This window comes from Oncorhynchus gorbuscha, linkage group LG16, assembly GCF_021184085.1.
Source record: "Oncorhynchus gorbuscha isolate QuinsamMale2020 ecotype Even-year linkage group LG16, OgorEven_v1.0, whole genome shotgun sequence".
NCBI classification, from domain to species: Eukaryota; Metazoa; Chordata; class Actinopteri; order Salmoniformes; family Salmonidae; genus Oncorhynchus; species Oncorhynchus gorbuscha.
This window is the reverse complement of record NC_060188.1, coordinates 73,212,206-73,284,294: the sequence shown is the minus strand read 5'-3', so window position 1 is coordinate 73,284,294 and position 72,089 is coordinate 73,212,206.

The following is a 72,089-nucleotide window of genomic DNA, read 5'->3' as shown; positions in this document are numbered from 1 at the left end:
GTACGATTCAGGTGCTCATTTTAATATTATTTTTGTGCTTTCTGCTCCCCTACATACACACTGATACTGCCTGCTATGAAAGCCACCATTCTTTGTGTGGCGACTGGGATGGGTCTGAGGGTCTTGACGGCGGTGCACAGCGCTAGCTGGCTTTTCTATCTCCTGTGGACCATCTCCCGGGTCCGCTGCCTTTAGATGACCATCAATGGGTTCAGCACGTTTTGGCATCTGCCTAGATGTATTGTTTCTCTCTGGTCTTTATGTTTTCACAGCGCCTCTGGGAGGAAGACATTAAATCGCTTTAACACATGTAATGATTCATAGAGACCATGGCACGCATGAAATCGGTCCAAATGATTGCAGATGATCAGACAGGATGTACAGGGATTTTTTACTGCCCAACCACATTGCTTAATGTCATTACTTGATGTCATGTTTCTCTCATACACAGAAACATTATTTGATAGTGTAATTTCAGAATATCTTCGTTTCTGTTCCTCATCAGGCTGCACAAAGCTTTATCTGCACATCAATGTATGTGCTCCACAATAATTTACGCAGCCATTTTAGCTCAGCCCACAGATACCATGGGGATCTGGTAATTAATGATCAGGACAGAAGATATATTTTGAGTGAGAAGGGGAGATGAACCTTGTTCGGCATTCAGCATGAAGTATCTCAGTATATACATTTTAGTCAGCATGAAATCGCTATATTTCAGCATAGCTCTACCTCCACTGATGTTACTGTGGCGAGTTGTCAGTGTCACCCCTCTATCCGTGATTCTCCATGATGTGAAAGAGACAGTGCAGATATTCTGGACCCCCACCCCTGGCCTATCACACAGCAGGTTGAGAGGCCTGGCAAGTCATTTCCTGTGTGCGTTTATTTTTGCAGATGGGTTTCGGGTTGGGAAGACGATATCAGCTCACCTGGCTGTGAGAGGGACAGAGCATCTCTTTGTTTATTCATTCAACAGGCAGATTGACCTGGACCAATGGGCCCCAGCAGCACCCGGCAGGCATCCACCCGGCCAGGATGACAATGGGGAGGTGAGGAGAGGGGACCCTCTGGGCTGGGGAGCCCCCCTGCTCTTTCCTCTCACTCGGAGATGTCTGTCTGCACTGAAACTGGGAATCCTTCCAGGAACGTGGAATAACAAGTATACGATTCCAATCGTATTTCCCTCCTTGGTGGGTCTGGCTAGATCCCCTTTGTGTTCATGTATAGCTACAAAAAAACAACATCTTTACAGAGTTTATAATGTGACAAAACGTTGGGATACGTTACATCAATGAAATAAAGCACTAATGTAGTGCATGTATCAAGGCAGCAATATGCTGAGTCTGTCCGTACTAGAGGGGAAAGCCAAATAAATGCCCTCATTATCTCACTAATAAATATTGATTAGTGATTAGATTGTTATCATCAGTATTAAATAGAGCACCACATCTACAGCAATATGGTACAGTAAGGTATGTTCACGAGACAATATACAGTTTTTATGACTCAATATGTGAAATGTTTTCCTGTTGCTGTTTGGTTGTCCCCCTCCCCCTCCTCTTCTGCTCCAGCTCTCCTGTAAACTGATGCAGACGCTGAATTTCTCCCCAGGCATAGGGGCTGACAGCCAATTGCAACAGAGCTCTCAAATCGCTGTATATAACCCGAAATAAGCAAGGCAGAGAAATGTGTTTATAATAAACTAACAGGATGCACACATGTAGGAATGCTGAAAGACTAATGGTTTGTTGATGGAAGCTCAGATCCTAACACATTTTCATGTTTGTAGTTCTTAAAAAATGCCTCTTTCAGTGTGTGCTTTGACTAGGCTGCCAGTGAGCTCTCTGTTACTCTTTCAGTGTGTGCTTTGACTAGGCTGCCAGTGAGCTCTCTGTTACTCTTTCAGTGTGTGCATGGACTAGGCTGCCAGTGAGCTCTCTGTTACTCTTTCAGTGTGTGCTTTGACTAGGCTGCCAGTGAGCTCTCTGTTACTCTTTCAGTGTGTGCTTTGACTAGGCTGCCAGTGAGCTCTCTGTTACTCTTTCACTGCTGTTTACAAAGGGAAGTGGCACTTGGAGTGAGTTGCCTTCATGTAGAGGCTGGGGGGAAAATCCCTGAGAGAACATATGTTTTTGATAAAGCACGTACAGTATATGTCAGGACAGCAGCCCATATTACAGCTAATTCATTCAGCTGAACATGTATTGATGTTATTGTATATACATGTACTGTTAGTAAGGGAATGGGAGCAGGGGGAAGGATGTGGGAGGGGGTACTGTAGCAGGGAGGGTTGAACTGAGCCGGTTATATATTTTGACATTTCTAAAGGAAAACGGTGGTTAACATCATTCAACAGGGGACCATTCCAAGTGAGGTAACACCTGATCTGGTCTGAGGGGAGGGTCATTAGAAAAAGACTCTGAGACATACAGGGCCGATGGGAGCTCCTAAACTGAATAACAGCCCTGGATTAAATCACCATCTTCAGCAACAAGCACGTAACAAGTGACTCTAGCACAGTTCTGCAAATAGGGTGAACAAACAATGGAGTTAAACTGCAGCAGTACTAACAAACATTTGAGGAAAATAGCTGATGATAGTGTCATTAATGATCAGTGGTGCTTGATGCTGAGGGCTTGGCATTTACAGTACATGACATTTGTACAGTACAGTATGCGTCTTCCCTCCCGTGCCTTACAGCACTGTAGAGTCTACCCCCTAATTGGTTACCCTGTAATTAAGATATAAGTCTGAGTGTAGGGATACGGGGGGGGGGGGGAGGATGACAAGCATTGATATAACAAGCAACGGCCACCCTAAGGAGCCCCTGGGGATCTCCCATGAACCCCTGCCTCCGTCGCCCCAAACCAGGCCAGATGCCCTGTCAGTCACACTGGTCAGCAGGACATAATCTACTAAATTAGTGACAAACACAATCAAGGGCTAAAACACAAACAACCATGTGCCTCCAACTCGCTCCACACACCCCTGACAGAAGTCTTAAATATATTTTTGATAGTTTCCATTTGTGCTCAGCCTCTGGTTGCAATGGCCAGTTTTAGTGGTAGTAGTAGTCAAAATCAGATTTGTCCATTTCATTGATGATTATTACCACATTTTCAATTAAAACCATGTATCATTGTTGCCCTTGTAGTATTAATTGATATTAGTCAAATGTTATCAAATGTTCATATAAATTAAGCAAAGCGTATTTGCACAGTATTTTAAGAGACAGAGTTTCATTCATGTGAAATCTAATAAATATAGAGTAAATATCCTGGAGACTGAAAGGCCATGTAGTATCATTGTGATAGATCAGAAACACATGCTTCTCCCTAGCTTTATGTCTGCAGGAGCATTATGAATAACACAGATTCATTTTAATATATGTGACACTAGCCGCTCAGTCGCTCCTCCTCCTGTTTTCTCTCCGTCTCTCTTTAATGCTTCTCTCTTCCACTGTTCTATGTGCTAAAACATTGTTCATAAACCTGAGTGAGTGAGACCACACAGGGATTAAGTCTCCCCTCATGATGTTTACATAGTCATTGGGTGAAAGAATGCAGAGTCCTTACCACCAGTTTTGAAAATGAAGCCAGGCCAGGAAAATCAGGATACAATTTGGCACTTACGGAGGCTAAATTATTTCCTCCTAGTTGCTGATTTCTACTGAGAAATCTACCCTTAGACTGAAAATCACATCCGGGAAATGATTCAAGTACCTCTTGAATTAATGATTATTCTCTCGACCTTTTAACACACAGAGAACACAATGTACAGTACCAGTCCAAAGTTTGAACACACACAAACTACGTTGTTGGTTAAGTGCCTGTAAGTAAGCATTTCACTGTTAGGTTGTATTCGGCGCACCTGTTGTATTCGACGCATGTGACAATTTTTTTAAATTAATAGTGAAGACATCAAAACGATGAAATAACACATATGGAATCATATAGTAACCACAAAAGTGTTAAAGAAATCAAAATATATTTTATAATTGAGATTTTTCAAAGTATCCACCGATTGCCTTGATGACAGCTTTGCATTCTCTCAACCAGCTTAATGAGGTAGTCACCTGGAATGCACTTCAATTAACAGGTGTGCCTTGTTAAAAGTACATTTGTGGAATTTCTTTCCTTCTCAATGCATTTGTGCCAATCAGAAGATAGCCATACATGGTAAAATACGAAGCCCTTATTATGGCAAGAACAGCTCAAATAAGCAAAGAGAAACGACAGTCCATCATTACTTTAAGACATGAAGGTCAGTCAATCTGGAAAACCATCAAGCTCAATGATGAAACTGGCTCTCAGGAAAGGAAGACCAAGAGTTACCTCTGCTGCAGAGGATCATTTCATTAGAGTGAACTGCACCTCAGATTGCAGCCCAAATAAATGCTTCACAGAGTTCAAGTATCAGACACATCTCAACATGAACCGTTCAGAGGAGACTGCGTGAATCAGGACTTCATGTTCGAATTGCTGCAAAGAAACCACTACTAAAGGACACCAATAATAAGAAGAGACTTGTTTTGGCCAAGAAACACAAACAATGGACAATAGACTGGTGGAAATCTGTCCTTTGGTCTGATGAGTCCAAATATGAGATTTTTGGTTCCAACCGCCATGTTTTTGTGAGACACAGAGTAGGTGAATGGATGATCTCAGCATGTGTGGTTCCCACCGTGAAGCATGGAGGTGTGATTGTGTGGGGGTGCTTTGCTGGTGACGCTGTCTGTGATTTATTTCAAATTCAAGGTGCACTTCACCAGCATGGCTACCACAGCATTCTGCAGTGATATGCAATCCCGTCTAGTTTTCTCTTAGTGTGACTATCATTTATTTTTCAGAACAATTTGACCAAGGAGAGTGATGGAGTGCTGCCTCAGATGACCTGACCTCAACCCAATTGAGATGGCTTGGGATGAGTTGGACTGCATGGTGAGCTGGATGAGAAAATGCCAAGCGTGTGCAAAGCTGTCATCAAGACAAAGGGTGGCTACTTTGAGGAATCTAAAATCTATTTGGATTTGTTTAACATTTTTTTGGTTACTACAGTACATGAATCCATATGTGTTATTTTATAGTTTTGATGTCTTCACTATTATTCTACATTGTAGAAAATAATAAAATAAAGTAAAACCCTGGAATGAGTAGGTGTGTCCAAACTTTTCACTGGTGCTGTAGTTGTATTTTTTATTGCTCGTTTTACGCCTCCAGTTACTCTGGTGGATGTTACTGTACTGTGTGGTGTTTTAAGGTTGTGGATTACATTTTAAAGGAGGCTTTTTTTGTCGCAAAAGCCTTGAGTAATTATTAGTGTGTGATTAAAAATAACATTATCTTACAATGACACAGTTGTAATTTTTTTGACATAATGAGAATGTAATTTAAATATTAAATAGATCAAATTTGATTACAATAATAAACAATCATTTTTTTTCAGGTCTTGTATTTTTATACAGTATTAATTGTACATGATTTGAGTAGATGAACAACACATCAATTGTGTCATATTATTTACACATGCATTTCATAGCAACAGTATATCAATAAAAAAAGCATCCTTTTTATGGTTTAAAATGTTCACATCTATTCAACAAATTTGTGTGCCTGAGAACAAGTTGTCTGTGTTTGAGGGTGGACAAAAGCGAGCGTGAAAGACAGTACCTTGGTATGAGAGGGGGAGAGCTTCACAGCTGTAGGTGAGTAATAGCGCTAAATGAGTACCTTCCAATGATTACACTTTATCCAGACAGGATGAAGTCATCACTGTTTTTCCTTGTTTTCCCTCTTTTGTCCCGTTTTCAGCACTCATCATTTTATAAGTCCGTGCTTTGGGCTTGATCCATTTTACCACGGTTCTCACTAGAGCAAGATGAATGGTCTCTGGATTGATGAGATACACAGTTCCATTCCACTGTGGTTTAGGAGGGGTGGTTTTCTCAGACTTGTGATTTCTCACACTTGTGATTCACTGGTTCTAAATAATAATTTCAAGAGACACTCAGGCATGGGGTCAGTAAAAGGGATGACAAAGACACCATCGGAGGGAAAAGCCAGGAGTTTAAGTCTTACTTCACTATGTTTTTCTTAAACATCTTATTCACACATTGAAGCTTGAGTCAGAGACATAAGCAATTTGTTATTTCCTTTTTTCCACTTTCTCGTCCTTTTTGGGTAGGTCAACATCTGTGTGTGTGTATATGCATATATGAATGACTCAGCATACTAGATAAATGTGTTTGAAGACATTTGGCTGTGTTTGTGAGTTTACATCTTCTTTTCATATGAACCTTGAGAAATCCTTGGTAGAATCTATTGAAGGCTGAATTTCTGTGTTGTCTCGTCAGACATCTGGAAATGGGAATGTTTGCTGTTCCTCCTCAGCCGCCTTATGCTTTCACTTGATTTTATTATCTGGTTAAAGTTTTCTTTCTCCTGCGAGGATGAAGAAAACAGAAGTATGAGACCCAGGGTCTGTCAAGGGGTCAAGTGGTGATTGCTGATGTTGTCTCCTCTAAACACATGTATAGTCCCATAAAGCACAAGCTGTTCCCAAAAGTTTGGTAACCATTAAGGGACTTCCTAAGTCAGTTCCGGAGTCAGGTCTCTGTGGACGGGTTTGAGGGGGGGCAAGTATGGGGTTTGGCCAGGGAGGTATGGGGTGGTTGGCATTTGGAGGGATGGCGGCAGGGCCATAACTACAAATGAGGACACAAGTGGTCTGGACTGATGTAATACAAATAAAAAATTAAATATACACTACCGTTCAAAGGTTTGGGGTCACTTAGAAATGTCCTTGCTTTAGGAAGAAAAGCGTCATTTCTTGTCCGTTAAAATAAATTGATCAGAAATACAGTGTAGAAATGGTTAATGTTGTAAATGACTATGGTGGCTGGTAACGGCTGACATGTTATGGAATGTCTACATAGGCGTAGAGGCTCATTATCAGCAACCATCAATCCTGTGTTCCAATCCTGTGTTAGCTAATCCAAGTTTATAATTTTAAAAGGCTAATTGATCATTAGAAAACACATTTGTAATGATGTTAGCTAAAAACTGTTGTTCTGATTAAAGAGAAAATATAACTGTCCTTCTTTAGACTAGTTGAGTATCTGGAGCATCGGCATTTGTGGGTTCGATTACAGGCTCAAAATGGCCAGAAACAAATGACTTTCTTCTGAAACTTGTTAGTCTATTCTTGTTCTGAGAAATGAAGGCTATTCCATGTGAGAAATTGCCAAGAAACTGAAGATCTCGTACAACGCTGTGTACTACTCCCTTTACAGAACAGCACATACTGGCTCTAACCAGAATAGAAAGAGGAGTGGGAGGCCCTGGTGCACAACTGAGCAAGAAAACCTGTTTTTGCAAACGAGTGGAATCATGAACAGTGGTTTGTTCGTTGTGTTCGCCAACATCCCCCGGATTTGCCTTTTTAGTAGCACATTCACCACTCTCAAACATCCAACAGCCCTCTCTTGGCACAGTCCGAGGGCCTAAGATGTGAAATGAACTACCGCAGCTCGGAGTCAGCTCAAGCAGGCAACGAGAGATGCTGCTGACAGTGTGTTTGGGATATGCCAGACAAAAGGCCGTTTTAAAACACCCTGCAACTCGGAGAATGAGTGCACAGCTGGTAAATAGTCAATTTTAGATACGTCAGTCAGTCGGTGGCTAGCTGCCGGCGAAGACTTCTATTGCAGTAATGTTGAAGGGCTCTGGCAAGTATTACTTAGCCAGCTAGAAGGATGAAGTAAGAAGCTAACGTTAAACGGAGCCTACCACAGCAGGAGCAAAAAATAGGCTACTATTTACTAGGCTAATAAGACAGAGTGGTGTGGCGCTCAGTGGTGAGCCTGAGGCAGGCTGCAATGCTTTTAAGAGGAAGCAGAGGAGACCGAGAGAGGAAGAAAGCAGAGAGAAAGGTTAGTACAGCAGTTCCCAAACTTGGGGTCGGGGCCCCATAGGGGGGGTCCCCTGATTAAAATCTATGTTAATCTTATCAAACAAGTTAGTAACTTTAACAAAAAAGTGATGTTTTCAATATGGTCTATCTTCCCTATAGGCCACATTAAAACGCAATCAAAAAGCAAACAATAAAGTTATAAATACGTTTTATATTATATTGGTGGTTTTTCGTCTTATTTCGATCGCCCACTTCAGTTTATAGTTTACCCGTTACCCCCTTTTTTTACCACTACATCACTGATATTAATACAGATTAATACGATAATCTGTGTGCTCCATTGATGTCTGTTTGTGCGGAGCTTGATTAGTAATGCTAACGAACACAAATGTGAACACTGTAATTTGAGAAAGAGATATCTATGTAAAAGGTTTCCTATTTTATGCAATTCATCATTCTAACTGACTGAACAGTTGTTGATGCCTTGTGTCAGTGTGAATCATTTCTCATAATTCCTTCCTTTCAGGGGTATAACATTACAAATACAGTTCCTGGTTTGTCCCGGGAACGTTTTTAGGACGTTCTTGGGGCGTTGTGTCATGGTCCCCTGAAGGTGCCCTGAATATTCTTCAAATCAAATGTTATTTGTCACATGCGCCGAATACAACACCTTACAGTGAAATGCTTACTTACAAGCCCTAAACCAACAATTCAGTTTTATGAACAATACGCGTTAAGTATGAAATGATAAGTAAAAAATAATAAATAAAAGTAGCAAATAATTAAAGAGCAGCAGTAAAATAAGAATAGCAAGGCTATTTACAGGTGGTACTGGTTAGTCGAGGTAATTGAGGTAATATGTACATGTAGGTAGAGTTAAAGTGACAATGCATAGATAATAACCAGAGAATTACAGCAGAGTAAAAGGGGGGGCAATGCAAATAGTCTGGGTAGCCATTTGATTAACTGTTCAGGAGTCTTATGGCTTGGGGGTAGAAGCTGTTGAGAAGCTTTTTGGATCTAGACTTGGCACTCTGGTACCTCTTGCCGTACGTACAGTGACAGAGAGGACAGTCTATGACTGGGGTGGCTGGAGTCTTTGACAATTTTTAAGACCTTCCTCTGACATCGCCTGGTATGGATGTACTGGGCCGCACGCACTACACACTGTAGTGCCTTGCGGTCGGAGGCAGAGCAGTTGCCATAACAGGCAGTGATGCAAACCAGTCAGGATGCTCTCGATGGTGCAGCTCTAGAACATTTTGAGGATCTGAGGACCCATGCGAAATCTTTACAGGCTCCTGAGGGGGAATAGGTTTTGTCGTGCCCTCTTCATGACTGTCTTGGTGTGTTTGGACCATGATAGTTTGTTGGTGATGTGGACACCAAGGAACTTGAAGCTCTCAACCTGCTCCACTACAGCCCCGTCGATGAGAATGGGGGCGTCTCATCGTTGTCGGTGATCAGGCCTACCACTGTTGTGTCATCAGCAAGTTGTGCATGGCCATGCAGTCATGAGTGAAGAGGGAGTACAGGAGGGGACTGAGTACGCACACCTGAGGGGTCCCCATGTTGAGGATCAGCGTGGCAGATGTGTTGTTACCTACCCTTACCACCTGGGGGTGACCCGTCACTATGGTGTTGAACGTCAATGAATAGCATTCTCACATGGGGGTTCCTTTTGTCCAGGTGTGAAAGGGAAATGTGGAGTGCAATAGAGATTGCATCATCTGTGGATCTGTTAGGGCGGTATGCAAATTGGAGTGGGTCTAGCTGGTGATGTGGGCCATTGCCAGCTTTTTCAAAGCACTTCATGGCTATAGACGTGAGTGCTACGGGTTGGTTGTCATTACGGCAGGTTACCTTAGTGTTCTTGGGCACAGAGACTATGGTGGTCTGCTTGAAACATGTTGTTATTACAGAGTCAGACAGGGCGAGGTAGAAAATGTCAGTGAAGACTCTTGTCAGTTGGTCAGCGCATGCTCGGAGTACACATCCTGGTAATCCCTCTGGCTCTGCGGCCTTGTGAATGTTGACCTGTTTAAAGGTCTTACTCAGAGAGTGTGATCACACAGTCATCCGGAACAGCTGATGCTCTCATGCATGTTTCAGTGTTACTTGCCTCGAAGTGAGCATAGAAGTAATTTAGCTTGTCTGGTTGGCTCATGTCACTGGGCAGCTCGCGGCTTTGCTTCCCTTTGTAGTCTGTAATATTTTGCAAGCCCTGCCACATCCGATGCCGGTGTAGTACAGTTCAGTCTTAGTCCTGTATTGATGCTTTGCCTGTTTGATGGTTTGTCGGAGGGCATAGCCAGATTTCTTATAAGCTTCCAGGTTACAATCCCACTCAAATCAAATCAAATGTATTTATATAGCCCTTCTTACCGTAACTTCTCCGCTGTGCAATCTGGTTTCCGAGCCGGTCACGGATGCACCTCAGCCACGCTCAAGGTACTAAACGATATCATAACCGCCATCGATAAAAGACAGTACTGTGCAGCCGTCTTCATCGACCTGGCCAAGGCTTTTGACTCTGTCAATCACCATATTCTTATCAGCAGACTCAGTACCCTCAGTTTTTCTAATGCCTGCCTTGCCTGGTTCACCAACTACTTTGCAGACAGAGTTCAGTGTGTCAAATTGGAGGACATGTTGTCCGGTCCTCTGGCAGTCTCTATGGGGGTGCCACAGGGTTCAATTCTCGGGCCGACTCTTTTCTCTGTATATATCAATGATGTTGCTCTTGCTGCGGGCGATTCCCTGATCCACCTCTACGCAGATGACACCATTCTGTATACTTCTGGCCCTTCCTTGGACACTGTGCTACGCTGCCGGGGCGGCTAGTAACCGGAAGGTTGCAAGTTCAAACCCCCGAGCTGACAAGGTACAAATCTGTCGTTCTGCCCCTGAACAGGCAGTTAACCCACTGTTCCTAGGCCGTCATTGAAAATAATAATTTGTTCTTAACTGACTTGCCTAGTTAAATAAAGGTACAAATAAAAATCAAATCTAACCTCCAAACGAACTTCAATGCCGTACAACACTCCTTCCGTGGCCTCCAACTGCTCTTAAACGCTAGTATAACCAAATGCATGCTTTTCAACCATTCGCTGACTGCACCCGCATGCCCGACTAGCATCACCACCCTGGATGGTTCCGACCTAGAATATGTGGACATCTATAAGTACCTAGGTGTCTGGCTAGACTGTAAACTCTCCTTCCAGACTCATATCAAACATCTCCAATCTAAAATCAAATCTAGAGTCGGCTTTCTATTTCGCAATGAAGCCTCCTTCACTCACACCGCCAAACTTAACCTAGTAAAACTGACTATCCTACCGATCCTAAATTTCGGCGATGTCATCTACAAAATAGCTTCCAATACTCTACTCAGCAAACTGGATGCAGTTTATCACAGTGCCATCCGTTTTGTTACTAAAGCACCTTATACCACCCACCACTGCGACCTGTATGCTCTAGTCGGCTGGCCCTCGCTACATATTCGTCGCCAGACCCACTGGCTCCAAGTCATCTACAAATCCATGTTAGGTAAATCTCCGTCTTATCTCAGTTCACTGGTCACGATGGCAACACCCACCTGTAGCACGCGCTCCAGCAGGTGTATCTCACTGATCATCCCTAAAGCCAACACCTCTTTTGGCCGCCTTTCGTTCCAGTTCTCTGCTGCCTGTGACTGGAACGAATTGCAAAAATCGCTGAAGGTGGAGACTTTTATCTCCCTCACCAACTTCAAACATCTGCTATCTGAGCAGCTAACCGATCGCTGCAGCTGTACATAGTCCATCGGTAAATAGCCCACCCAATTTACCTACCTCATCCCCATACTGTTTTTATTTATTTACTTTTCTGCTCTTTTGCACACCAGTATCTCTACCTATACATGACTATCTGATCATTTATCACTCCAGTGTTCATCCGCAAAATTGTAATTATTCACCTACCTCCTCATGCCTTTTGCACACGATCTATATAGACTCTTTTTTCTACTGTGTTATTGACTTGTTTATTGTTTACTCCATGTGTAACTCTGTGTTGTTGTCTGTTCACACTCATATGCTTTATCCTGGCTAGGTTGCAGTTGTAAATGAGAACTTGTTCTCAACTAGCCTACCTGGTTAAATAAAGGTGAAATAAAAAAAATAAAAAAACAGCTGATATCTCAAAGTGCTGTACAGAAACCCAGCCTAAAACCCCAAACAGCAAGCAATGCAGGTGTAGCGATGCACTCCTTAAAAGCGGCAGCTCAACCCTTTAGCTTAGCTCAGTGGAGATGTTGTATGTAATCCATGGCTTCTGGTTGGGGTATGTACAAACAGCCACTGTGGGGACGACTTCATTGATGCACTTATTGATGCAAACTGTGACTGATGTGGTGTACTCCTCAATGCCATCGGAAGAATCCGGGAACATATTCCAGTCTGTGCTAGCAAAACAGTCCTGTAGCTTAGCATCTGCTTCATTTTACCACAATTTTTGACCGAGTCACTGGTGCTTCCTGCTTTAGTTTTTGCTTGTAAGCAGGAATCAGGAGGATAGAATTATGGTCAGATTTGCCAAATGGAGGGAGAGGGAGAGCTTTGTATCCGTCTCTGTGTGTGGAGTAAAAGTGGTCTTTAGTTTTGTCCCTCTGTTTGCACATTTAACATGCTGGTAGAAATGAGTTACAACAGATTGAAGGTTCCGTGCATTAAAGTCCACGGCCACTAGGAGCGCCGCCTCTTGGGATGTTGTTTAATGGCCCTCCGGAAGTTTTGTCCAGTCCCCCCCACATTCAGTCCCCCCAATCACTAAAACTCAAACCCTGGTTATGGCCCTGGATGTCAGGGGTGCGTGACTTTCATTTTTACATTTTGTAAAAAAAAATGTGACTTACTGTTAGTGCATTCATCTTACGATAGCTATGTGAGACAACCACATATCACAGTCATAGTAAGTGAATTGTTCTTCAATACAGCAGCTATCAGCAAAGTCAGACCTAATAAGGGGGGGGGGGGGTGAAGTGCGAGTGTTAGTTCACAAAATACTTTATTATATATTTTTTGGTGGATTTGTATGGATTGCATCAAGTTGCTTGTTGCTTCTTTTTACAAAGGGGAAGTGAGTCTGGAGACAGACCCAGCCAAGGGCATCTCACGCAAGGCTGTCCCAGACAGGAAGTGCCTGGCCTGGCCAAGCTGTGTTATGATAGAGGATCTGCAGATTGGAGGACGAGCTGTGAACTTCACATGCTGCAGGCCAGAGGAGTCTTGGAGGAAATGAAAGGATCATTTAGTTTGGGGAAGACGGGGCCTGAGGAGAGTGGAGGATGGGGGCAAGCCAGAGACATCTATCCCAGCCATGCACTAAGAGAAACAAACAGCAGTAAAAAGAGCAGGGAAAAAAATGCATATCAACGCCTCAGGCAGCCACAAGCTTACTTTCAGACAGCTTTCAAAAGTCTGGTCTATTTAAAAGTATTCTCTCTGGGTTGGTCAAGAAGTGAGAGCAGAGTGCCAGTCCCATTATCTCTTCTCCTGTCCCTCAGGCTGGGCTGGGCTTTGATTCCCCTCTGCTTGGCCTGGGTCTGTTGTCTGGGCCGAGGCTGTGAAATAGATTTGTGAGAGGGCGAGTGGTTTCAACCGCCAGGGTAGAAATGGGATAGGTGTCTGAATGTTACGCTCTGATCAGTCTGCTGAGAAGGTGGCTGAACCTTGTCGCCACATCAATTAATAATTTCCGCTGTAATTCACCAACACTCCCCCAGTGATGATCCTTCTCAGTCCGCCTGCTCCTTCATTAACCCTCCAACATCCTCCATTTTCCAACAACTCCCAACATCTCCCGGCAAAACACAGCCATCCTTCCTGAATGAAACTAGGTCCCCTGTGAGTGCAGCAGGAGCAGAAAGGTGCGAGCGATGAGGGCCAGGGTGGCCAGTGTGTGTCTAGAGATCCACTGAGGTGCTGCTGGCACAGGGGTTGGTTCTTTCAGGTCTGGGGTGGTTGAACACTGGTACTGTTCTGTTGGTCTCCTTGGTGCGAGCTGGATGGTCTGGATGCTTTCCCCTCTCCCCCCGCTGTAATGCTTGGCTGACCCCAATTAGAGACGCTCTGTCTCTGATTAGAGAGTGCTGGGAGCGACCCATGCAGAGGACGGGTGAGGGGTGGGGGATGAATGCTGTGATTGTGCAGCGAGGTCTGCAGGTTTTGCCGTGAAGACTTCCACACAGACACCACTCTGTAGACACAGATGCCTCCTGTCCCCCCAGGACAGAACGTATGGCGCTGACAGTGCCTCTGCCGACCGTGAGGAGGCTGTGGAGGCCTATCCTCTACCTCCCCATACCCTTAACTCTCCGGGCAAGTACAGGCAGGACTGTCCTATGCTTATCAAAGCCACATGTACCTCGCTGGCAGCTGTGAAGGCTGCTGGGTTGGCCTGTCCCTGCCCCATCCATCTGGGTTCGGATGGGCTCCAGTACATCCATGTCAGTTCCACAAACAGACAGAGACACAGGGCACATCCCTCACTGCATGCTGCCACTCATTTACTCAAATACACAACTCAATATGTTCCACCCTTTCCCTCATTTAACCTAGTAATTTATTATTGTTTTCCTCCAGGATAGGATAAGTGATAGCTAAATCTGCCTGGCAGGAGTCTGTCTGAAACAGGGCCATATTAATGCCTGCTGCTCAGCCCAGAATCAGTGACCTCTGGAGATGCAGTAGCAAAGGCTCCCGTGTGGCGCAGTGGTCTAGGGCACTGCATCTTAGTGCTAGAGCTGTCCCTACAGACCCTGCTTCAATCCCGGGTTGTATCACATCGGGAGTCCCATAGGGCAGCGCACAATTGGCCCAGCATCGTCAAGGTTAGGGGAGGGTTTTGCTGGTGTATGCCATCATTGTAAAATAAGAATTTGTTATTTACTCACTTGCCCAGTTATATTTAAAAATATATATATAAACAGTACCAGCCGAAAGTTTGGACACCTTCTCATTCCAATATATTTTTTTAGTTTCACTATTTTCTACATCGTAGAATAATAGTGAAGACATCAAAACTATGAAATAACATATATGGAATCATGTATTAACAAAAAGTGTTAAACAAATCAAAATACATTTTATTCTACAACGAAATAAAAATAAAGAAAAACCCTATATATGGAATCATGTACTTAAAAAAAGGTGTTGGTATCCAAAAAGTGTTAAACAAATGTGCCATGGTGTAGTATGACAGTGAAAGAGTGCAGGTTTTATTGTGGAACTAGCCTCAACGGACCCTTTTTTCAGAAATGAACAGCCTGGAGCTTAGGACCTGAAGCAAGGATATGCATATTCATTATACCATTTTAAAGGAAACACTTTGAAGTTTGTGGAAATGTGAAATTAATGTAGGAGAATGTAAAACATGAGATCTGGTAAAAGATAACATTTTTTTTTTTTGGTCACAATGTCTTATTCCGGTTTAGGCACAATTTATACAGAGTATGTATGAGGTTTTAGGCTGATCCAAAGAACCATTGCATTTCTGTTCTAAATATTGTATCACGTCTGCCCAAATGTGCCCAATTGGTTTATTAATACATTTTCAAGTTCACTGTGCAGTCTCCTCAAACAATGGCGTGGTATTATTTCACTGTAATAGCTACTGTAAATTGGACAGTGTAGTTAGACTAACAATAATTTAAGCGTTCTGCCCTTATCAGATATGTCTATGTCCTGGGAAACACCGATCATGTAGAGCAGTGGTTCCCAAACTTCTTATAGTCCCATTCCCCTTCAAACATTCAACCCCCAGCTGCACCTGGGTCAGTGCACTCTCAAATGTTGTTTTTTTTGCCATCATTGTAAGCCTGCCACTCACACACTATACAATACATTTATTAAACATAAGAATTAGTGTGAATTTCTATCACAACCCGGCTCGTGGGAAATGACAAAGAGCTGTTATAGGACCAGGGCACAAATAATAATATAATAATGATCAATAAATTCGCTCTTGATTTAACCATCTTACATGAAACTTTTTTTGTTAATCGCTCACCACAGGTTAATGAGAAGAGGGTGCATGAAAGGTTGTGCTGTTGGGTTGTATTGGAGAGAGTCTCAGTCTTAAATAATTTTCCACACACAGTCTGTGCCCATATTTTGTTTTCATGCTAGTGCGGGCCGAAAATCCACTCTCACATAGGTATGTGGTTGCAAAGGGCCTCAGTGACTTAACAGCACGATTTGCCAAGGCAGGATACTCTGAGCGCAGCCCAATCCAGAAATCTGGCAGTGGCTTCTGATTAAATAAATATTTTACAGAACTGCTTGTTGCAATTTCGATGAGGCTCTCTTGTTCAGATATTGGTAAGTGTATTGGAGGCAGGGCATGAAAGGGATAACGAATCCAGTTGTTTGTGTCTTCTGTTTCGGGAAAGTACCTGCGTAATTGAGCACCCAGCTCTCTCAGGTGCTTCGCTATATCACATTTGACATTGTCCGTAAGATTGAGTTGATTTGCACACAAAAAAATCATACAAAGCTGAAAAGACCTGTGTGTTGTTGCTTGCACACAGGTTACCCCTTACTGTCTGCCTGACATGGCTTTTGCACCATCCGTACAGAGAGCAACACGAACAGCAGCTATGTTTGGCTACATACGGACCATTAGTGGAATTCCCGCGAGAGAGTAACAGTTAATGTGATTGGATGTTAATTATTTGACAAGGCCACCTATATTTGACATTGTGTTTTTATTACGCTGAACACTAGATGGTTTCATTATATTTTTAGCAGTGAAACAAAGCTACTTGTGAATCACATTTTTAGTTGGCATACCCCTGACGGGCATTGTGCGTAGCCCTGGGGGTGCCCCAGTTTGGGAATACCTGATGTAGAGGGTTTCCTGGTTGCTTAAATTCTAATATTTTGGTTTATGTGACAAAACAATCAAGTGTAGAATAATTTTTCCATCTAAACCACTGTGAAATATCTTTTCATTGACCAAACATACTGTAATGTTGCTGTTTGAAGTTGGTGCACAAAAACAAAAGTAAAAGACTCAAAAACTAAACTTAAGAATGGGAAGCATAGAGATAGTGCACATAGAACATACCACTTATAGTATTACTTTCAATGAGAATGACAGATCTATAACTCTATGTGCATTTGGTTGGGTCACCCCAAAAAGTTACATATTGCTATATTAATTCGAAAGCTGTGAGGAAGTTGTTAGTAAAACTGCTTGAGCTTGTTAATAGAAGCACACAAATTGTCCAAATAAAGATTGAAAATTGCAGTGAGTCTTAACAGATCTTAGAACGTCTGATGTGACATGCTGTTAAACACAGTTCTCCTGCCACTCACTGAGCAGCTCGTGTGGCTCAACAAGCTGTCTGTCCATTTTATGGTCACTCATCGACATGCTCAACAGAGCCAGATGCCTCAACATGCTGTCAGATGTCACTTGGAGGCGAGCACACCATTATTTACGTCCCAAAACACAGACATGAGCAGAGCTCCCTGTCCAAATATTTAACTAAACTTTTGAAATAGTGTAGAATTGACACCTTCAAAACCTAGCACATCCAGCAGGGAAAACCCAAGCGTGTGTAAATGCCCGTTCAGATTTTTATACGTGACATTCCCATTTGGTCCCGTTAACCCACTGACATTCTGAGAACTTTCTAGGAACATTAAAACATGACATTAATAGGACAAGTCAGTACAAGTCTCAGTTTGGTCACAGTATAATGTTATAATAAGGTATTTTGATATGTATTAGGGAACATTACGCAAAGGTTCTTATAGGACGCTATCCATGGGACATTCAATGACCACACGGGGACATTTCATGATGGTCAAGAGGATGTCGCATGATGGTCCCAGGGGAATGTTCTCTGGAGGATCTTTGTGTAGTTCCATGTAAGTTCAGAGGACATCACTAAGGATCATGTCAGGAACTTCTTAGGATCTTCTCAGGATTTTTATTTTACTAATCATTAGGACTTCTCGTGATGTTCCCATGGTAACATTCTCTGGGGGACCTTTGTGTAAGTTCCCTGTAATTTACCAGGACGTTCTTGAGGAACATGCTAGGATGTTTGTAAGATTTTCTCTTGACATTTGTTTTACGAGTCGCTGGGACGTCACATGGTGGTCCGAGGTGTCACAACCATTATAAGTAAAGTAATTAATACATGGTATCCCACTCTCCCTGAGACACCCTCAGAGAGTGGGGTCACTTTTATAGTCCTTAGGACTTTGTGTGATGGTCCAAACAGAACCTTCTCCGGGCAACCTTTTCTAGTTGCCTGTAAATTACCAGGACGTCACTGAGGACCATTTCAGGACCTTTTCAGGACGTTCTTGAGGAACATCTTAAGACACGTCAGGTAAGACCTTTCAACAGGTCAACATTCACAAGGCCGCAGGGCTAGACGGATTACCAGGACGTGTACTCTGAGCATGCACTGACCAACTGGCAAGTGTTTTCACTGACATTTTCAACCTGTCCATGACTGAGTCTATAATACCAACATGTTTCAAGCAGACCACAATAGTCTCTGTGCTCAGAGTACTAAGTAAACCTGCCTAAATTAATACCGACCCATAGCACTCACGTCTGTAGCCATGAAGTGCTTTGAAAGGCTGGTCATGGCTCACATCAACACCATTATCCCAGAAACTCACTATAATTTGCATACCACCCCAACAGATCCACAGATGATGCAATCTCTATTGCACTCAACACTGCCCTTTCCCACCTGGACAAAAGGAACATCTACAGTTGAAGTCGGAAGTTTACATACACCTTAGCCAAATACATTTATTTACAGTTTTTCACAATTCCTGACCTTAAATCCTTATAAAAATTCCCTGTCACTGGAATTGTGGTACACTGAATTATAAGTGAAATAATCTGTCTGTAAACAATTGTTGGAAAAATGACTTGTGTCAAGCACAAAGTAGATGTCCTAACCGACAAAACAATATTTTTTTAACAAGAAATTTGTGGAGTGATTGAAAAACGAGTTTTATTGACTCCAACCTAAGTGCATGTAAAGTTCAGAGTTCAAATGTATGTGAGAATTCTATTCATTGATTACAGCTCAGCGTTCAACCACATAGTGCCCTCAAAGCTCATCCCTAAGCTAAGGACCCTGGGACTAAACACCTCCCTCTCCAACAGGATCCTAGACTTCCTGACGGGCCACCCCCAGGTGGTAACGGTGAGAACAACACACCGCCACTCTGATCCTCAAGACGGGGGCCGCTCAGGGGTGCGTGCTCAGTTCTCTCCCGTACTCCCTGTTCACTCATGACTGCCCACATGCCCACATCACGAACAGACTATCATTGTCCAAACACACTAAGACCGTTGTGAAGAGGGCATGACAAAGCCTTTTCGCCCACAGGAGACTGAAAATATTTGGCATGGGTCCTCAGATCCTCAAAAGGATCTACAGCTGCACTGTCGAGAGCATCCTTACTGGTTGTATCACTGCCTGTTATGGCAACTGCTCGGCCTCTGACCGCAAGGCACTACAGAAGGTAGTGAATACATCCCAGTGCATCACTGGGGCCAAGCTTCCTGCCACCCAGGACCTCTATATCAGGCGATGTCAGAGGAAGGCCCTAAAAATTGTCAATGACTGCAACCACCCTAGTCATAGACTGTCCTCTCTGCTACCGCACGGCAAGCGGTACCCGGAGCGCCAAGTTAAGGTCCAAACGGCTTCTTAACAGCTTCTACCACCAAGCCATAAGACTCCTGAACAACTAATCAAAGGGATCTCCAGAACCCTCTTTTACTCTGCTGCTACTCTCTGTTAATAATCTATGCATAGTCACTTTAAATCTATCTACATGAAAAATGAATCTCAATTACCTGCCTCGCTTATTATTTTACTGCTGCTGTTGAATTATTTATTACTTTTATTTTCTATTTTTCTATTTCTTACTTAACACTTTTTTGTATATTTTTTTCTTAACCTAAAGCATTGTTGGTTATGGGCTTGTACTGTAAGTAAACATTTCACTGTAAGGTGAAATTGTATTGTTGTATTCGGCGCATGTGAGAAATACATTTTTATTTGATTTGTAAGATGTTCTCATGACATTTGTTTTACGAGTCATCGGGACGTCACTTGATTGTCCGAGGTGTCCCAAACAATTATAAGTAAAGTAATTAATAAATGATATGGTGGGTTTAAGATAAACACATTTTTAATCAACAACAATATGATTACATTTGACATAATCACTTCTAACTGACTTTTTGTTTGTGTGAATTTGACCCCCTTTTCTCCCCAATTTCGTGGTATCCAATTGTTAGTAGTTACTATCTTGTCTGATCGCTACACCTCTCATACGGGATTGGGAGAGACGAAGGCCGAAGGCCGAAAGCCATGTGTCCTCCGAAACACAACCCAACCAAGCCGCACTGCTTCTTAATAACACAGCGCGCATCCAACCCAGAAACCAGCCGCACCAATGTGTCGGAGGAAACACTGTGCACCTGGCGACCTGGTTAGCATGCACTGTGCCCGGCCCGCCACAGGAGTTGCTAGTGCGCAATGAGACAAGGATATCCCTACCGGCCAAACCCTCCCTAACCCAGACGACGCTAGGCCAATTGTACGTCACCCCATGGACCGACATCCCGGTCACGGCCGGCTGAGACAGAGCCTGGGCTCTAACCCAGAGTCTCTGGTGGCACAGCTAGCACTGCAATGCAGTACCTTAGACCACTGCACAACCTGGGAGGCCTATCACTGAATTTTCAATATGACCCCACCTGGGATTTGAACTGACAACCTCTGGATTTGAGGTATGCTGATCTTTCTGCTGCACATCAAAATCCGTAGCATTCTAAGAAGCCTTCTACACATTCATTACCTATAATACATCTATGTACTTAGGGAAATAGTGCCATCTGCACTACTATTTTAACTATGAGTTAATCTAACTATTTCCTCATCATTGATTTAATTGACTTATTTCAGCAATGCTAGGGTTTTATGTATAGTTATCTAATGTTGGTGGAGCATATTTTTCTGTTGTAATGTTACTGCTGAATCACAATATGAATATACTAGGTTATTTTTGGCTTGTCACCAAAAGCACTCATGAACTTCTACAGATGCACAATCGAGAGCATCCTGTCGGGCTGTATCAGGTCAGTACAGGTGCATCAAAGCAGGGACCGAGAGACGGAAAACAGCTTCTATCCCAAGGCCTTCAGACTGTTAAACAGCCACCACTAACATTGAGTGGCTGCTGCCAACATACTGACTCAACTCCAGCCACTTTAATGATGGAAATTGATGTGAAAAACGTATCACTAGCAACTTTAAACAATGCCACTTAATATAATGTTTACATACCCTACATTACCCATCTCATATGTATATGTATATACTGTACTCTATATCATATACTGCTTCATGCCATCTTTATGTAATGCATGTATCACTAGCCACTTTAAACTATGCCACTTGTTGACATACCCTACATTACTCATCTCATATGTATATACTGTACTCGATACCATCTACTGCATCTTGCCTATGCCGTTCTGTACCATCACTCATTCATATATCTTTATGTACATATTCTTTATCCATTTACACTTGTGTGTATAAGGTAGTAGTTTTGGAGTTGTTAGGTTAGATTACTCGTTGGTTATTACTGCATTGTCGGAACAATAAGCACAAGCATTTCGCTACACTCGCATTAATATCTGCTAACCATGTGTATGTGACAAATAACATTTGATTTGATTTTCAACAGAGCTGAGATTCACTTTGAAGTGCAAAGTGCAGGAGTAGAGATCAAATCAGTCATTGACACAGACATGGTGGCATAGCAGGAAGATCAGAATGCCTTTAACCAAGAGGTTGTGAGTTGTGGAGAACGTTTCTTTGAGACCATCAGGTGACATCCCCGGGACAAACCGGGAAGTAGACAAAAACCTAAAGGGGACCATGACACAACATCCCAAGAATGTTCAAGGTAACGTCAGGGGAGCATGACACACCATCCCAAGAAAGTCCTAAAAACGTCCTCGGGACAAACGGGGAACTAGACAAAATGGCCAGGGGACCATGACACAGTTCCAAGAACATCCTAAAAATGTCCTCAGGGACGTCCCGGGACCAACCATGATTTAGACTTTTACCTCTAGGGGACAATGAGACAAGAGCTGTGTCACGCCTTGGTCAATATGTTTTGTGTTTTCGTTATATTATTTGGTCAGGCCAGGGTGTGACATGGGATTTTGTTATTGTATTTTCGTATTGGGGTTTGTAGTATTTGGGATCGCGGCTGATTAGGGGTGTTGTATAGGCTTGGCTGCCTGAGGCGATTCTCAATCAGAGTCAGGTGATTCTTGTTGTCTCTGATTGGGAACCGTATTTAGGTAGCCTGAGTTTCACTGTGTATTTTGTGGGTGATTGTTCCTGTCTTTGTGTAGTGTTCATGTAACGGATGTGAAACGGCTAGCTTAGTTAGCGGTGTGCGCTAAATAGCGTTTCAATCGGTTACGTCACTTGCTCTGAGACCTTGAAGTAGTAGTTCCCCTTGCTCTGCAAGGGCCGCGGCTTTTGTGGAGCGATGGGTAACGATGCTTCTCGTTCCGTTTGTTGTTTTTGTATTTAGTTATTTCATGTATCGTCACTTTTCATTCATTAAAGATCATGAGTAACAAACACGCTGCATTTCGGTCCGACTCTCTTCCTTCAACAGACGAACGCCGTTACAAGCTGTGAATGGATAAGTGGTTCACCACCTGTTGCCAAGCCTTGATGGGCTTGGCAACAGGACCAACCCACTGGGCACACACTGGTTGAATCAACGTTGTTTCCACGTCATTTCAATGCAATGACGTTGATCCAACGTGGAATAGACATTGAATTGATATCTGTGCCCAGTGGGAAGGGATGATGTGTAATGAAACTAGGTCACGCATTCCTTGGGTTTAAGTATTTTATTTGTATTTTTTTCTTTGTGACCATCAGGTGATGTCCCCAGAACTAGACAAAAAAAGCATAGCCAGGGTATGCCGCATTCAGACAAATGTCTGCACTCCACACCTCCACTGGCTGATAATGCTCTCTGTGGATGGATCCCAGACGATCCTGACTGAGAGCCCTGGTCTAAGCTGGGCCTTTGGTCTTCCTGTTCTGCCTCCCCTCTCTCCCCTCCCTCCTGTCTCCCCTTTTTCCTACCCTTGGCCCAGCTCCAGGGGGGTGAGTGGGAGGGTAGAGCGGCTGGAGAGCGAGGGAGTGATAGATTTAGGACTATGTCCCCCAGGGCTGATGGTGTGATGGTGGGGAACTTAGGGGGAGGACGTACCGCAAAGAGACGGAGGGATAAACCCCTATCGATGGAACATTGTGATCTCAGATAAAACAGAGTTGTCTGAACAGTAATGAAGATTGATGTGTGGACTGGCTTGTACTCTAGACTAGAGAAAGGGAGGCTGTTTTGTTGTTGCTGATTCTCTCTCTTCCAGGGAACACAGGAAGAGGTCTCAGTGAACTATGCTCCTCTGACTGGCCTGGTCTTTTGGGCACAGGTGGACGGTGGCCAACTGAAATATTCCCTCCTGGCCTGCTTGGCCCATTCTCATGGTCCTGTAGTACTGACCCGGCCCGGCCCTCCTCTGGGTGTTCCACGCTGGCTCCTCCTTCTCTGTTGTGTGCAGTTCTCATGCATGGATGCCGATCAGCCCCCCCCCCCTTCTCTCACACTTCCCTCTTTCTCACGGCATCTTTTCACCATTAACCTAGGGTTCTAAAAATGTTGACTATGAACTTGTATCCGGCCTCAACCGCACACATCACGATGTCCCTCATGGTTTGAAAATGGGTTTGAACCACAATAGTAGCAATGGGGTGCAAAACCCCTGTAATAGCCATGGTTCTCTCTCTCCACTCCTCATGGAGAGTTAAGGAAAACTACATATAGCAGGGTGAGAGAGGAAGCAGTGTGATGCTTTTAAGGGAACGTTCAGTACAGTGAGTAGTGTTAGTAAGAAAGAGGGCTGGTATGAGGCTGGCTGGCAGTTGCAACATCAGTCAAACCAAATAACCGTCAGCCCCTCCAATGATCAGCAGCGCTGGCTCAGCTGCATTAGGTAAATGTAGTGGTGGAAAAAGTACCCAATTGTCATACTTGAGTAAAAGTATTATTATTATTATTATTAAAAGTATAGATACCTTAATAGAAAGTTACTCAAGTAAAAGTGAAAGTCAGCCAGTAAAATAATACTTGAATCAAAGTCTAAAAGTATTTGGTTTTAAGTAACAAAATTAAAATGTAATTGCTAAAATATACTTATGTATCAAAAGTAAAAGTCTAAATAATTTAAAATTGCTTATATTGAGCAAAGCAGATGGCAACATTTTCTTGTTCTGAGGATCTAACTAACTACATTTTTGCTTGTTGTCAGCCTGCAATATCCACTTTCGGGGGGAATCAATGAATATGTACGTTTAGAAACAGATAATAGTGATTGATTAATAGTTATTATTTAATGGATATACAATCATATTTCAAGTTTTAATGTCACATGCACAAGCACAGTGAAATGCCATTCTTGCAAGCTCTAACCCCAACATTGTCGTAATCAATAACAATGTAATACAAAACAATAGCAAGATAGAACAAAAACACAGAATATATAAAAAATTATGAGAATAAGAATAAGAATAACACGATAAAGTAAGTAATCATACTATATACAGGGTCAGATCCAGTGCAATATCGACAATGTGCATGGATACTGGATTGATAGAGGTAGATATGTATTGGAGTAAGGTGACAGGAATCATGCTCGCCACCCCCGTTTCCTGTAGTCCACGATCAGCTCTTGGTCTTACTGACATTGAGAGAGAGTTGTTGTTCCGGCCCCACACTGGCAGGTCACTGATCTCCTCCCTGTAGGCTGTCTCATCGTCGCCGGTGATCAGGCCTACCACTGTCATGTTGTCAGAAAGCTTGGTGATGGCGTTGGAGTCGTGCTTGGCCAAGCAGTTGTGGGTGTACAGGGAGTAAAGGAGGGGACTAAGCACACACCCCTGTGGGGCTCCCGTGTTTAGGGTCAGTGTGGCAAAGGTGATGTTACCTACCCTCACAACGTGGGGTCGGCCCGTCAGGAAGTCCAGGATCCAGTTGCAGAGGTAGGTGTTTGAGCTTGGAGGGGACAATGGTGTTGAATGCTGAGCTGTCGTCAATGAACAGCATTCTCACATGGTATTCCTCTTATCTACTGTAGGTGGGTGAGGGCAGTGTGGAGTGCAATTGTGATTGCATCGTCTTTGGATCTGTTGGGGCGGTATTATGCAAATTGGAGTGGGTCTACAGTGTCAGGGATAATGGAGTTAATGTGTGCCATAACCAGCCTCTCAAAGCAATTCATGATTCCAAATGTAAGTGTTACAGGGCGGTAGTCATTGTGGCATGAAGCCTTAGAGTTCTTGGGAACAGAAGTAATGGTGGTCATCTTTGAACATGTGGGGATTACAGACTGGGACAAGGAGAGGTTGAACATTACTGTGAATATACCTGCCATCTGTTCTGCGCATACTCTGAGGAAGTGCCTTGGAATACCATCGAGCCCCATGGCCTTAAGGGTATTAAACTGATTAACGACTTTACTCACGTCGGCTTCGAAGAACGAGATCTTCTGGGTCAGTGGCGGCCCTCACACTGGGAAAGACGTTGTTATTGTCAAAGTGTGCATAAAATGCATTGAGTTTGTCTAGTAGAGAGGCATCATCGTTGGGCAGATCACGGCTGGGTATTCCATTATAATCCGTAATGGACTGTAGCCCCTGCCGCATGTGGTGGGTGTCAGAGCCTGTGTAATATGATTACACCTTATTCCTGTATTGTCCTTTTTCTCGTTTGAGGACTCTGCAGATGTCATAGCAGGACTTCCTGTACTTATTCCTGTCCTCAGCCGTAGCCTCAGGGTTGTCTGTGATATCCCTGTGCGCGATAGCTCTGTCCTTTAGTTTAGCGCCAAAGTTTTGATTGTTGAAGCAGAGAACCTTAACTGTGGGGAAAATGTTGCGATGCATTTCCTAATGAAACTGGTGACAGAGGTGGTTAAGCTCATCGATGATATATGTGGAGTCCCGAAACATATTCCAATCAGCACAAGCAAAGTAATTCTGCTGCATAATCTCTAATTCTGGAGACCATTTCTCAACGCAGTGTGTCACAGGTAATTCCCGTTTGAGGAGTACAGAACAGGAGTACAAATCAGTGATCTGATTTGACGAATGGTGGACGAGGCAAAGCCTTGTATGCTTGCTTGTGGCTGGAATAACAGTGGTCTAGGACTTTATCACCCTTAGTGGCGAGGGAGACGTGTTCATGGAACTGGGCATCACATGTCTTAATTGCCGGCAACCAGAAAAGCATCCTCTGGATGTAAGTTTTCCTGCTGGGTTATAGCCTCGTACAGTTCGTTAAGTGCCAGCTTGTTATTTTTCTTGTTCGGTGGTGGAATGGATACAACAGTCACGATAACAGCTGCAAACTCCCTCGGGAGGTGAAAGGGTCAGCATTTGACCATCAGGTATTGCAAAACTGGTGAACAATGGGTTGACACTTCCACCGCGCTCGAGTCAGCACACCAGTTGTTGTTGATGAAGAGCCAAATCCCCCACCCCCCCTCGATTTCCCTGACTCCACTGTCCTGTCGTCACGGTGAATGGATAATCCATCTAGTTGGACACCCATGGGGTATCAGAAAAGCAGAGAATATTGAAGTTTCGAGAGTTCTGTTGGTAGCAAATCCGTCATTGGCGGTCATCCATCTATTATCAAGTGACTGTGCATTGGCCAGTAGAATGGAGGGAAGAGGTGACCAGTTCATGCCAGGATCCCCCTCTCCTGCCTCTGTAACATTGGCATTTCCTCTTGGGTAGCCTGAGAATTGTGCCCGAATTACAAAAGAGCCCAGGGCAGATGAGTCAAAGTTGATGCTGTAATTGAGGTAAGTAACTGCCGATCTAATGTCTGAAAGTTATTGTCGGTTGTGCAAAATGATAGTGCATACATTTTGAGAAATTAAATAAAAACAAACAACAAAAGAATCACAAACCATCAAAGTTGGGTCAGAGCTTGCAAAACGGTGGCCATCAGTATGGAGCCAGCTTTACATAATAAAGGATGCTTATTTTTATGAGATTTCCCACGCAGTGACATGACTTTCTGTGCAGTATCTATTTTTGTCACATTGCCAGTGAGCTGGCCTGGTCGGTGGCTGAGTGGAGTGTGAATGCTGTGTCACTGTAGGCGAGAGCCTGGTCTGTCATGGTGTGTGAGGGGACAGCTGAGCTGATGTGACGCTATGTCCTGCGTGGGCCATGCTGCTTGGCAGCGGCACATCAAACCACCAGCGTTTTGGGCCTGTTAGCTCCATAGAGAGAGGAGAGAGGACAGCACTGGATCATGCATTGTCAGCGTCAGTCGAAAGCCAGAGACAATGACAAACCTTTATCACTGTGCAGCCAGCCGGCATGAGATGGATGACGACATGGGTGACAGTTTGGCAATTACTGCAGCAGAGTCCTTAACGGTGTGTTGCTCGTGTGTTCGCACCTGCACGTGTGTGTGTCATTGGGCTTTAAATTGACGATGATACTGGAGATGAAAATTAAACTGTTTTGATTTGTTTATCTTTGAAGTGGAAGAGCAGACATGGCTGTGTCTGGATCCTTAGTGAGAAGCGTTTGACTGACACAGGTTTAGTGTGGCGACGTGGCTTGACGTGTGACGTGTGACTGGTTTTCACTCAGCAGACTAGATTCCAGTCAAAGTGTGGGAACCTTTCAGATCTCTATCTGTTCTGAGCACAGCTCTAATGAAACATCTCAGCTCCTGTCCGTGTACCGTGTCTAACCTACATTTGACATCTCTCCTGAGCTCACGGCTTCACCCGCACTCATATCCTCCTTACCAGGGAGCCTTGCCGAGGATGTAGTGTGTAATTCGATACAGATGTTGCCATGGCAGCTCGCTGCTATAGACTGTTGTTTTAGCCTAGGCAAAGTACTTTCCTACATACCAGTCTGACCTCCCTTTCAAACTCTCCCAAAATGACATACCTTTGTAGCGTTTTATGGGATCCTCTGGTGTGCAGTGACCATGACAGAGAGGTGAAGTCACTTTTTTATTATGACAGGCCCCTTCTTGTCCCCTCCTTGTTTTTAATAATTGACCAGCTACAGTTATTATTGGGGCTGTGTTATTACTATGGGTGAGTAGGGTCACATATCCTGTTTTGGAGGGTGTCTGGGTGTCTGTATCGCACACATGGGACGGGGGACCTATGGGGCATCAAGTCACATGTTTTGAACACAGTCTTTTACACTTTAAAAATCACTCTATGCTTTAAGACATAATAGACTACAGTGGAACAGTTATACAGTATGTTATGCAGTCATTGTTTTGATCCTATTATGTGTGTTAATCATTGATGGAGTTAATAGTCAATCCAAGTAGCATGTAAGTGTCCACCATTTGCTTGTAATAGTGAAGTATAGTAGTGTCATAAAAAAATTATACGTGTGTACATGTATGACTCAAACTGACATGAAAGCTGAGTCTCTGGGTCTTTGTCAAGAAGAATAGAAGTTTATGACTTCAGTGTTTAGATGACATGCCTTAGTTCTAGAAATGATCCCTTTTGAGGGGCAACAGACAGACATCATTGTTACCTCAATAAAGTCACATCCAGCAAGTAGCGCCTGAGTCTCCTGGTAAAGTCGTATTACCTCACTGTGACTCGTCCCTTCGGCCTCCCAGGCTGATGTCATCCCTCAGCAGACAGCCACACACTCGTCACAGTTTATAGTATACTACTGCACCACCGAGGGAACAGGACTTTCTCATAACGTGTGACCAGAGAGAGGAGGGTCTTTACTATAACTATTCTTTCGATGTGGCATCAAGCGCTGTGGTTACTTATAGCAGGGAAAACGTTCTGATGGTATTACATAAGCACACACACAGAACCTCCTTCCCCGTTTCCCCTTGGTTTATAATGATCTGTTTGCCAGCAGCAGACAGCATAGTAATAATGGTCAGGATGTCAGTGTCAATGGCTCTCAGGTTTCCACAATCTCCCAGGGACCCTCAAACTCTACTGTACTGTGTGTACTCAGTACTACTCATTATTCTGGCTAGGTTCCCCAACAGGAAATCAGCTGCTCATGTTGGTTTGGTGATTATATTGAATTGAGTAGTGTGGTTAAGTTCTATAGGGTGTTTCATGAAATGGATCACATGCCCATTAGTTTAATAATGGCGTAGGGGGATTTTGGAGACAAAGTCAATTCAGACGGGAGACATCAGACTGAAATTAAAAGGGCGTTTGAGTAAGAATGTGGGGGACAGCACCTCAAGGCAGACTGGTTCGTATAAAGAGTTCAGAAGGTACATGGAAGTTGTTGGCCATCAGATCAAACTTTGCCTATAGATTGTTTAGGGGAACATCTGATAGTGGGCATATGGTACTGTTCTGGAGTCGGTTGTTTGATGCGGTGTACTGACCTCGGTTCTGGAACATTCTTCCCCCAGTGCCAACAGGAGAATTCTGCTCCCAGTGTGGCGTGTCACATAACATTTTGTTAAACTCTGTGCAAAAAAGGGATAGAACAGACGCTGCTTCTGTCCTTACTTTAGTGTGTCATCTTTAAATTATCTTCAAAAATAATTACCTATGTAACAGCATTATAGATGATATGACTAGTTTATGCCCACACTATTCCTTTTAGAGAATAAATTATTCAATCAAATCAAATCAAATTTATTTATATAGCCCTTCGTACATCAGCTGATATCTCAAAGTGCTGTACAGAAACCCAGCCTAAAACCCCAAACAGCAAGCAATGCAGGTGTAGAAGCACGGTGGCTAGGAAAAACTGCCTAGAAAGGCCAATACCTAGGAAGAAACCTAGAGAGGAACCAGGCTATGTGGGGTGGCCAGTCCTCTTCTGGCTGTGCTGGGTGGAGATTATAACAGAACATGGCCAAGATGTTCAAATGTCCATAAATGACCACCATGGTCCAATAATAATAAGGTAGAACAGTTGAAACTGGAGCAGCAGCATGGCCAGGTGGACTGGGGACAGCAAGGAGTCATCATGTCAGGTAGTCCTGAGGCATGGTCCTACGGCTCAGGTCCTCCGAGAGAGAGAAAGAAAGAGAGAAAGAGAGAATTAGAGAGAGCACACTTAGATTCACATAGGACATCGAATAGGACAGGAGAAGTACTCCAGATATAACAAACTGACCCTAGCCCCCCGACACATAAACTACTGCAGCATAAATACTGGAGGCTGAGACAGGAGGGGTCAGGAGACACTGTGGCCCCATCCGAGGACACCCCCGGACAGGGCCAAACAGGAAGCATATAACCCCACCCACTTTGCCAAAGCACAGCCCCCACACCACTAGAGGGATATCTTCAACCACCAACTGAAGATATAATTCAATGTTATAAAAGTATAATTACAAAGAGCTCATAATATATCAAACTGTAATATTGATATTTGAAAGTTGGCACCTGGCACTGCTTGGCTAGCATTATGTAAGATTACTAGAATTTCTCCCCTGTGGAGAGCTGAGGGAGCTGAGCTGAGCCCTCTCCCTCTGCAGCTAGCTGCCTCCCCTCCTAATGCTCCTGCTTCAGCATGGTATAGCCAGCTACAGCTTTGCCCTGATATCAAACACATGGTACTGATGGTTTATTAAAGCACGTTTAAAATGAAACTTAGGGATCAAGTGTTTTTACTGTTAAGACCTTTCTTTTATTTTCTCACAGAAGGGGTCGGGATAGGGGAAGGTGAAGAGCTTACCAGACTGTCAGAGGCTGTGAGTAATATCATAAGAGGCAGTGGTTCTATCCAAGGCTCTAATATAGACAAATCTCAGCTCTCAAAATGGATTGCAAGCTCTGTGTCAATTAAGCTCATAGTGTACAGGGGTGCAACTCAATATTTGGGAGGTTTTCTTAATGTTTTGTACACTCAATGTATATTTCCAGACTATAAGAATGGAATATTACTGTGAAAATTATGAAAATGCCCTTTTAGTGTAAGAACTGTTTGAAAAGACCGTCTGAAATTTCAGCCTGTTTTGGTGGGATGTAGTTTTGGTGACATCACCAGGCAGTAAATGAGTTATCAAATTAATGTTTATTGGTTGCATACACATATTTAGCAGATGTTATTGCGGGTGTAGCAAAATGCTTGTGTTCCTATCTCCAACAGTGCAACTGACAATGCACAACAATTATTTTCTACATTGTAGAATAATAGTGAAGTCAACTCTGAAATAACACATATGGAATCATGTAGTTTCCAAAAAAGTGTTGAATCAAAATATATTTTATATTTCAGATTCTTTGAAGCAGCCACCCTTTGCCTTGATGACAGCTTTGCACAGTCATACATATACAGTTGAAGTCAGAACTTAACATACACCTTAGCCAAATACATTTAAACATTTCACAATTCCTGACATTTAATCAGAGTAAATATTCCCTGTCTTTGGTCAATTAGGATCACCACTTTATTTTAAGAATGTGAGTGTAACGGCGTTCTTCGTTTGTCAAAAGAGAGTCGGACCGAAATGCAGCGTGGTGGTTATTCATGTCTTTAATGAAGAAAAACGGAATGATACATGAAATAACTAATAAATACAAAAACAACAAATGGAACGTGAAACCTATTACAGCCTATCTGGTGAACACTACACAGAGACAGGAACAATCACCCACGAAATACAAAGCGAAACCCAGGCTACCTAAATACGGTTCCCAATCAGAGACAACGAGAATCACCTGACTCTGATTGAGAACCGCCTCAGGCAGCCAAGCCCATACAACACCCCTACTCAGCCGCAATCCCAATAACCACAAAACCCCAATACGAAATACAACAAAACAAACCCATGTCACACCATGGCCTGACCAAACAATCAACGAAAACACAAAACACTAAGACCAAGGCGTGACAGTGAAATGTTAGAATAATCGTAGAGAGAATGATTTATTTCAGCTTTTATTAATTTCATCACATTCTCAGTGGGTCAGAAGTTTACATACACTCAGTTAGTATTTGGTAGCATTGGCTTTAAATGATTTAACTTGGGTCAGACGTTTTGGGTAGCCTTCCACAAGCTTCCCACAATAAGTTGGGTGAATTTTGGCCCATTCCTCCTGACAACTGGTATCACTGAGTCAGGTTTGTAGGCCTCCTTGCTCGCACACACTTTTTCAGTTCTGCCCACACATTTTCTATAGGTTTGAGGTCAGGGCTTTGTGATGGCCACTCCAATAACTTGACTTTGTTTTCCTTAACTTCTTCGAGATAGGGGGCGCTCTTTTAATTTTTGGATAAAAAACATTCCCGTATTAAACAAGATATTTTGTCACGAAAAGATGCTCGACTATGCATGTAATTGACAGCTTTGGATAGAAAAAACTCTGCCGTTTCCAAAACTGCAAAGATATTATCTGTGAGTGCCCCAGAACTAATGCTACAGGCGAAACCAAGATGAAATTTCATACAGGAAATGGTCCAGATTTTGAATGCCCTGTGTTCTAATGTCTCCTTATATGGCTGTGAATGCGCCCGGAATGAGCCTGCACTTTATGTCGTTTCCCCAAGGTGTCTGCAGCATTGTGACGTATTTGTAGGCATATCATTGGAAGATTGACCATAAGAGAAATTATTGCGTAATCTCCAGGTCCATGCGCGTTCCATTTTCTTCAGAAGAGAAACCAAACTGCCACGAATGATTTATCGTCGATAGATATGTAAAAAACACCTTGAGGATAGATTCTAAACAACGTTTGTCATGTTTCTGTCGATATTATGGAGTTAATTTGGAAAAAAGTTTGCGTTGTAATGACTTAATTTTCAGGTTTTTTCTTACCCAAACCGTGATGAACAAAACGGAGCGATTTGTCCTACACAAATAATCTTTTTGGAAAAACTGAACATTTGCTATCTAACTGAGAGTCTCCTCATTGAAAACATCTGAAGTTCTTCAAAGGTAAATGATTTTATTTGAATGCTTTTCTTGTTTTTGTGAAAATGTTGCATGCTGAATGCTAGGCTTAATGCTACGCTAGGCTATCAATACTCTTACACAAATGCTTGTTTAGCTATGGTTCAAAAGCATATTTTGAAAATCTGAGATGACAGTGTTGTTAACAAAAGGCTAAGCTTGAGAGCAAATATATTTATTTCATTTCATTTGCGATTTTCATGAATAGTTAACGTTGCGTTATGGTAATGAGCTTGAGGCTATAAATAGGATCCCGGATACGGGATTGCTCGTCGCAACAGGTTAACATGGACTGAAATAAGGCCTCTGATGGGACTTTTGATAAATGCAGAAATATAAATAAACATTCTACCAGTGACCATGTTATAAATATTCTACCAGTGACCATGTTATTTTTGCGTAGACTTTTTGATTCTGAATACGGACGTATAAAGTTTGTATGTGAAAACTATTTCTAACATGCATGCTTTAAGTTTTTCCGTACTCAGTTCACTCATGCAAAAGAGGGAGCTAGCACATATTTTTGGGCTCCCGAGTGGTGCAGCAGTCTAAGTAGCAGTTCAGACGTGTTGTCGTATCCCGTGCATATATCTGTTTTTTTCTTCATATATATTTTTGATATTTTTTACCTCAATTTCAACATGCTCTCCTGCAACCAATGTGGTATGGATCTGCTATTTTCTATACTTTAGAACTGGAACCCCCAACAGAAGCTAGCCAGATAACTAGCTACTAGATAGTAGTCAGTTAGCTACTGCTAGCGGTCATCAGCTAACCTTAGCCCGGTGAGCTCCTGCCAGTCTGCACAGCTGGATTCAACCCAGAGCATACCGGACTGCTTTTTCTCCACATGTCTAGATTCCTACCACAAGCTCTGAACCTTTTCACATGGATTATCACAGCTAGCTAGCTGCTATCCAAGTGGCCACCCCTGGCTAACATCTCTGTCCCGAAGCAATCACCAGTTAGCCTGGAACTAGCCTTGTGCTAGGCCCATCTCCCTGCTAGCTGAAGAGGTCCATCAGCCACTCCTTGGGCTACGATACCTATTTTGCCAATTGGCCTGGACCCCTTTTACTGCCGACACGGAGCCCTGCCGATCCATCACGACTGGTGAAGTAATCGAAGTGATCTGCCTGAGGGGGTTTCAACAGGCTCCTCCATTGTCCACTGAAGGCCCATCCGCTAGCCTACTAGCTGCGGCACTGCGCCCGACCCGCCACAGGAGTCGATGGTTGATAGAGGAATTTTAAATTCCCTTATGTTTTATTGCCAAAACCAATTAAATTCGCACTCATTTCTAATTCATGATAAGTTGTAAGTTTATCATTTGCATGAATTAGCAAGAGACCAGTCTTAAAAAACAAGTTCAGCATTTATTCTTGATGAGTACTGAATGCTCACACACATTACCACAGGTTATAAACTGAAAATGACGTCAGCGTTTTCCAAACGTTCCGTTTCACAAACAGAGGGCCCCTCTAATTCTCAAGCCTCCGCGTTATCAGCACGAAGTCAAGGCCAGTCAGCATAAATCAACATTCCTGACCATTTTGGAGATGGCCCGTTCCCACCACCTGGAGATTTGTACAACTGAATGAACTTAAAGAACAGACCTTCATTGTTACTTAACTTCCTGACTACATTATATACAATTGTGAAAGGGAGCAAGAGGGACAGTACATTATAGCATTTGGACTAGTCAGTTTCTGATTGGAATGTATACATAATTAGTCATTTCAAACATATTTTCCTCTATCAATGGTGCGCGATGAGACAATGATATCCCTACCAGCAAAACCCTCCCTAACCCGGACGACGCTAGGCCAATTGTGCATCGCACCACGGAACTCCCGGTCGCGGCAAGTTACGACAGAGCCTGGGTGCGAACCCAGAGTCTCTGGTGGCACAGCTGGCGCTGCAGTAGAGCGCCCTTAACCACTGCGCGACCTGGGAGGTCCATTGCCTGTTTCCTTAATGGGTCAGCGGTCAAACGACCACCCCTCATCACGAACACACATTTCTAATCGACCTAGCCCGGGTATCCTGGAAGGATATTGACCTCATTCTGTCAGTAGAGGATGCCTGGTTTTTCTTTAAAAGTTATTTCCTCACCATCTTAAGAAGCATGCCCCATTCAAAAAAAATTGAACCAGGAACAGATATAGCCCTTGGTTCACTCCAGACCTGACTGGCCTTGACCAGCACAAAAACATACTGTGGCGTTTTGCATTAGCATTGAACAGCCCCTGGGATATGCAACTTTTCAGGGAAGTGAGGAACCAATATACACAGGCAGTTAGGAAAGCAAAGGCTAGAAATTTGCATCCTGTAACACAAACTCCAAAAAGTGTTGGGACACTGTAAAGTCCATGGAGAATAAGACCACCTCCTCCCAGCTGGCCACTGCACTAAGGCTAGGAAACACTGTCACCACCGATAGATCCATGATAACTGAGAATTGCAATAAGCATTTTTGGGACTCACCCACAAACAGGACCAAGCCTGACCTGATGAGGAGTGATGGACTCTATCCTAGCTGGAGGGGTGCTCTCATCTTATCTACCAACATAGACAGGGCTCTAACTCCTCTAGCTCCACAATGAAATAGGGTGCAGGCCAGACAGCAAGCTGTTAGCCAGCCTGTCAGCATAGTGGAGTCTGCCACTAGCACAGTCAGTGTAGTCAGCTCAGCTATCCCCATTGAGACTGTGTCTGTGCCTTGACCTAGGTTGGGCAAAACTGAACATGGCAGTGTTTGCCTTAGCAATCTCACTAGGATAAAGACCTCCTCCATTCCTGTCATTATTGAAAGACATCATGATACCTCACATCTCAAAATAGGGCTACTTAATGTTAGATCCCTTACTTCAAAGGCAATTATAGTCAATTAACTACTCACTGATCATAATCTTGATGTGATTAGCCTGACTGAAACATGGCTTAAGCCTGAAGAATTTACTGCGTTAAATGAGACCTCACCTCCTGGCTACACTAGTGACCATATCCCCCCGTGCATCCCGCAAAGGTGGAGGTGTTGCTAAGATTTACCATAGCAAATGTCAATTTACAAAAGAAGACGTTTTCGTCTTTTGAGCTTCCAGTCATGAAATCTATGCAGCCTACTCAATCACTGTTTATAGCTACTGTTTACAGGCCTCCTGGGCCATATACAGCATTCCTCATTGAGTTCCCTGAATTCCTATCGGACCTTGTAGTCATAGCAGATAATATTCTAATCTTTGGTGACTTTAATATTCACATGGAAAAGTCCACAGACCCACTCCAAAAGGCTTTCGGAGCCATCATCGACTCAATGGATTTTGTCCAACATGTCTCTGGACCCACTCACTGTCACAGTCACACTCTGGACCTAGTTTTGTCCCATGGAATAAATGTTGTGGATCTTAACGTTTATCCTCATAATCCTGGACTATCGGACCACTATTGTATTACGTTTGCAATTGCAACAAATAATCTGCTCAGACCCCAACCAAGGAACATCAAAAGACGTGCTATAAATTCACGGACAACACAAAGATTCCTTGATGTCCTTCCAGATTCCCTCTGTCTACCCAAGGACGCCAGAGGACAAAAATCAGTTAACCACCTAACTGAGGAACTCAATTTAACCTTGCGCAATACCCTAGATGCAGTTGCACCCCCTAAAACTAAAAACATTTATCATAAGAAACTAGCTCCCTGGTACACAGAAAATACCCGAGCTCTGAAGCAAGCTTTCAGAAAATTGGAATGGAAATGGCGCACACCAAACTGGAAGTCTTCCGACTAGCTTGGAAAGACATTGGCGTGCACTACCGAAGAGCCCTTACTGCTACTCGATCATCCTATTTTTCTAACTTAATTGAGGAAAATAAGAACAATCCGAAATTCCTTTTTGATACTGTCGCAAAGCAACTCACTGCCTTTCTGAAGACAAACAATGTATACGAAATGCTTCAGTCTGGTTTTAGACCCCATCATAGCACTGAGACTGCACTTGTGAAGGTGGTAAATTATCTTTTAATGGCATCAGACCGAGGCTCTGCATCTGTCCTCGTGCTCCTAGACCTTAGTGCTGCTTTTGATACCATCGATCACCACATTCTTTTGGAGAGATCGGAAGCCCAAATTGGTCTACACAGATAAGTTCTGGCCTGGTTTAGATCTTATCTGTCGGAAAGATATCAGTTTGTCTCTGTGAATGGTTTGTCCTCTGACAAATCAACTGTACATTTCGGTATTCCTCAAGGTTGCATTTGAAGCTTCCACCTAGGGAGTTTGTTCCACCATTGGGGGGCCAGAGCAGCGAACAGTTTTGACTGGGCTGAGCGGGAACTGTACTTCCTCAGTGGTAGGGAGGCGAGCAGGCCAGAGGTGGATGAACGCAGTGCCCTTGTTTGTGTGTAGGGCCTGATCAGAGCCTGGAGGTACTGAGGTGCCGTTCCCCTCACAGCTCCGTAGGCAAGCACCATGGTCTTGTAGCGGATGCGAGCTTCAACTGGAAGCCAGTGGAGAGAGCGGAGGAGCGGGGTGATGTGAGAGAACTTGGGAAGGTTGAACACCAGACGGGCTGCGGTGTTCTGGATGAGTTGTAGGGGTTTAATGGCACAGGCAGGGAGCCCAGCCGACAGCGAGTTGCAGTAATCCAGACGGGAGATGACAAGTGCCTGGATTAGGACCTGCGCCGCTTCCTGTGTGAGGCAGGGTCGTACTCTGCGGATGTTGTAGAGCATGAACCTACAGGAACGGGCCACCGCCTTGATGTTAGTTGAGAACGACAGGGTGTTGTCCAGGATCACGCCAAGGTTCTTAGCGATCTGGGAGGAGGACACAATGGAGTTGTCAACTGTGATGGCGAGATCATGGAACGGGGAGTCCTTCCCCGGGAGGAAGAGCAGCTCCATCTTGCCGAGGTTCAGCTTGAGGTGGTGATCCGTCATCCACACTGATATGTCTGCCAGACATGCAGAGATGCGATTCGCCACCTGGTCATCAGAAGGGGGAAAGGAGAAGATTAATTGTGTGTCGTCTGCATAGCAATGATAGGAGAGACCATGTGAGGTTATGACAGAGCCAAGTGACTTGGTGTATAGCGAGAATAGGAGAGGGCCTAGAACAGAGCCCTGGGGGACACCAGTGGTGAGAGCGCGTGGTGAGGAGACAGATTCTCGCCACGCCACCTGGTAGGAGCGACCTGTCAGGTAGGACGCAATCCAAGCGTGGGCCGCGCCGGAGATGCCCAACTCGGAGAGGGTGGAGAGGAGGATCTGATGGTTCACAGTATCGAAGGCAGCCGATAGGTCTAGAAGGATGAGAGCAGAGGAGAGAGAGTTAGCTTTAGCAGTGCGGAGCGCCTCCGTGATACAGAGAAGAGCAGTCTCTATATATTTTACCTCATGGTAAATGAATGTCGAATGTCAAATGTCGTTCGAAAACATAATGTTAACTTTCACTGCTATGCGGATGACACACAGCTGTACATTTCAATGAAACATGGTGAAGCCCCAAAATTGCCCTCGCTAGAAGCATGTGTTTCAGACATAAGGAAGTGGATGGCTGCAAATGTTCTACTTTTAAACTCGGACAAAACAGAGATGCTTGTTCTATGCTTTTGTCACTTCTAGGTTAGACTACTGCAATGCTCTACTTTCCGGCTACCCGGATAAAGCACTAAATAAACTTCAGTTAGTGCTAAATATGGATGCTAGAATCCTGACTAGAACCAAAACATTTGATCATATTACTCCAGTGCTAGCCTCCCTACACTGGCTTACTGTCAAGGCAAGGGCAGATTTCAAGGTTTTACTGCTAACCTACAAAGCATTACATGGGCTTGCTCCTACCTATCTTTCTGATTTGGTCCTGCCGTACATACCTACACGTACGCTACGGTCACAAGAGGCAGGCCTCCTAATTGTCCCTAGAATTTCTAAGCAAGCTGCTGGAGGCAGGACTTTCTCCTATAGAGCTCCATTTTTATGGAATGGTCTGCCTACCCATGTAATAGACGCAAACTCGGTCTCAACCTTTAAGTCTTTACTGAAGACTCATCTCTTCACTGGGTCATATGATTAAGTGTAGTCAGGCCCAGGAGTGGGAAGATGAACGGAAAGGCTCTGGAGCAACAAACCGCCCTTGCTGTCTCTGCCTGGCCAGGTTCCCTCTTTCCACTGAGATTCTCTGCCTCTAACCCTATTACAGGGGCTGAGTCACTGGCTTACTGGGGCTCTTTCATACCGTCCCTAGGAGGGGTGCGTCACTTGAGTGGGTTGAGTCACTGATGTGATCTTCCTGTCTGGTTTGGCGCCCCCCCTTGGGTTGTGCCGTGACGGAGATCTTTGTGGGCTATACTCGGCCTTGTCTCAGGATGGTAAGTTGGTGGTTGAAGATATCTCTCTAGTGGTGTGGGGGCTGTGCTTTGGCAAAGTGGGTGGGGTTATATCCTTCCTGTTTGGCCCTGTCCGGGGGTGTCCTCGGTGTCTCCTGACCCCTCCTGTCTCAGCCTCCAGTATTTATGCTGCAGTAGTTTATGTGTCGGGGGACTAGGGTCAGTTTGTTATGTCTGGAGTACTTCTCCTGTCCTATTCGGTGTCCTGTGTGAATTGAAGTGTGCTCTCTCTAATTCTCTCTTTCTCTCTTTCTTTCTCTCGGAGGGCCTGAGCCCTAGGACCATGCCTCAGGACTTCCTGACATGATGAATCCTTGCTGTCCCCAGTCCACCTGGTCGTGCTGCTGCTCATTTTCGACTGTTCTGCCTTACTATTATTGGACCATGCTGGTAATTTATGAACATTTGAACATCTTGGCCATATTCTGTTATAATCTCCACCCAGCACAGCCAGGAGAGGACTGGCCACCCCACATAGCCTGGTTCCTCTCTAGGTTTCTTCCTAGGTATTGGCCTTTCTAGGGAGTTTTTCCTAGCCACCGTGATTCTACACCTGCATTGCTTGCTGTTTGGGGTTTTAGGCTGGGTTTCTGTACAGCACTTTGAGATATCAGCTGATGTACGAAGGGCTTTATAAATAAATTTGATTTGATTTTGATTAATTTCTAAATTGTAATTACTTCGCCACTACGGCCTATTTATTGCCTTAACTCCCTATTCCTACCTCATTTGCACACACTCTGTATATAGATTTTTTATATTGTGTTATTGACTGTACATTTGTTTATTCCATGTGTATCTCTGTGTTGTTGTTTGTGTCGCACTGCTTTGCTTTATCTTGGCCAGGTCGCAGTTGTAAATCAGAACTTGTTCTCAACTGGGCTTCCTGGTTAAATAAAGGTGAATAAATAAATAAATAAATAAATAAATACACAGCTGGAATGCTGATTTAAGCTGTTTACATGTCCTAATAATTAGAAAGAATTCACAGAAAACCAGGTGTTTTAATCGGCGTATGCTTACTTCGACTATGACCTTACATCATTTTAAGATAAGCAGAGTAAAGTGTTTACATAATTAATGCCATTCTCAGCCTTCTGACACAGTCAGTTTAATGTTGAATCATTAGTGTGCTTGTTAACATACTAACTAACAGGCCTGTGGTGCTAATCTTGTATGCTGTCTGTCTGTGTGATTATTACTGTAGCAGGGTCTGGACTGGAGGTTAACTCTGATGGGACACAGTCACTGTCGGAGTAAGAATAGTTGTAAAATAGAACATACAACATTGTTACTCATAATAATTTGCTTATACTGTAGGTTCCTAAGTGAGGGGAGCTGCGTTCAGCGAGAGGAGGTAAAACTGTAACAGAGGGGGATGTGTGGGCTGGTCAGATGGTTACAGATGTGTTGATGTGGCTGAATAGCCAGGAGGGAGCACCAAGACAGGCAGTCAGACTTCAACCAATGATTTTTTGTCTGCTTGTTAATGTGCTTCAGGGGACACATGGAACAAATGGACCAGTGCATGATGACATTTTGTCAATAACAGTTTGTTCTGCTCTCGATTAGATTCAGGAGGCTCATTTGGAGTGTCACAGTTATTATTTTTATGGTTTCATTCACTGTGTACTCTTGTTTGTCTTTGTACTTTCTAGGTTAAACATTAGCACACAACATAATCTTCTGCTCTTGCTGACTAGTGTTGGAGTTGAAACAGCAGTTTGAGCTTGCCCCATCCCGTGTTTGCTTGTAATTCTGTCATGTAGTCGGCTTTCCTTCTGGATTTGTTCTGACTGCACAGCACAGACTGCACCCCGTTGCTAACTTCCTTGGGCAGCATCATCATCGACCAGCAGAGGTGCTGTGGGACTGAGTGTCACCACCTGCTGGAACTGGGGGAATCTTGAAACATCCACACTGCTTATGGATCCTCAACTAAGCAGTGGACAATCACACGCACATGTCACACGTACAAATCTCCCCACAGTAGGCCGGGGTCCAATATGCTTGTCACCGGCTGGGACTGGAGGGGTTTGACAGGATCAAAATAAATATGAAAGGAGCAAAGCCCAGGTAAAACATTACAGAAACAAATGTAGTCTTCTGAACACCTAACCCTGGGAAAGTTGTATTTTTCGGCAGGACAATTTAGACTAATTGTAATGCCTAAGACACACCAGAAGGGCTTTCCAAGAGGTGTTGAGTGTTCCTGAATGGTCTAGTCAGTCCTGACTTAAATCTGCCTGAAAATCAGGTTTAAATATTGCTGTCCATCAATGATTTCCAACCAAATTTACTGAGCTTGAGCAGTTTTGACAAAAACAATGGATATATTTTGCCCTAAGAGTTTTGTAGAATCTTTATAAAAAAGGATTCACAGCTGTATTGGTGCTTCCACCAATGATTAACTCTAGGATGTGAAGACATACACAATCAATACAGTGCCTTCATAAAGCATTCATACCACTTCACTGATTTCACATTTGGTTGTGTTATAGCCTGAATTTAAATATACATTTTTGCACATTTATTGATAATGAAATACAAAAATATATAATTTTCCTAAGTATTCACACCCTTATGTCAATATATATTAGAATCGGTAAGCGGTACCGGAGCGCCAAGTCTAGGTCCAAGAGGCTTCTAAACAGCTTCTACCCCCAAGCCATAAGACTCCTGAACATCTAATCAAATGGCTACCCAGACTATTTGCATTGCCCCCCCTCACTTTAATAATTTTACCTACATGTACCTCAGCAACCGGTGCCCCGCACATTGACTCTGTACCGGTACACACATTGACTCTGTACCGGTACCCCCCTGTATATAGTCTCGCTGTTGTTTTTTTACTGCTGCTCTTTAATTACTTGTTACTTTTATTTCTTATTCTTATCTGTGTTCTTTTTTAACTGAATTGTTGGTTAGGGCTCGTAAGTAAGCATTTCACTGTAAGGTCTAACTACACATGTTGTATTAGGCATGTGTGACTAATAAGCGATTCCAGCTGTGAGTCTTTCTGGGTAAGTCTCTATTAGCATTGCACACCTGGATAGTGCAATATTTGTCCATTATTCGTTTCACAATTCTTCAGGCTCTGTCAAATTCGTTGTTGATCACTGCTAAACAACCATTTTCAAATCTTGCCATAGATTTTCAAGCAGATTTAAGTTAAAACTGTAACTCGGCCACCCAGGAACATTCTCTGTCTTCTTGGTAAATAATTCCTGTGTAGATTTGACCTTGTGTTTTAGGTTAATGTCCTGCTGAAAGGTAAATTAGTCTCCCTGTGTCTGGTGGAAAGCAGACTGAACCAGGTTTTCCTCTAGGATTTTGCCTGCTCCATTCCATGCATTTTTTATCCTGTTGTATTGGATTGTCCCCCAAACATAACACTTGGCCACATTTTCTGCAGTATACTTTAGTGCCTTGTTGCAAACATGATGCATATTTTGGAATATTTTTATTCTGTACAGGCTTCCTACTTTTCACTCTGTCAATTAGGTTAGTATTGTGGAGTAACTACAATGTTGTTGACCCGTTCTCAGTTTTGTCTTATCATGGCCATTAAACTTTGTAACTGTTTTAAAGTCACCATTGGCCTCATGGTGAAAACCCTGAACGATTTCCTTCCTCTCTGTCAACTGAGTTAGGATGGACACCTGTATCTTTGTAGTGACGGGGAGTGTTCATACATCATCCAAAGTGTAATTTATGACTTCACCATGCTCAAAAGGATATTCCCTGTCTACTTTTTAAAATTGTTTAATCAGTCTACCAATAGGTGCCCATCTTTGCGAGGTATTGGAAAACCACCTGGTCTTGAATCTGTGTTTGAAATTCACTGCTTGACTAATGGACTTTACAGATCATTGTATGTATGGGGTACAGAGATGAGATAATCATTAAAAAATAATGTTAAACACTATTGCAATCAGTGTGTCCAGGCAACTTGTTATGTGACTTGTTAAGCACATTTTTACTCCTAAACTTATTTAGGTTTGTCATAACAAAAGGTTTGAATACTTATTGACTCAAGACATTTCAGCTTTTCATTTTTTAGTAATATGTAAAAAAAAAAAAATTATTCTACATTGACATTATGGGGTTTTGTGTGTTCAGGCTGTAACACAACAAAATGTGAAAAAGGTAAAGGAGTTTCAATTTCTGAAGGCAATGAACAGTTTGGAAAAATTGGGCAAATTGTTATCCATAAAAAACTGTCTTTGTTATGTAACTACTGTGTATAAAAGTACCATGTATGTAAAATGTGTGTAAAATGTACATTACCATTCAAAAGTTTGGATACACCTACTCATTCAAGGGTTTTTCTTTATCCTCTTAAGGATCTGAGCTTTTTTTTTTTCTCCTAAAATCTAACTGCCTGTAGCTCAGGACCTGAAGCAAGGATATGCATATTCTTGATACCATTTGAAAGGAAACACTTTGAAGTTTTTGGAAAAGTGATAATATAACATATTAGATCTGGTTAAAGATAACACAAAGAAAAACATGTTTATTTTTGTTTTTTTGTACCATCTTTGAAATGCAAGAGAAAGGCCAAAATGTATTAGTCCAGCACAGGCACAATTTAGATTTTGGACACTAGATGGTAGCAGTGTATGTGCAAGGCTTAGACTGTTCCAATGAACCATTGCACACATGTTCAAAATGTTGAATCAAGACTGCTCAAATGTGCCTAATTGGTTTATTAATACATTTTCAAATACATACTTGTGCACTCTCCTCAAACAATAGCATGGTATTCTTTCACTGTAATAGCTACTGTCAATCGTGGTCCTTCTATAGCTCAGTTGGTAGAGCATGGCGCTTGTAACGCCAAGGTAGTGGGTTCGATCCCCGGGACCACCCATACGTAAAATGTATGCACACATGACTGTAACTCGCTTTGTATAAAAGCGTCTGCTAAATGGCATATATTATTATTATTATTATTAATTGGACAGTGCAGTTAGATGAACTAGAATTAAAGCTTTCTGCCCATGTCAGATATGTCTTGGGATTTTTTTTGTTACTTACAACCTCATGCTAATCACATTAGCTCAACCGTCCCGCTGACACCGATCCCATAGAGGATATTTTTACAAATCTTTACATTGTAGAATAATAGTGAAGACATCACAACTATGAAATAACACATATGGAATCATGTAGTTACCAAAAAAGTGTTAAACAAATCAAAATATATTTTATATTGCCTTGATGACAGCCATGCACACTCTTGGCATTCTTTCAACCAGATTCACCTGGAATGCTTTTCCAACAGTCTTGAAGGAGTTCCTACATATGCTGAGCACTTGTTTTTCTTCACTCTGCGGTCCAACTTATCCCAAACCATCTCAATTGGGTTGAGGTCGGGTGATTGTGGAGGCCAGATCATCTGATACACCACTCCATCACTCTCCTTCTTGGTCAAATAGCCCTTACACAGCTTGGATGTGTGTTCGGTCATTGTCCTGTTGGAAAAAAAATCATAGTCCCACTAAGCGCAAACCAGATGGGATGGCGTATCTCTGCAGAATGCTGTGGTAGCCATCCTGGTTAAGTGTGCCTTGAATTCTAAATAAATCACAGTGTCACCAGCAAATCACCTCCACACCATCACACCTCCTCCTCCATGCTTCTTGGTGGGAATGACACATGGAGAGATCATCCACTCACTTACTCTGCGTCTCACAAAGACACGACGGTTGAAACCAAAACATTTATAATTTGGACTCATCAGACCAAAGGACAGATTTTTACCAGTCTAATGTCCATTGCTGGTGTTTCTTGGCCCAAGCAAATCTCTTCTTATTGATCATTGCTTTGCAGTAATTAAACCATGAAGGCCTGATTCACACAGCCTCCTCTGAACAGTTGATGTTGAGATGTGTCTATTACCTGAATTCTGTGAAGCATTTATTTGGGCTGCAATTTCTGATGCTGTTAACTCTAATGAACTTATCCTCTGTAGCATAGGTAACTCTGGGTCTTCCTTTCCAGTGGCGATCCTCATGAGAGCCAGTTTCATCATTGCGCTTGATGGTTTTTACGACTGCACTTACAAAGTTATTGACATTTACTGCATTGACTGATCTTCATGTCTTAATTAAAGTAATGATGGACTGTCATTTCTCTTTTCTTATTTGAGCTGTTCTTGCCAGAGTATGGACTTGGTCTTTTACCAAATAGGGCTTTCTTCTGTATACCACCCCTACAGTATCTTGTCACAACACAACTGATTGCCTCATAGAAATTCCACAAATTAACATTTAACAAGGCACACCTGTTAATTGAAATGCATTCCAGGTGACTATCTCATGAAGCTGGTTGAGAGAATGCCAAGAGTGTCCAAAGCTGACATCAAGGCAAAGGGTGGCTACTTGAAGAATCTTAAATATATAATATATTTAGGATTAGTTTAACAATTGACATGCCATGATTCCATGTGTCATTTCATAGTTTTGATGTCTTCACTATTATTCAATAATGAAGGAAATAGTAAAAATAAAGACAAATCATTGAATGATGAGGTGTGTCCAAAACTTTGACTGGTACTTTATATGTAACAAATAAAACTGTAAAACAAAAGAGTAAAATAACTCATTTACTAGCGACTGTACTGTACGTATTGTGTATTTCCTGTGTCAGTATGTCCTCATATTTATGTGTGCAGTCTTCGCTCTGTATCATCTCTCACTCTGTATCACTCCTTCTTTGTCTCTCTTCTCTCTCTATCACTCCCTCAGTGTCTCTCTCCCCTCTCCCTCGTTGTATCACTCCCTCAGTGTCTCTCTCCCCTCTTGGTGTGTCTCTCTCCCCTCTGTCTCTTTGTATCACTCCCTCAGTGTCTCTCTCCCCTCTTGGTGTCTCTCTCCCCTCTGTCTCTTTGTGTCACTCCCTCAGTGTCTCTCTCCCTGTCTCTTTGTGTCTCTGTGTCTCTCCCCTCTCCCTCTTTGTGTCACTCCCTCAGTGTCTCTCTCCCCTCTTGATGTGTCTCTCTCTGTCTCTTTGTGTCACTCCCTCTGTGTCTCTCTCCCCTCTTGGTGTGTCTCCTCCCCTCTGTCTCTTTGTATCACTCCCTCAGTGTCTCTCTCCCCTCTTGATGTGTCTCTCTCCCCTCTGTCTCTTTGTGTCACTCCCTCAGTGTCTCTCTCCCGGCTGTCTCTTTGTGTCACTCCCTCTGTGTCTCTCTCCCCTCTCCCTCGTTGTATCACTCCCTCAGTGTCTCTCTCCCCTCTTGGTGTATATTTTCATCTATCTCTTTCTTCCCAATTGGGGTGTTGTTTATGGACTTTTATAATTTATAACTGAACAGAGTGGATTTAATTTCAGTGCGGAGGCTCGTCAGCAGGGCGCCTTGCTGCAATCAGGAGAATCAGCGATCTGCGATCGTAGTTGAATGGAAAGTATTATCACTGGCCACAAACGGACACTGTTTCCCCTCTAACTATTCCCCAGACACTCCCAGAACCCATATCTTCTATTTTATTCAACTGCTCTGATTACCCACCCTCTTCCTCTCCTCTCCTTTTCTCCACTACTGGGGCTCACTCCCTCTCAGCTCCGATCTTTACTCCTCATTTGTCACCCCTGTTACTGTTGAAATTTGTATATGGAGCTGAACCATGGGAAAACAGCATCAGTGTTTACAGTATGCCACTGTATCATTTATTCACATTATCAGTTACCAATAATTTATTGTGTCTGATCCTTCTTCCTGTTCTTGTTGTCTTGTGTTCTTCCTGTGTAACATGTTAGACTAGCATAATATCATTAGATCAGTGCAGCCATCTGTGTTCAAAACTGAGCTGTAGACCCACTGTAATGCACTGGATAGATCCTGCACCATCACATGACTGTAGAAACACACATACTAACATACCATGCACCTATTGTAAAAACACTACTGCAACAACACCTCACTGCATCGCTTCAATTTTGGTTTGAGTGGTGGTGACATATTGATTCACGAACAACGCAAGCTATAGGCCTGGACAACCAGTGCATGCAAACGTAATCCATGCATCACTAGATTATTTTAAAACTCTATTTAAAGTAAGAGGTTTATAAAAAAAAGTGGGTTGACAGTGTTGTCATTGTAAGAAATTGTGACTTTTGTTTACAGTTATTTTTCTTTGGCCATTGACCTTGTTGTCTTTATTGCTGGTGCGTGGGAAGCAAACAATAGCTCCAACTTCACACACATTCTGTCCACTCACCTGTTTCTTACTCTCCGTCTACCTATCCTCCCATCACATCTTTCCTCAGGCCTTGAGCTGTGTGTGACCCTTCCCTCTTATGAAGGACACTCTGGCCATGAATCTACATTTGTCTGTCTGACTGGTGCTCTTGTGTTGTGTTGACATTGTTTAAACGTACCTCAGTGGAGGTCTTAGTGGCAGGTAGTATAGAGACGCCCACTTTCTGGCTATCATAGTAAAGAGTAATGATATTTAAACACTGGGCCATTAATGGGGCCTGCCTGACCTTTGAAGAGAGAAAGGAGAGTTTAAAGTACACAGTTTAATGAATCTGGTGACTGACTTATTTTAAACTGGGTTACGGCTACTACTGCTCACTGTAAGAAATATTATGCCAGAGCGTTACAGTAATTGTGCAGTATGGGGTGAGGCTACATTCAGTCACCTTTCAAGGTTAGAGCGAGGTAGCCTTCACAATGTTTGAATGGTTCAGCATAATAGCATAAATATTGATAGACTGTAACATTCAGAAACACTGGACACACATCATGGCTTCTCTCAAACGCTACTATTGTATTACATACCAGCTTACCAGATCCTCTCAATGATGGCAACCTATATTATAAATATTGACCTACTTGAATGGTTGTACATTAACCAAGGCTATTGAGGTTAGATAGTCTATCTGATGTTACTCCTTGTCTTGTGGATGGGCTTGACCAGGACTGATGCAGGGATAATGCAGTTGCCTACATACTACATTTGGTACACTGTACTTTTGTGTTCCACTAATATCCCAGTACACATAGCAGGTGAAGCCATACTGGATTTATACATACATGGTGAGACCTGGTCCAGGACAGGTTATGGTCTACTACCCTAGGTTGCCCCAGGCTCTTTGATGTGGACCCTGTGGCCCTGTGGCCCTGTGCTGCTGACACATACATGCCCTCTGACCAGAGGAGCAGCCAGCTGTCTGTCACAGACACATAAAAGTTCCTCCCTCTGACTCTCCCATGGACCCAGACATACAGTGCCACTTCACTTGGCCAGCACTAATTAATGCCTTGCAACGCCACAGACGTAGACGGAGCATTTTCTTCCCCCCGTCTCCCTGCCTGCCGGAGAAGCCTGTAATGATTGTGGGGAGAACGGAGCATAGTTTATGGACTGTGAAAAATAACGCTCACTCACCCACAATAAAGCAAAATACTTCAAAAAGCCACAAGTAGATCATTGATTTTTCCTGGAAGTTTATATATACATGTAAAGGAAATATGTATTTTCTTTTTAGCACATGAAGGCACTGTAGCTTTTGGGAGGCGTTCAGCTGGAGTTATTTTACAGAGAACCATCCTTCACAAAGAACCATTTCACTTCATATTATCTCTGTGAGGGAACCGTGTTCAACTCTGGCTTGTCCCGTAGGACAGACTCATCCTCATTGGGATGAGCGTTTAGAAAGCAGAGTAAAGCCCCAGCCTCACAGCACAACTGGGAAATATTTCAACAAGAGACTCGTTGAACAAACCCATTTCCAAAAAGATTTTGGCGCAAAAAGTAGATAGAAAAAAATCTTTCATCATATTGTGGGCGGTCATATTGAAGCAGATGTATTGGAAAATAATCCAGTAATCTGGAGTGTCCAATCCTGTTTGTCTCCCTGGTAACCTGAGTAGCTGGGGATTAAGCTGCAAGAGAGAAAATCACTTTGAAAACACAAGTGCAACTAATGACCTCTTTTCCCCCAGCCTGGCAGCACGGACCTAGCATACACGGAGCTCACTGTCTCAGGCCAGACCGCCCGGGCCAGCTAGCTCCAGCCAGCTCCAGCCAGCTCCAGCTTCACAGCATTTTATTTATAGTTTGTACAGTCACACTTAAGCCAAGGTTATGAAGTCTGAAGGACAAGCAGCCAGGGAGGAGAAATGTATATGATTTTCCTCAACACAACGAGAGAAAAAAACTAGAGATGAGGGCTTTTTTGTCGACCTTGAGAGAGTTTTTAGTAATAAGAATTTGTTTTTGGTATGTGTGTGTTTTGTATGGACGCTGAATGCAGCTAACTGATACACTATCCATGAGTTGCAGATGAAATGTGGATCTAAGGCTCTGTCTCACGTGTTAACTCCCCATGCAGAGGCTTAGGGCGTGTCTTTCCACTATTGTAAATGTGGCATATAATCTTGTTTACATGAAAGGAGAGAATCCACACTGGAAATGTTTTATGTTAATAAACTGTACAAATATGTTACATTTAAAAGATTATTGTGAAGTGTATATCCCATGTAGATTGTGGATGTATATCCACAAGCCAGCATCTGCTTAGAAAGGTACACAGTATCCTTAGTCTTAGTGAATTGTAAACTCATTCATTTGTAATGGGAATATGTAACACTCACCAGATATACCTCATACAAAGAGTTGCTCTTTAACAGCACCTTGTGAGTGTCTGTGTGCTCTGCTGTTGCGGCTCTGCAAGGCCCTAGCCGCTGATTGGGGATGCACACGCTATTCGCCTCAGAGATCAAAAGGGCTGTCTGAGGAATGACAGGGCAGAGGAGGGAGAGCCCTGGTGCTCCCTGCTTTGAATCATTGATCAAGGTCATTCTCAGTTCATTAATTTCTGCTGAGAGGCCAGCCCTCCTCCGCACCAGACACACACACAGATGCACACACACGACCGAACACACACACGCAAACACACTTGCAGGCACACTTCGAGGTGTAGTTAAGTAATCAAGACGACAGGTTTTGTGAATCTAGTTTGTTGGACTAATTAAGAGTAGTGCAGTGTGTACTCCATGTACAGTATCATGTTGTAATCTGTTTAGCAGCCACAGCCTGTGTGCACCATCACCATCTGCTCACTAGGCTTTTTCTGATGGTTTCTCTCGTGTAAATGACAAAAGAAATAGAAGACAGGTAGACACTTGCTAAGTGGAGAATGGGCTAGGAAGACTGTATGAGTCCCATTTTGTAGCAGGGCGTCACAGCAGCTTCCCTCTGTCATGGTCACCACAAGGCAAGAGCTCAGGTCAGACAGAGACAGCCCTGCAATCCAGAAGGCTCTCACACTCAGAGAACAGAACCACTTCCCTGGTTCACACATGATGTGGCACACCTTTTAAGCCCATCTGTTTCTGGATCAGATGCGCAATGGAAAAGCTGGCTGTCATGCGAGGTTAATATCGGAGGGTGCAATTGGGCAAGTTCAAGGCATCTGGCCATGGCCCTGGGAGCTCAGAGGGGAAGAGAGTAAAGATGTTGTCATCCGCCGCATGGACAAGACGGGATCAGTGAGCTGTGCGTGATCTCAGGCGCTGCATGTGCTGAGCTAATGCCTTGGCAAGTGCAGTACATACTGTAACTCTACTATGTCAGGTCACTGCAGTGGAGACCTCATTCCCCCCTCGCCTGGCTCCTCGCAATGCTGGAAAGGGATTTGTCTCAGATGCAGGACTGTGCATCCTCATTTTAGTGTTGGGTTCCCTTTCTGTGGCAGATGTATACAACAGAATAATGGAGTTAGCTAGAGATGCAGTTTAGGAGGGAAATGTATCTGCTATGTGTAGTGTTGGCCAATGAATTTCCTGACCTCTATCACTCTCACTAGTGGAATGAATGAGAGCAGTCTGTGATTTTCACCAGTTAAACTGATCATAGGCGTACAACAGACATTTACAGTGTGTTGTTGTTTACGTGGCATAATTTCAGTCAATGCTTTTTCATACATTTTATACAACCCACGGTACGGTTCAGAACAATAAAGCCAGTTCACTCTAAATCTCATAACTATACCCTTTGAGTGCATAGCCATATGGAAGCAATTTGATGGCATAACAACGCCTATAGTACAGTTAGTTGATTGCTTATAGGTTTTTCCTTTGCTGCAGAGATTTATTTCTGTAGAATGAAACAAAATTACCCAGAATATGGAAAAGGAGGACGCATAAAACAAGGCAGTTTACAGTATGGCCTGTGTCAATGTCTATATTTTTGTCACTGCCAATATCATTTGAATGTAGTGACAGATGCTGCATAGGACAGGCGCTGTCCATCAGGGATTCATTTGTTAATAATTCTGTGAAAAGCTCTGAAATAAAGCTTTGAACTGAAAAAACACCCACTCATCATTGGCAGCAGCAACAGCAGCATAGGAGTGTGGAGATTATTACTTGGTGCAGGCTGTCACGTTATAAGTCACGTTAATTACTGCAAACTGTGCAGACCTGACCACCAGCTGGGCTGGGGTGGGGTACGGTGAGCTGGGGTAGGATGGGCTATGGTGGGGTGGGGTACGGTGAGCTGGGGTAGGATGGGCTATGGTGGGGTGGGGTAGGGTGAGCTGGGGTAGGATGGGCTATGCTGGGGTGGGGTAGGGCTGGGCTATGCTGGGGTGGGATTAGATATTCACATTTCTGAACACCTCTGAAACCATTGTTTGGTTCTCCTTTTTTGACAGCTTTGGCATCCCATTAAATATGTAGACAAAGTGTTCATTTGTGTGATGGTCTGGGAGACTGTATAATTACTGGGTCAGGGCCCTCTCACACATGGCTCAGCCTCAGCCCAGTGACCCCAGGCTCATGTATAATTTAGCACGCTGCTACACTGCTTCTGGATTAGGGACAACAAACTAGCCACAGAGAAGGACAGCACAGTCCCATGTAAACAATGGAGAAAGGGAGGTGAGTGTGCAAGGTTGAGGGTCTGTCTGTCCCCCACCCCTCCACCCCTCCCTACCAAAGCCCTTTTCTCTGCTGTGATGGTGCCAGCAATATGCATTAAGCGGTCTCTCTGTGACATTTTGCTTACTGTTCGCTGCAGACTTCCTGCCGGTCCCGAACACATTGTGTTTTTGATTTTGCAGACAGTTGTGTGGAGAGAAGAAGAAGAGGGGAAAAGGAGACAAAGCTACGGTTACAGACCTGGCGTACAGTATCTCGTGTCAAATGATTCCATATTGGCACAGCTACATGGTGACGCACTGGGCTTGTAGCTCATTAAATGAGAGGCCTGGTGCTTGTCTCTATAATCATCAGAGCTGCCTGCCTGTCTGCATGCCTGCCTGTTGGCCTCCCTCTCTTTTCTCTGTGCCTGGAGAGACCAGCAAGGCCCGGCTCAGCCGCCTCCACAATCACAGTCAATGTTTTCAATAAAACCACTTGACTGAATTCCTGCCTCCACCATATTAAAGGAGCCTATAGCTACAAGGCAGGAAGGAGGCCTGAAAATCATGACTGGGAAAGATTTCAAAAACTCAAAAAGATGTTTAAATCTGCATGCTCAAAGTTTTTATGTAGCCATTTAGTTTAGAATTACAATGTATTAAAAACACGCTACACATTTTTCTTGTTTTTGCCGAGTGTCCAGCCTGCTGCAGGGGTTGGAGGGTGGGACTGGGGCGGCTGTTCTCCTACTAGGAAATCTGGCACTACCCTGCCTTCTGCCCGGTTTATGCCTTGGCACTCATGAATATGTTATTGCGTGCTCAGGAGAATTACACAAATGAAAAGACAATCGAAGCGAACGGAATGCAGCGCTCATAAAATCATAATGGAATAAATGAAGGGATGTGTGATAGTTGGGATTGAGTCCCGTCCCTGTCCATATTATAGCTCTTCACACATCAACCATGTCAACTCACTCTACACTGAGAGGACTCTGCCTAATTAGCTGGGCTACACTCCCCGCTTCAATTACTATGCACATTATTATTATGCACATGGGCAATGACCCCAATAGACTCACAATCAACTGTCGGTCTCAATCACTAAATATTTTAGGGAGGCATTATTCAATGTTAGTTTGGATGGTAGGTCTAATTACTTCTTATAGTATGTTAAAATGTCACCCTGGTTCCAGGTTCAATCTCCCTGCTTTATGTATGTAAACATTGACATCGTACTGAAATGACTGGTGTGGGATCAGTCCTCATTGTTCCTCTATAATTGAGGCCACAAGAGTGTGAGTGTGTGTGTGTGTGGTGTGTGTGGTGTGTGTGGTGTGTGTGGTGTGTTTGGTGGTGTGTTTGTGGTGTGTTTGTGGTGTGTTTGGTGTGTGTGGTGTGTGTGGTGTGTGTGTGTGTGTGTGGTGTGTGTGTGTGTGTGGTGTGTGTGTGTGTGTGTGGTGTGTGGTGTGTGTGTGTGTGGTGTGTGGTGTGTGGTGTGTGGTGTGTGGTGTGTGTGTGTGGTGTGTGGTGTGTGTGTGTGTGGTGTGTGTGGTGTGTGGTGTGTGGTGTGTGGTGTGTGGTGTGTGGTGTGTGGTGTGTGGTGTGTGGTGTGTGGTGTGTGTGGTGTGTGTGGTGTGTGTGTGGTGTGTGTGTGTGTGGTGTGTGTGTGTGTGGTGTGTGTGTGTGTGGTGTGTGTGGTGTGTGGTGTGTGTGTGTGGTGTGTGTGGTGTGTGTGGTGTGTGTGGTGTGTGTGTGTGTGTGTGTGTGTGTGTGTGTGTGGTGTGTGTGGTGTGTGTGGTGTGTGGTGTGTGTGGTGTGTGTGGTGTGTGTGGTGTGTGTGGTGTGTGTGTGTGTGTGTGTGTGTGGTGTGTGGTGTGTGTACTACTCTCTCGTTCCTTGTAACTAGTTTGAATGTAACACCACTCACATCACAGGCCTCCCTCAATAGGGGCCTGAGTGTAAACAGAGCCTCAGTGTTTTGTGTGAGGATTATGTAAATGAGGTGATGACCACAATAAGGCTCCTTAAAACCTGTCTCAGTAAATTAGCGGACAATTCTGCCAGAAACAGCTGTCACGTTTTGCTATATTTTCTTAGCTAAACTGAGATGCTCCCCTTACTGTCCTGACCCTGTTTATTCCCCACGGCTTAACCCCTTGGTGTTTGGGAGATTCATTTTGCATGTTTTTATTGGGTGAGTGTGGGGCCAAGTGGAGGGGTCAATATCTTTTGTCACCTCAACACACTCGTTAGAGTACCATGGAAGATGTGCTGCTGTGGGGATGGTGGTGCCTTTTATAAGGAGGGTGCAGGAGACTTCACTTAGGTCTGAGTTTGTTGTTTGTAGGGAGGCTGCCTGCCTCTCCATCTCTTGACCTCCTCTCTTAGTTCAACCATTGATCAAATATCAGTCTAAGCAATCCCATATGGCGTGTGTGTGTTTGTCTGTGTGTGTGTGTGTGTGCGTGGTTGCACGCTGAGCAGACACCTCGCCCTAAGGGGTTAATGAGTACCCTGAGCCGTGCCGATCTCACAGCTTTAGAGGCCCTTAATCTGTAAGCTTGATTACCTCTCAGTACGGGCAGTGATTCACCCCCCCCCTCCCAAACACCCTCAAGCCCTCACCACAACCAAACACAACACAGCAGGACCTCTGCGCTGCGACAGCATTAGTGGCACGGTGCCCAGGCCAGCTTTACAGAACAGAAATCACTGGGAGAGAAAGGAGAGGCAGAAGGTTGGGACCTGGAGACTGACTGACTGACTGACTGACTGACTGACTGACTGACTGACTGACTGACTGACTGACTGACTGACTGACTGACTGACTGACTGACTTGAGGTTGTTAGCAGGCATGACATGGGCTAAAACATAACGGGTGTAAGGGATTTCCTCCTCCTCTTCCGAAGAGGAGAGGCGAAAAGGATCAGAGGACCAATATGCGGCGTGGTAAGTGTCCATGGTTCTTTTAATACTTAAATGTACACATGAACAACTGAATACAAAAACAAGAAACGTGAAAACCCAAAACAGTCCTATCTGGTGCAAACACAGAGACAGGAACAATCACACAGTGAACCCCAGGCTACCTCAGTATGATTCTCAATCAGAGACAACTAATGACACCTGCCTCTGATTGAGAACCATACTAGGCCGAAACATTGAAATACCCAAATCATAGAAAAACAAACATAGACTGCCCACCCCAACTCATGCCCTGACCATACTAAATAATGACAAAACAAAGGAAATAAAGGTCAGAACGTGACAACGGGCTACAAAATGACAGGGACTTCTACAATATAACAGGGGCTACAACAACAACATTACAGAGACTACAATATTACAGGGGCTACTACAACATGACAGGTACGATAACAATTACACAGGGGCTACAAAAACATGACAGGGACTATAACAGCATTGGAGGGACTAAAACTACATGACAGGGGTTACAACAACATGACAGGGGTTACAACAACATGACAGGGGTTACAACAACATGACAGGGGTTACAACAACATGACAGGGGTTACAACAACATGACAGGGGTTACAATAATATGACAGGGGTCACAAAATATGACAGGGGTCACAGCAATATGACAGGGGTTACAACAACGTGACAGGGTCTATAACATGACAGGGGTTACAACAACATGACAGGGGCTATAACAACATGACAGGGTCTATAACATGACAGAGGCTACAACAACATGACAGGGGCTATAACAACATGACATGGGCTATAACAACATGACAGGTTTTACAACAATATGACAGGGGTTACAACAATATGACAGGGGCTATAACATGACAGGGGCTACAGCATGACAGGGGCTACAACAACATGACAGGTGTTACAACAACATGACAGGGGCTATAACTTGACAGGGGCTATAACAACATGACAGGGGTTAAACAATATTACAGGGGCTATAACAACATGACAGGGGTTAAACAACATGACACGGGTTAAACAATATGACAGGGGCTACAACATGACAGGGGCTACAACATGACAGGGGTTACAACAACATGACAGGGGCTACAACAACATGACAGGGGCTACAACATGACAGGGGTTACAACAACATGACAGGGGCTACAACATGACAAGGGCTACAACATGACAGGGGTTACAACAACATGACAGGGGCTACAACAACATGACAGGGGCTTTAACAACATGACAGGGGCTATAACAACATGACAGGGGCTTTAACAACATGACAGCGGCTATAACAACATGACAGGGGCTATAACAACATGACAGGGGCTATAACATGACAGGGGTTACAACAACATGACAGGGGTTACAACAACATGACAGGGGCTATAACAACATGACAGGGTCTATAACATGACAGGGGTTACAACAACATGACAGGGGCTATAACATGACAGGGTCTATAACATGACAGGGGCTATAACAACATGACAGGGGCTATAACAACATGACAGGGTCTATAACATGACAGGGGTTACAACAACATGACAGGGGCTATAACAAAATGACAGGGGCTATAACATGACAGGGGTTACAACAACATGACAAGGACTATAACAGCATTGGAGGGACTAAAACTACATGACAGGGGTTACAACAACATGACAGGGGTTACAACAACATGACAGGGGTTACAACAACATGACAGGGGTTACAACAACATGACAGGGGTTACAATAATATGACAGGGGTCACAAAATATGACAGGGGTCACAGCAATATGACAGGGGTTACAACAACGTGACAGGGTCTATAACATGACAGGGGTTACAACAACATGACAGGGGCTATAACAACATGACAGGGTCTATAACATGACAGAGGCTACAACAACATGACAGGGGCTATAACAACATGACATGGGCTATAACAACATGACAGGTTTTACAACAATATGACAGGGGTTACAACAATATGACAGGGGCTATAACATGACAGGGGCTACAGCATGACAGGGGCTACAACAACATGACAGGTGTTACAACAACATGACAGGGGCTATAACTTGACAGGGGCTATAACAACATGACAGGGGTTAAACAATATTACAGGGGCTATAACAACATGACAGGGGTTAAACAACATGACACGGGTTAAACAATATGACAGGGGCTACAACATGACAGGGGCTACAACATGACAGGGGTTACAACAACATGACAGGGGCTACAACAACATGACAGGGGCTACAACATGACAGGGGTTACAACAACATGACAGGGGCTACAACATGACAGGGGCTACAACATGACAGGGGTTACAACAACATGACAGGGGCTACAACAACATGACAGGGGCTTTAACAACATGACAGGGGCTATAACAACATGACAGGGGCTTTAACAACATGACAGCGGCTATAACAACATGACAGGGGCTATAACAACATGACAGGGGCTATAACATGACAGGGGTTACAACAACATGACAGGGGTTACAACAACATGACAGGGGCTATAACAACATGACAGGGTCTATAACATGACAGGGGTTACAACAACATGACAGGGGCTATAACATGACAGGGTCTATAACATGACAGGGGCTATAACAACATGACAGGGGCTATAACAACATGACAGGGTCTATAACATGACAGGGGTTACAACAACATGACAGGGGCTATAACAAAATGACAGGGGCTATAACATGACAGGGGTTACAACAACATGACAAGGGTTACAACAACATGACAGGGTCTATAACATGACAGGGGTTACAACAACATGACAGGGGCTATAACAACATGACAGGGTCTATAACATGACAGGGGTTACAACAACATGACAGGGGCTATAGCAACACGACAGGGGCTATAACAACATGACCGCGTCTATAACATGACAGAGGCTACAACAACATGACAGGGTCTATAACAACATGACAGGGGCTATAACAACATGACAGGTTTTACAACAATATGACAGGGGTTACAACAATATGACAGGGGCTATAACATGACAGGGGCTACAACATGACAGGGGCTACAACAACATGACAGGTGTTACAACAACATGACAGGGGCTATAACTTGACAGGGGCTATAACAACATGACAGGGGTTAAACAATATTACAGGGGCTATAACAACATGACAGGGGTTAAACAATATGACAGGGGCTACAACATGACAGGGGCTACAACATGACAGGGGTTACAATAATATGACAGGGGCTACAACATGACAGGGGTTACAACAACATGACAGGGGCTATAACAACATGACAGGGGCTATAACAATATGACAGGGGCTATAACAACATGACAGGGGTTACAACAACATGACAGGGGCTATAACAACATGACAGGGACTTTAACAACATGACAGGGGCTATAACAATATGACAGGGGCTATAACAACATGACAGGGTCTATAACAACATGACAGGGGCTATAACAACATGACAGGGGCTATAACAACATGACAGGGGCTATAACATGACAGTGGTTACAACAACATGACAGGGGTTACAACAACATGACAGGGGCTATAACAACATGACAGGGTCTATAACATGACAGGGGTTACAACAACATGACAGGGGCTATAACATGACAGGGTCTATAACATGACAGGGGCTATAACAACATGACAGGGGCTATAACAACATGACAGGGTCTATAACATGACAGGGGCTATAACAACATGACAGGGGCTATAACAACATGACAGGGTCTATAACATGACAGGGGTTACAACAACATGACAGGGGCTATAACAACATGACAGGGGCTATAACATGACAGGGGTTACAACAACATGACAAGGGTTACAACAACATATGACAGGGTCTATAACATGACAGGGGCTATAACAACATGACAGGGTCTATAACATGACAGGGGTTACAACAACATGACAGGGGCTATAGCAACACGACAGGGGCTATAACAACATGACAGGGACTTTAACAACATGACAGGGGCTATAACAACATGACAGGGGCTATAACAACATGAATAGGGACTATAACAACATGACAGGGGCTTTAAAAACATGACAGGGACTATAACAACATGACAGGGGCTTTAACAACATGACAGGGGCTATAACAACATGACAGGGGCTATAACAACATGACAGGGACTATAACAACATGACAGGGGCTTTAACAACATGACAGGGGCTATAACAACATGACAGGGGATACAACGGCTATACTCGGCCTTGTCTCAGGATGGTAAGTTGGTGGTTGAAGATTTCCCTCTAGTGGTGTGGGGGCTGTGCTTTGGCAAAGTGGGTGGGGTTATATCCTTCCTGTTTGGCCCTGTCCGGGGGTGTCCTCGGATGGGGCCACAGTGTCTCCTGACCCCTCCTGTCTCAGCCTCCAGTATTTATGCTGCAGTAGTTTGTGTGTCGGGGGCTAGGGTCAGTTTGTTTATCTGGAGTACTTCTCCTGTCCTATTCGGTGTCCTGTGTAAATCTAAGTGTGCGTTCTCTAATTCTCTCCTTCTCTCTTTCTTTCTCTCTCTCGGAGGACCTGAGCCCTAGAACCATGCCCCAGGACTACCTGACATGATGACTCCTTGCTGTCCCCAGTCCACCTGGCCATGCTGCTGCTCCAGTTTCAACTGGCCTGGGCCCTAGGACCATGTCCCAGGACTACCTGACATGAGAGACTCCTTGCTGTCCCCAGTCCACCTGGCCATGCTCCTGCTCCAGTTTCAACTGTTCTGCCTTACTATTATTCAACCATGTTGGTCATTTATGAACATTTGAACATCTTGGCCACGTTCTGTTATAATCTCCACCCGGCACAGCCAGAAGAGGACTGGCCACCCCACATATGCTCTCTCTAATTCTCTCTTTCTTTCTCTCTCTCGGAGGACCTGAGCCCTAGGACCGTGCCCCAGGACTACCTGACATGATGGCTCCTTGCTGTCCCCAGTCCACCTGACTGTGCTGCTGCTCCAGTTTCAACTGTTCTGCCTTATTATTATTTGACCATGCTGGTCATTTATGAACATTTGAACATCTTGGTCATGTTCTGTTATAATCTCTACCCGGCACAGCCAGAAGAGGACTGGCCACCCCACATAGCCCGGTTCCTCTCTAGGTTTCTTCCTAGGTTTTGGCCTTTCTAGGGAGTTTTTCCTAGCCACCGTGCTTTTACACCTGCATTGTTTGCTGTTTGGGGTTTTAGGCTGGGTTTCTGTACAGCACTTTGAGATATCAGCTGATGTACGAAGGGCTATATAAATAAATTTGATTTGATTTGATTTGACAGGGGCTATAACGACATGACAGGGTCTATAACACGACAGGGGTTACAACACGACAGGGGTTACAACAACATGACAGGGGCTATAACATGACAGGGTCTATAACATGACAGGGGCTATAACAACATGACAGGGGCTATAACAACATGACAGGGTCTATAACATGACAGGGGTTACAACAACATGACAAGGGCTATAACAACATGACAGGGGCTATAACATGACAGGGGTTACAACAACATGACAAGGGTTACAACAACATGACAGGGTCTATAACATGACAGGGGTTACAACAACATGACAGGGGCTATAACAACATGACAGGGTCTATAACATGACAGGGGTTACAACAACATGACATTGTCTATAACATGACAGGGGTTACAACAACATGACAGGGGCTATAACAACACGACAGGGGCTATAACAACATGACAGCGTCTATAACATGACAGAGGCTACAACAACATGACAGGGGCTATAACAACATGACAGGGGCTATAACACCATGACAGGTTTTACAACAATATGACAGGGGTTACAACAATATGACAGGGGCTATAACATGACAGGGGCTACAACAACATGACAGTGGTTACAACAACATGACTGTGGTTACCACAAAATGACAGGGGTTACAACAACATGACAGGGGTTACAACAACATGACAGGGGATACAGCAACATGACTGTGGCTACAGCAACATGACAGGGGCTGCAACCATATGACAGGGTTTACAACATGACATGGTTTACAACATGAAAGGGGCCACAACATGACAGGGACAGTAACAGCATGACAGGGGTAACAACAACATGGCATGGGCTTCAACAACATGACAGGGTTTACAACATGAAAGGGGCCACAACATGACAGGGACAGTAACAGCATGACAGGGGTAACAACAACATGGCATGGGCTTCAAAAACATGACAGGGACAGTAACAGCATGACAGGGGTAACAACAACATGGCATGGGCTTCAACAACATGACAGGGACAGTAACAGCATGACAGGGGTAACAACAACATGGCATGGGCTTCAACAACACGACAGTTGCTACAACAACGTGACAGGGACTACAGCACCATGACAGGGACTACAGCACCATGACAGGGACTACTGTCACGCCTTGGTCATTGTATTTTGTGTTTTTGTCATATGTTTGGGTAGGCCAGGGTGTGGCATGGGTTTATATGTTGTGTTTGGTATTGGGGTTTGTAATATTTGGGATCGCGGCTGATTAGGGGTGTTGTTAGGCTTGGCTGCCTGAGGCGATTCTCAATTGGAGTCAGGTGCTTATCGTTGTCTCTGATTGGGAACCGCATTTAGGCAGCCTGAGTTTCGCTTTGTATTTTGTGGGTGTTTGTTCCTGTCTCTGTGTTGTAGTCACCAGATAGGCTGTAATTAGTTTCATGTTCTGTTCTGTTGTTTTTGTATTTCAGTTATTTCATGTACCACTATTCTGTTCATTAAAGTCATGAGTAACCTACACGCTGCATTTCGGTCCGACTTTCTTCATTCAACAGACGAACGCAATTACAACTACAGCAACATGACAGGGGTTACAACAACTTGACAGGGGCTACAACAATATGACAGGGACAGTAACAGCATGACAGGGGTTACAACAACATGGCATGGGCTTCAACAACATGACAGGGATAGTAACAGCATGACAGGGGTAACAACAACATGGCGTGGGCTTCGACAACATGACAGGAACAGTAACAGCATGACAGGGGTAACAACAACATGGCATGGGCTTCGACAACATGACAGGAAAAGTAACAGCATGACAGGGGTAACAACAACATGGCATGGGCTTCAACAACATGACAGGGACAGTAACAGCATGACAGGGGTAACAACAACATGGCATGGGCTTCAACAACATGACAGGGACAGTAACAGCATGACAGGGGTAACAACAACATGGCATGGGCTTCAACAACATGACAGGGACAGTAACAGCATGACAGGGGTTACAACAACTTGACAGGGGTTACAACAACATGACAGGGACAGTAACAGCATGACAGGGATAACAACAACATGGCATGGGCTTCAACAACACGACAGTTGCTACAACAACGTCACAGGGACTACAGCACCATGACAGGGACTACAGCAACATGACAGGGGTTACAACAACTTGACAGGGACAGTAACAGCATGACAGGGGTAACAACAACATGGCATGGGCTTCAACAACACGACAGTTGCTACAACAACGTGACAGGGACTACAGCACCATGACAGGGTGTCACGACTATTCAAGGTGGGTGGAATCAGGCGCGGAGAGCAAATAATGAATAGAGGTTTATTCTCCGGTGAACAACAAACACGGACAACCCAAAATACAAACAGGGTGAAAAATATCCAAAACAGGAAAATAACAGACAAACCGGAGAAATAAAATACAAAAACACCGACAGCCGAAACGAAATGACAAAAACAAACAATCCCGCACAAAACAAGGGCGGGACAACCTACATTATATACAGATACTAATTAACTAACACAGGTGAAAACAATTAGACAAAACCAACAGATAACCGAAAAAGGGATCGGTAGTGGCTAATAGGACGGTGACGACGACCGCCGAGCACAGTCTGAACGGGCAGGAGAGCCAACCTCGACGGAAGTCGTGACACAGGGACTACAGCAACATGACAGGGGTTACAACAACTTGACAGGGGCTACAACAATATGCCAGGTTCTACTAGGATATGAAAGGGACTTCTACAACATGACAGAGACTTCTACAACATGACAGAGACTTCTACAACATGACAGAGACATCTACAACATGACAGACTTCTACAACATGACAGAGACTTCTACAACATGACAGAGACTTCTACAACATGGCAGAGACTTCTGCAACACGACAGAGACTTCTGCAACATGACAGAGACTTCTGCAACATGACAGAGACTTCTACAACATGACAGAGACTTCTGCAACATGACAGAGACATCTACAACATGACAGAGACATCTACAACATGACAGAGATATCTACAACATGACAGAGACATCTACAACATGACAGAGACTTCTGCAACATGACAGAGACATCTACAACATGACAGACTTCTACAACATGACAGAGACTTCTACAACATGACAGAGACTTCTACAACATGACAGAGACTTCTGCAACATGACAGAGACTTCTGCAACATGACAGAGACATCTACAACATGACAGAGACTTCTACAACATGACAGAGACATCTACAACATGACAGAGACATCTACAACATGACAGAGACTTCTGCAACATGACAGAGACTTCTGCAACATGACAGAGACATCTACAACATGACAGAGACTTCTACAACATGACAGAGACATCTACAACATGACAGAGACATCTACAACATGACAGACTTCTACAACATGACAGAGACTTCTACAACATGACAGAGACTTCGACAACATGACAGATTCATCTACAACATGACAGACTTCTACAACATGACAGAGACATCTACAACATGACAGACTTCTACAACATGACAGAGACTTCTACAACATGACAGAGACTTCTACAACATGACAGATTCATCTACAAAATGACAGACTTCTACAACATGACAGAGACTTCTACAACATGACAGAGACTTTTACAACATGACAGAGATTTCTACAACATGACAGAGACTTCTACAACAGGACAGAGTCTTCTACAACATGACAGAGACTTATACAACATGACAGAGACTTATACAACATGACAGACTTCTACAACATGACAGAGACTTCTACAACATGACAAAGACTTCTACAACATGACAGAGACTTCGACAACATGACAGAGACTTCTACAACATGACAGACTTCTACAACATGACGGAGACTTCTACAACATGACAGAGACTTCTACAACATGACAGAGACTTCTACAACATGACAGACTTCTACAACATGACGGAGACTTCTACAACATGGCAGAGACTTCTACAACGTGACAGAGACTTCTACAACACAACAGTGGCTACAACGTGACAGAGACTTCTACAACATAACAGTGGCTACAACGTGACAGAGACTTCTACAACATGACAGTGGCTACAACATGACAGTGACTTCTACAACATGACAGTGGCTACAACATGACAGTGACTTCTACAACATGACAGACTTCTACAACATAACGGTGGCTACAACGTGACAGAGTCTTCTACAACGTGACAGAGACTTCTACAACATGACAGAGACTTCTACAACATGACAGAAACCTCTACAACATGACAGTGGCTACAACATGACAGTGGCTACACCATGACAGTGACTTCTACAACGTGACAGAGACTTCTACAACATGACAGAGACTTCTACAACATGACAGAGACATCTACAACATGACAGACTTCTACAACATGACAGAGAATTCTACAACATGACAGAGACTTCTACAACATGACAGAGACTTCTACAACATGACAGAGACTTCTACAACATGACAGAGACTTCTGCAACATGACAGAGACTTCTGCAACATGACAGAGACATCTACAACATGACAGACTTCTACAACATGACAGAGACATCTACAACATGACAGAGACATCTACAACATGACAGACTTCTACAACATGACAGAGACTTCTACAACATGACAGAGACTTCTACAACATGACAGATTCATCTACAACATGACAGACTTCTACAACATAACGGTGGCTACAACGTGACAGAGTCTTCTACAACGTGACAGAGACTTCTACAACATGACAGAGACTTCTACAACATGAAAGAAACCTCTACAACATGACAGTGGCTACAACATGACAGTGGCTACAACATGACAGTGACTTCTACAACGTGACAGAGACTTCTACAACATGACAGAGACTTCTACAACATGACAGAGACATCTACAACATGACAGACTTCTACAACATGACAGAGACATCTACAACATGACAGAGACTTCTACAACATGACAGAGAATTCTACAACATGACAGAGACTTCTACAACATGACAGAGACTTCTACAACATGACAGAGACTTCTACAACATGACAGAGACTTCTGCAACATGACAGAGACTTCTGCAACATGACAGAGACATCTACAACATGACAGACTTCTACAACATGACAGAGACATCTACAACATGACAGAGACATCTACAACATGACAGACTTCTACAACATGACAGAGACTTCTACAACATGACAGAGACTTCTACAACATGACAGATTCATCTACAACATGACAGACTTCTACAACATGACAGAGACATCTACAACATGACAGACTTCTACAACATGACAGACTTCTACAACATGACAGACTTCTACAACATGACAGAGACTTCTACAACATGACAGAGACTTCTACAACATGACAGATTCATCTACAACATGACAGACTTCTACAACATGACAGAGACTTCTACAACATGACAGAGACTTTTACAACATGACAGAGACTTCTACAACATGACAGAGACTTCTACAACATGACAGAGTCTTCTACAACATGACAGAGACTTATACAACATGACAGAGACTTATACAACATGACAGACTTCTACAACATGACAGAGACTTCTGCAACATGACAGAGACTTCTACAACATGACAGAGACTTCTACAACATGACAAAGACTTCTACAACATGACAAAGACTTCTACAACATGACAAAGACTTCTACAACATGACAGAGACTTCGACAACATGACAGAGACCTCTACAACATGACAGTGGCTACAACATGACAGTGGCTACAACATGACAGTGACTTCTACAACATAACGTTGGCTACAACATGACAGAGACTTCTACAACATAACAGTGGCTACAACGTGACAGAGACTTCTACAACATAACAGTGGCTACAACGTGACAGAGACTTCTACAACATGACAGTGGCTACAACATGACAGTGACTTCTACAACATGACAGTGGCTACAACATGACAGTGACTTCTACAACATGACAGACTTCTACAACATAACGGTGGCTACAACGTGACAGAGTCTTCTACAACGTGACAGAGACTTCTACAACATGACAGAGACTTCTACAACATGACAGAAACCTCTACAACATGACAGTGGCTACAACATGACAGTGGCTACAACATGACAGTGACTTCTACAACGTGACAGAGACTTCTACAACATGACAGAGACTTCTACAACATGACAGAGACATCTACAACATGACAGACTTCTACAACATGACAGAGACTTCTACAACATGACAGAGACTTCTGCAACATGACAGAGACTTCTGCAACATGACAGAGACATCTACAACATGACAGACTTCTACAACATGACAGAGACATCTACAACATGACAGAGACATCTACAACATGACAGACTTCTACAACATGACAGAGACTTCTACAACATGACAGAGACTTCTACAACATGACAGAGACTTCTGCAACATGACAGAGACTTCTGCAACATGACAGAGACATCTACAACATGACAGACTTCTACAACATGACAGAGACATCTACAACTGTTATGCAGGTGAATGAGGACCCAAAAGCGACTTGGCGAAAACAGAGTCTTTAATCCAGTAACGGAAATATGCAATACTCCTAGACAAATCGGAGCGGTAAATAAAGCATAAAAAACAATTCCACTCGTAATGACGAGAACAGACTGGAGACTCGATCATAAACTGTAGGTTGCCTCGGGAAGGCACTTGACCGTAGCAGACTCAGACACCTGCTCACCACGCAGCATCTGAGGGAAACACGACACGACAGGGCGATACAAAGACACAGCACGGTGAACAATATACAAGGATCCGACAGGCCAGAAACGGAAAACAAGGGGAGAAATAGGGACTCTAATCAGGGGAAAAGATAGGGAACAGGAGTGGAAAGACTAAATGATTGATTAGGGGAATAGGAACAGCTGGGAGCAGGAACGGAACGATAGAGAGAAGAGAGAGAGGGAGGGAGAGAGAAAAAAAAGGAACGAACCTAAAAAGACCAGCAGGGGGAAAACGAACAGAAGGAAAAGCAAAATGACAAGACAATATAAGACAAAACATGACAGTACCCCCCCCCCACTCACCGAGCGCCTCCTGGCGCACTCGAGGAGGAATCCTGGCGGCAACGGAGGAAATCATCAATCAGTGAACGGTCCAGCACGTCCCGAGACGGAACCCAACTCCTCTCCTCAGGACCGTAACCCTCCCAATCCACTAAGTATTGGTGACCCCGTCCCCGAGAACGCATGTCCATGATCCTACGTACCTTGTAAATAGGTGCGCTCTCGACAAGGACGGGAGGGGGGGAGGGAAGACGAACGGGGGTGCGAAGAAAGGGCTTGACACAGGAGACATGGAAGACAGGATGGACGCGACGAAGATGTCGCGGAAGAAGCAGTCGCACAGCGACAGGATTGACGACCTGGGAGACACGGAACGGACCAATGAACCGCGGAGTCAACTTACGAGAAGCTGTCGTAAGAGGAAGGTTGCGAGTGGAAAGCCACACTCTCTGGCCGCAACAATACCTTGGACTCTTAATCCTACGTTTATTGGCGGCTCTCACAGTCTGTGCCCTGTAACGGCAAAGTGCAGACCTCACCCACCTCCAGGTGCGCTCACAACGTTGGACAAACGCTTGAGCGGAGGGAACGCTGGACTCGGCAAGCTGGGATGAGAACAGAGGAGGCTGGTAACCCAGACTACTCTGAAACGGAGATAACCCGGTAGCAGACGAAGGAAGCGAGTTGTGAGCGTATTCTGCCCAGGGGAGCTGTTCTGCCCAAGACGCAGGGTTTCTGAAAGAAAGGCTGCGTAGTATGCGACCAATCGTCTGATTGGCCCTCTCTGCTTGACCGTTAGACTGGGGATGAAACCCGGAAGAGAGACTGACGGACGCACCAATCAAACGACAGAACTCCCTCCAAAACTGTGACGTGAATTGCGGACCTCTGTCTGAAACGGCGTCTAACGGGAGGCCATGAATTCTGAACACATTCTCGATGATGATTTGTGCCGTCTCCTTAGCGGAAGGAAGTTTAGAGAGGGGAATGAAATGTGCCGCCTTAGAGAACCTATCGACAACCGTAAGAATCACAGTCTTCCCCGCAGACAAAGGCAGACCGGTAATGAAGTCTAGGGCGATGTGAGACCATGGTCGAGAAGGAATGGGAAGCGGTCTGAGACGACCGGCAGGAGGAGAGTTACCTGACTTAGTCTGCGCGCAGTCCGAACAAGCAGCCACGAAACGGCGCGTGTCACGCTCCTGAGTCGGCCACCAAAAGCGCTGGCGAATAGAAGCAAGAGTGCCTCGAACGCCGGGATGACCAGCTAACTTGGCAGAGTGAGCCCACTGAAGAACAGCCAGACGAGTAGAAACAGGAACGAAAAGAAGGTTACTAGGACAAGCGCGCGGCGACGCAGTGTGCGTGAGTGCTTGCTTAACCTGTCTTTCAATTCCCCAGACTGTCAACCCGACAACACGCCCATAAGGAAGAATCCCCTCGGGATCAGTAGAAGCCACAGAAGAACTAAAAAGACGGGATAAGGCATCAGGCTTGGTGTTCTTGCTACCCGGACGGTAAGAAATCACAAACTCGAAACGAGCGAAAAACAACGCCCAACGAGCTTGACGAGCATTAAGTCGTTTGGCAGAACGGATGTACTCAAGGTTCTTATGGTCTGTCCAAACGACAAAAGGAACGGTCGCCCCCTCCAACCACTGTCGCCATTCGCCTAGGGCTAAGCGGATGGCGAGCAGTTCGCGGTTACCCACATCATAGTTGCGTTCAGATGGCGACAGGCGATGAGAAAAATAAGCGCAAGGATGAACCTTATCGTCAGACTGGAAGCGCTGGGATAGAATGGCTCCCACGCCTACCTCTGAAGCGTCAACCTCGACAATGAATTGTCTAGTGACGTCAGGAGTAACGAGGATAGGAGCGGACGTAAAACGTTCTTTTAGAAGATCAAAAGCTCCCTGGGCGGAACCGGACCACTTAAAACACGTCTTGACAGAAGTAAGAGCTGTGAGAGGGGCAGCAACTTGACCGAAATTACGAATGAAACGCCGATAGAAATTAGCGAAACCTAGAAAGCGCTGCAACTCGACACGTGACCTTGGAACGGGCCACTCACTGACAGCTTGGACCTTAGCGGAATCCATCTGAATGCCTTCAGCGGAAATAACGGAACCGAGAAAAGTAACGGAGGAGACATGAAAAGAGCACTTCTCAGCATTCACGTAGAGACAACTCTCTAAAAGGCGCTGGAGAACACGTCGAACGTGCTGAACATGAATCTCGAGTGACGGTGAAAAAATCAGGATATCGTCAAGGTAGACAAAAACAAAGATGTTCAGCATGTCTCTCAGAACATCATTAACTAATGCCTGAAAAACAGCTGGCGCATTGGCGAGACCAAACGGCAGAACCCGGTACTCAAAATGCCCTAACGGAGTGTTAAACGCCGTTTTCCACTCGTCCCCCTCTCTGATGCGCACGAGATGGTAAGCGTTACGAAGGTCCAACTTAGTAAAGCACCTGGCTCCCTGCAGAATCTCGAAGGCTGATGACATAAGGGGAAGCGGATAACGATTCTTAACCGTTATGTCATTCAGCCCTCGATAATCCACGCAGGGGCGCAGAGTACCGTCCTTTTTCTTAACAAAAAAAAACCCGCCCCGGCCGGAGAGGAAGAAGGCACTATGGTACCGGCGTCAAGAGACACAGACAAATAATCCTCGAGAGCCTTACGTTCGGGAGCCGACAGAGAGTATAGTCTACCCCGAGGAGGAGTGGTCCCCGGAAGGAGATCAATACTACAATCATACGGCCGGTGAGGAGGAAGGGAGTTGGCTCGGGACTGACTGAAGACCGTGCGCAGATCATGATATTCCTCCGGCACTCCTGTCAAATCGCCAGGTTCCTCCTGAGAAGTGGGGACAGAAGAAACGGGAGGGATGGCAGACATTAAACACTTCACATGACAAGAAACGTTCCAGGATAGGATAGAATTACTAGACCAATTAATAGAAGGATTATGACATACTAGCCAGGGATGACCCAAAACAACAGGTGTAAAAGGTGAACGAAAAATCAAAAAAGAAATAGTCTCACTGTGGTTACCAGATACTGTGAGGGTTAAAGGTAGTGTCTCAAATCTGATACTGGGAAGATGACTACCATCTAAGGCGAACATGGGCGTAGGCTTGTCTAACTGTCTGAAAGGAATGTCATGTTTCCGAGCCCATGCTTCGTCCATGAAACAACCCTCAGCCCCAGAGTCTATCAAGGCACTGCATGTAGCACCCGAACCGGTCCAGCGTAGATGGACCGACATAGTAGTACAGGATCTAGATGGAGAGACCTGAGTAGTAGCGCTCACCAGTAGCCCTCCGCTTACTGATGAGCTCTGGCTTTTACTGGACATGAATTGACAAAATGTCCAGCAAGTTCGCAATAGAGGCACAGGCGGTTGGTGATCCTCCGTTCCCTCTCCTTAGTCGAGATGCGAATACCTCCCAGCTGCATGGGCTCAGTCTCTGAGCCAGAGGAGGGAGATGGTTGCGATGCGGAGCAGGGAAACACCGTTGACGCGAGCTCTCTTCCACGAGCTTGGTGACGAAGATCTACCCGTCGTTCTATGCGGATGGCGAGAGCAATCAAAGAGTCAACACTGGAAGGAACCTCCCGGGAGAGAATCTCATCTTTAACCACTGCGTGGAGTCCCTCCAGAAAACGAGCGAGCAGCGCCGGCTCGTTCCAGTCACTAGAGGCAGCAAGAGTGCGAAACTCTATAGAGTAATCCGTTATGGATCGATCACCTTGGCATAGGGAAGCCAGGGCCCTAGAAGCCTCCCTACCAAAAACTGAACGGTCAAAAACCCGAATCATCTCCTCTTTAAAGTTCTGGTAATTGTTAGAACAATCAGCCCTTGCCTCCCAGATAGCTGTGCCCCACTCTCGAGCCCGGCCAGTAAGGAGTGATATGACGTAAGCAACCCGAGCTCTCTCTCTAGAGTATGTGTTGGGTTGGAGAGAGAACACAATATCACACTGGGTGAGAAAGGAGCGGCACTCCGTGGGCTGCCCGGAGTAACAAGGTGGGTTATTAACCCTAGGTTCCGGAGGCTCGGCAGACCAGGAAGTAACAGGTGGCACGAGACGAAGACTCTGGAACTGTCCAGAGAGGTCGGAAACCTGAGCGGCCAGGTTCTCCACGGCATGACGAGCAGCTGTAGTCGCTGGGTCCATTCTTTGGTCGGATCCTTCTGTTATGCAGGTGAATGAGGACCCAAAAGCGACTTGGCGAAAACAGAGTCTTTAATCCAGTAACGGAAATATGCAATACTCCTAGACAAATCGGAGCGGTAAATAAAGCATAAAAAACAATTCCACTCGTAATGACGAGAACAGACTGGAGACTCGATCATAAACTGTAGGTTGCCTCGGGAAGGCACTTGACCGTAGCAGACTCAGACACCTGCTCACCAGGCAGCATCTGAGGGAAACACGACACGACAGGGCGATACAAAGACACAGCACGGTGAACAATATACAAGGATCCGACAGGCCAGAAACGGAAAACAAGGGGAGAAATA